The 51537-nt window shown below is 49.6% G+C and overlaps 5 protein-coding genes across 6 annotated transcripts in view; 3 read left to right on the forward strand and 2 right to left on the reverse strand.

Annotated features, from left to right (window-relative positions):
• LOC307090716 (uncharacterized protein) overlaps nucleotides 1-4917 on the forward strand; it is a 19252-nt gene extending 14335 nt beyond the window's left edge. Inside the window, 7 exon segments of the mRNA XM_079757471.1 lie at nucleotides 1-632; nucleotides 1236-1448; nucleotides 2087-2203; nucleotides 2339-2479; nucleotides 3719-3779; nucleotides 4214-4623; nucleotides 4625-4917. The exon segment at nucleotides 1-632 is cut by the window's left edge and continues 727 nt beyond it. Coding sequence (XP_079613597.1) covers nucleotides 1-632; nucleotides 1236-1448; nucleotides 2087-2203; nucleotides 2339-2479; nucleotides 3719-3779; nucleotides 4214-4623; nucleotides 4625-4777 — 1727 coding nt within the window. The 3' untranslated portion in view covers nucleotides 4778-4917.
• An 8706-nt stretch (nucleotides 4918-13623) lies between these two features.
• vkorc1 (vitamin K epoxide reductase complex, subunit 1) lies at nucleotides 13624-17682 on the reverse strand. The gene is made up of 3 exons (XM_079756613.1): nucleotides 17447-17682; nucleotides 16331-16440; nucleotides 13624-15819 (listed from the first exon to the last, which is right to left on the reverse strand). Exons 1-3 carry the CDS (start codon nucleotides 17632-17634, stop codon nucleotides 15608-15610), a joined length of 510 nt encoding a protein of 169 aa, XP_079612739.1. The 5' UTR covers nucleotides 17635-17682; the 3' UTR covers nucleotides 13624-15607.
• A 585-nt stretch (nucleotides 17683-18267) lies between these two features.
• Nucleotides 18268-25946, forward strand: mapk7 (mitogen-activated protein kinase 7). 2 transcript variants are annotated; one of them, XM_079757046.1, is made up of 7 exons: nucleotides 18268-18364; nucleotides 18891-19093; nucleotides 19592-19757; nucleotides 20209-21695; nucleotides 22414-23459; nucleotides 25359-25492; nucleotides 25767-25946. In XM_079757046.1, exons 2-7 carry the CDS (start codon nucleotides 18892-18894, stop codon nucleotides 25912-25914), a joined length of 3183 nt encoding a protein of 1060 aa, XP_079613172.1. In that variant the 5' UTR covers nucleotides 18268-18364; nucleotide 18891; the 3' UTR covers nucleotides 25915-25946. The 2 variants fall into 2 exon arrangements, with proteins under 2 accessions (XP_079613172.1, XP_079613173.1); XM_079757047.1 differs by having other exon boundaries at nucleotides 25359-25509; nucleotides 25767-25878.
• Nucleotides 25947-26068: 122 nt separating this feature from the next.
• LOC307090415 (serine protease 27) lies at nucleotides 26069-32931 on the reverse strand. The gene is made up of 6 exons (XM_079757049.1): nucleotides 32287-32931; nucleotides 30740-30852; nucleotides 30177-30256; nucleotides 28820-29091; nucleotides 28008-28177; nucleotides 26069-26745 (listed from the first exon to the last, which is right to left on the reverse strand). Exons 1-6 carry the CDS (start codon nucleotides 32330-32332, stop codon nucleotides 26494-26496), a joined length of 933 nt encoding a protein of 310 aa, XP_079613175.1. The 5' UTR covers nucleotides 32333-32931; the 3' UTR covers nucleotides 26069-26493.
• A 3860-nt stretch (nucleotides 32932-36791) lies between these two features.
• LOC307090045 (paired box protein Pax-6-like) lies at nucleotides 36792-43984 on the forward strand (the record flags this gene model as incomplete). Its single annotated transcript, XM_079756576.1, has 7 exons — nucleotides 36792-36897; nucleotides 39004-39177; nucleotides 41202-41284; nucleotides 41884-42040; nucleotides 42226-42299; nucleotides 43188-43305; nucleotides 43884-43984. The coding sequence occupies 7 exons, from the start codon at nucleotides 36792-36794 to the stop codon at nucleotides 43982-43984; spliced, it is 813 nt and encodes a 270-aa protein (XP_079612702.1).
• Nucleotides 43985-51537: the final 7553 nt, after the last annotated feature.

Consider the following 51537-nt stretch of genomic DNA (forward strand, 5'->3'; position numbering starts at 1 on the left):
TTCAGCAGCAGGCGGTAAAGCAGCAGCAGGCGGTTCAGCAGCAGGCGGTAAAGCAGCAGCAGGCGGTTCAGCAGCAGAAGCAGGCGGTTCAGCAGCAGCAGGCGGTAAAGCAGCAGCAGGCGGTTCAGCAGCAGAAGCAGCAGCAGCAGCAGCAGGCTCAGCAGAAGGCCGCGGAGGCCAAGCAGCCGCCCGCGGGCCAGAAGGCAGCGGGCGGCCAGCAGCTCCTCCTGCAGCAGCAGCAGATCCAGCAGCTCATCATCCAGCAGACGCAGCAGAAGCACCTGCAGACGCAGCAGAGGCTCCTCGCCCAGCAGAAGCTCAGCGCTCAGGCCAAGCAGAGCAAGCCGGCGCACCAGAGCCCCACCAAGGCCCCGGCCCCGGCCCCGGCCCAGGCCCCGGCCCAGGCCCCGGCCCAGGCCCCGGCCCAGGCCCCGGCCCCGGCCCCGGCCCCGGCCCCGGCCCAGGCCCCGGCTCGGGTCCAGGCCCCGGCTCGGGTCCAGCAGCAGGCACAGGCCGGTCCGCAGAAGACCCTGCTGCAGCTCCGGCAGGTGGAGGTACAGGTGCAGAAGCCCTCCGGGGCTCTGGTGCAGCTGAAGAGACCGCAGCCGTCCACGGCCCCCCCTGCTCGACAGGTACGTGGGGTTTAGCCTGATGGCCTCTAACACAGCGGGGAGGGGGCCCTCATCAGTGGGTCTGGGGGTCCGCCGGGGGGGTCTGGGGTGCAGATGTAGACGATTGTGCATCGTGACCTACCTCTAGTAATCCTTAAAATAATGTGTGCGGGATTACAGAACTAAGGTCAGGTCCCTAAAAACTCTCAGTCCATCCTGCCGCCTCACCTCACCTCATGGCCGCTGTATAGGGGGGCGCTAGTGGCTCCGGAGGCGGAGCGGGTTGGCTGGTAACCGGGAGGTCGCTAGTTCGATCCCCGGCTCCTCCTAGCTAGGGCGTCAAGGTGTCGCTTGGCAAGGCACCTCGCCCTGACTGCTCCCGACGAGCTGGCTGTCGCCCCGCGTGGTTGATTCCGCCGTCTGTGTGTGAATTTGTGTATTAATGGTTGTGTGTCGCTTTGATAAAAGCGTCTGCTGAATGCCCTGAATGTAAACGTGTAGAGGTGGACTCAATGGATGGATGGATGGATGGATGGATGAATGGATGGATGGATGGATGGAAACGTGTTGGGTAGAGAGAGGTCTTCGGCGCGGGGACGAAGCTCACCATGTCGGTCTCTGCAGGTGGGCCCGTTCTTCATCAACCAGGCGAACGGCTCCCAGATGCCCACCCAGACCATCTCCCTGGACCTGCTCAAGGCCAACGGCACGCCCACGCTGGTCACCGACGGCAACGGAAACCACTACCTGGTGGCACTGACCAGTAACACCAGTAACACCACGGACACTCAGAGCAAAGTGTCCCCGGGGAAAAGCAACGGGCGCATCACGCTGCAGGTACGTTACGATACGTTACACAACGTACCCCTCTATTCATCCCCGTTGGACTAGTTCTTTTCTAGTTAATTTCCAGTTTGATTTCAGTTCATTTCCAGTTTGATTTTGGTTCATTTCCAATTTCATTCTAGTTCTTCTCCAGTTCAGTTCCAGTTCAGTCATAGTTAAATTGAGTCGGAATTGTTAATGTTATCGTTCATTTCGAGTTCTGTTTTTTAGTTCAAGGGCAGTTACGCCTTGTTCACACTGCCTCCGTCCGTCGACGGATCTCATTGACTCTGCACGGGGCGCTGGTGAACTGCATTGTGGGTCCGTCCGTTCTGTGTCAAAAAGTTTAGAAAGGTTCAACTTTCCAGGCAGCGACGGATCCGTCGGCCAATCAGACCGCGTTATGCAAATATATGCAAGGACACTGTCCAATGAAATTGCCTTTGTAATACAACCCGGAGAAACACACGGATACGTCAAAAAGCCCCCATCCGCCGACGGACGCATGTAGTGTGAACAAGGCGTTATTTATCCAGTTAAATCTCCACTCATAAAAAACATAATTTCCATTGAACATATTGATTCAAACTCAGAGCTGCTAGGACTGATATCATCTGACTAAACTCCTCACTCTTTCCTGTTTTTTGCAGAGACTGCAGTCCACTCCAAACAAACTCCCCAGCCAAGTCACCAACCCCCCCCCTGCGGACCCCAAGTCGAGCGAGCCCCCCACGCAACTGGCGCCGGTGGACCAGTCCGTCAAAAAGGTACGCTCCAGAACCTGTCCAGACCGGCTTAGGTCCAACCGACTCAGAGACGGTGTGTGTGTGTGTGTGTGTGTGTGTGTGCGTGTGTGTGCGTTCGTGCTCACTTTGACCTGATCTATCTCGCCTGTCACTCAGGTGCCGAAGGCGGGACTTCACCTGGAGACCAATGGCACGCCAGAACCCAGTCAGTCAGTCTCCGCCCCCCCCAGCCTGCAGCCCTTCTTCGAAGACATGGCCGACAGCGATAGCCAAAGCACCCTCATCTCATCCTTCAAGGTAGCGTCAGCCCACGCTCCTCCTCTTCCTCCTCATGCTCCTCCCCTTCCTGTCCTCTCTTCCTCCTCCGTCGTCATTTGATGACCTCTAGGGTCATCCCCTTCCTCCTCATCACCCTCATCTTCATCATCCTCTTCCTACCCCCTGTTCATCTGGTGTTACTCTTCATCCTCTTCCTCATTATTCCGCAGCTCTTCATCTCTTGTTGTTTCCACCATGCCTTTCAAACTCATTGACCTCTCTCTCTTTCTCTCTCGTCTCCTTTTCTCTCTCTCTCTCTGTCTCTCTCTCTCTCACTCTTTCTCTGTCTCTCGCTCTCTCTCTCTCTGTCTCTCTCTCTCTCACTCTTTCTCTCTCTCTCTCTCCCTCTCTCTACCTCATCGCTCCATCCTGGCAGAGCGAGGAGGCGTGTCCAACCTACGACCGCCACGCCCTCTTCACCCCTCCCTCCCCCAAACCCAAATCTCCCTTTTCCACCCAGCGCCCAAAAGTATGTCCTCCTCCTCCTCCTTCCTCCCCTTCCCATCACAGCGTCGCTCCACCCCATCACTAACCTGTTCTCCTCCTCCTCCCTGTCACTACCCTGTTCTCCTCCTCCTCTTCCTCCCCATCACTAACCTGTTCTTCTCCTCCTCCCCGTCACTAACCTGTTCTCGTCCTCCTCCCCGTCACTAACCTGTTCTCCTCCTCCTCCCCGTCACCTACCTGTTCTCCTCCTCCTCCCCGTCACTTACCTGTTCTCTTCCTCCTCCCCATCACTAACCTGTTCTCCTCCTCCTCTTCCTCCCCATCACTAACCTGTTCTCCTCCTCCTCTTCCTCCCCGTCACTAACCTGTTCTCCTCCTCCTCTTCCTCCCCGTCACTAACCTGTTCTCCTCCTCCTCCCCGTCACTAACCTGTTCTCCTCCTCCTCCCCGTCACTAACCTGTTCTCCTCCTCCTCTTCCTCCCTGTCACTAACCTGTTCTCCTCCTCCTGTACCAGCGTGTGTGTTCTGCTCAGTGTTTGCTTGCTGCACGACTGAATTACTGAATTATTGGGCTGGATTAGTCAGAATGCTTTTTCGTTGTGTTTGATATTTTGTTTATCTTATGTTTGTATAACTGCATGGCTGTGGGCCTGGAAGTAAAATAACTTAAAATCACTTTAGTGGTTGCTTGGTTTGCATTGAGGCGTGGTTTGATTGGAGGAGACGGGGGCGTGCGTCAGAGTGAGTTCTAATGATGTGTGGTTCTGCAGGAGAGCGGCCTGAGCAGCCAGCAGATGGACGACCTGTTCGACATCCTGCTGAAGAGCGGAGGTAAGAGACCTCTCTTCATCCAGTAAAGAGACGGACAAAAGGCCTGCTTCCAGCCAGACATTAACCTCTCTCTCTCTCTGCCTCTCTCCTCCCGTCACTCTCTCTCTCTCTCTCCCTCTCTCTCTCTCTCTCTCTCTCTCTGCCTCTCTCCTCCCGTCTCTCTCTCTGCCTCTCTCTCTCTCTCTCTGTCTCTCTCTCTCTCTCTCTCTCTCTCTCTCTCTCTCTCTCTCTCTCTCTCTCTCTCTCTCTCTCTCTCTCTCTCTCTCTCTCTGCCTCTCTCCTCCCGTCTCTCTCTCTCTCTCCCTCACTCTCTCTCTCTCTCTCTCTCTCTGCCTCTCTCCTCCCGTCTCTCTCTGTCTCTCTCTCTCTCTCTCTCTCTCTCTCTCTCTCTCTCTCTCTCTCTCTCTCTCTCTCTCTCTCTCTCTCCCCTGCAGAGATCTCTGGCTTCAGGGCCAACCCGGACCCCTCCCTCGCCCACCTCCACTCCGGCCCCCACTCCCCGGCCTCTCCCCCGCCGCTCTCCCCCTTGCACCTCTCCCCCCCGTCCCCCCCGCCCCCGGGGACCCCGCCCGGCCGGGTTCCCGCGGCGACGGGCGGCCGCCTCGAGGACTTCCTGGACGTCACCTCGGGGAGCGGGGCCCTGCTGCAGGGGGCGGGGCATCTGGCGCTGATGGACGAGCTCCACAGCCAGATGCTGGCCTCGGCCAGCCTGCTGGAACACGCCCACTCCCACTCGCCCATGGACACCTCGGACCTGGGCTACTCCGGCCACCACCCCTCGCCCAGCCTGGGCTTCGAGGACCCCACCCTGGACAGCATGGACTGGCTGGACATCTCCATGGCGGGGGGGGCCGTCGGTGGGCGGGGACGACGGGGGCGTGGCCGGGAGCCGGGGGACGGGGCTCGGGCCCTTGGCTCCGCCCACTCCCCCCAGCGTGTTCTCCGTGGACTTCCTGGACAGCGCAGACCTGCAGCTCCACTGGGAGTCGTGCTTGTAGCGCACAGTGACCCTACCCCCCCCCCCCACACACACACACACACAGACACAGACACACAGACAGACTCGCAAATGCAGACAGACACGCACGCGCGCACACACACACACGCGAGCGTGAGTTCTCGTCCTGCTTTGCGGTCACACTTTAGTGTCTAAGTGCCGTCTCCCAACACGTGTGCAGAACCACTCCCTCTATACTGTCTCTACCACTGGCACACACACACACACACACACACACACACACACACACACACACACACACACACACACACACACACACACACACACACACACACACACACACACACACACACACACACACACACACACACACACACACACTCACTCACTCTCTCCCTTTGGGTCACATGCAGGAGGTTAGGAATGTAATATTTTCCCGGTTTTCCCGGTCATTCCTGCTGAACTGAGGGACACTCTAAAAGGGAGTCGGCCATCTTGGATGTGAGGAGATCCAACAGGTCGATTCTCTGTCGGCCATTTTGGAGCCAGCCGTTATCTCCCAAAACCTGCTGATTAATAAGAGGCCTCGTTAAACGCCACAGTGGTTTCAGTTTCACTGTGAGAGAGACGAGAGTCTGGTTATTCCCCACCTCACCTGAGAAGGTAGAAAAAGCTAAAGAATGAAACGCAGGCAGCAAACTGTGTGTGTGTGTGTCTGTTCCCCACTAACTTTGCACTTACGCTGAATTTGATTAGTAAAAAAAAAATGAAGGGAGGCAGCTAAACTCAACAGCCCAATGAGGATAGGTGGCTTGGTTCGTAAGCCCCGCCCCATCCTTGTGATTTATCCAATCCGCTGTACCCATGTAGCTGTTTACAACAGTGCGACCACACACACATACACACACACACACACACAGTAAATAAAGCGCTAAAGTGTCATGAGTTTAAAAAAAACAGTTGCTGATGAAAGTCATCGGCGACAGCCATTGGTCGAAGGCCTTGAGGTGTGTGTATAGTATTACCTGGGAGGAGGAGTCTCGGCAGACTACTATGCATTGCTGTACATGTGGTGTATATTATCTAATGTCCATAAATGAGTATTTTTCTTTTCTTTCTTGGTTGCTTTGAGTGGAGCTAGCTGGGCAAGACCAGGTTTCAAAACAACTTGGACTCAACTTTTGTTATTTTTTAAAAGTGTTCAAGGAAATAAATATGCAATGTAAACTTAGATTGGTGTGTTTTGTACAATTCTTTCTATTTGCAAAAATTACAAACATTACATGGCTCACATTGCATACACTATGGTGCATAATGTATTCAATTTATTTTATATACGTTTATATATATATATATATATATATATATATATATATATATATATATATATATATAATCTGATTTAAATCGATGTGTGATGTTCAGCGGCTGCCGCTAGAGGGCGCCACCAACAGTTGCTTTAAAGCAGAACTTAGTTTGGTATAAAAGCAACAGCTAACACGAACAATAGTTTTAAATGGGTCATTCCCCGAGAAACCGTTTAATCTTGTTCCTTTTGAAATACGATGGGTCACTCGTTGCGTATGTATGCTGATCGTGAAATGTTCTTCTACCTCGCCTTGCCTGCATTAGCAAATTAAAGAAAAATAGACTCATAAACGAGGACAAGACAGTAGCCTATTGATTTGAGGCCAGGTGACACAGAGCCCATCTCGGCAGGTCGGAGGTAACAGCAAGGTGCTTACATTGCGGAACAAGTTCGTGCCTGTGCTATTTGTGGCGATAACAAATCAACGTTGCATCTCTTGGCCAAGAAAGAAGAGTTGAGGAAGAAATGGTTGGATTGGACATTCATTAATTCATTCACGGGGCACAGTGGGAGTCGTGGCGGCCGGGAGTCGCGGGAGTGCCCGGGCCGCGGTCACGATCGCGGTGCCCCGCGGGGAAGTATTGCAAGAACAAGGCAAATGTTTGTAATATAGTTTGAAAAACTATCAAACGTTTGTAGCGCAGGGAAACACAAAAATGTATTAAATGGTTAATGTAAAATACAAGGTCTCAATGCATAATCACCACAGTGACCCTAATGTCATCAGAAATCATTATTTTAATACAAAAATAAATGCAATGCTGACAATGTGGCCTCCGGGAGCTCTAGTAGGCCTAATCGCGGGGGTGCCCGCGGTGCCCGCGCCTTCTCTCGTTTCGCTCACAGCCAATCACGTTCTTGGGTCATTAGTTCTTAATTGATTTCAGCTGCGTCGCCCCGCCTCTTCTTATAAAGCGCCTCCACCGTGACGGATATTGATCGGGGTTTTTTTTTTGCGTCGGATTGAGAGCTGACCGAACAATCCGGACATCGTGGCCACCGACGTGGACCCCCCGCCCCCGTACCCCCGCAGTGAGTCATGTGGGGTCTTTATTAACGTTCATGAGCTGGTAGGAGTTGTTTGTTCTGTTTGAGCACCGCGCACGCTACACTTGACTCTCCTCATCTCCTCCCTCTGTCTGTTCTCTCTCCTCTATGATTTTTATTTTTTTTATACCGCTGGAGGTTATTTTGGATTGGCTGATGGAAGTGGTAGTTTGTGTTGAGTGGTTTGTCTATGTGGTCGACTGACTGACTAACGCTGCGGACCGCTACATTACTGACCACCGTACTAACACTGGAAACGTGGAAGACTCTGCTCACTGTCAAAGCAACATGGAAGAACTGACGAAGGTTTTGGGAAACTGGAATCTGGAAGCAACAAGTCGACTACATTTCGCTTGTTTCACAAAAACGCCTGGACTACAGGACCTCCATGCTGTTGAAGACACAAACCTGTACTACAAACAGAGGCGGTGCCGCTCTGTTAAAGACCTCCTGGGAATTGCTGCACACGGCTGGACGGCACCTTCTGCAGATGCTTCACTGCCCTCAGGAATCCACGGAGAACCTGAAACTCCACATGTCCGAAAAATCCAGGATGGAAACGTGTTGAAGGGAGGTTTCTGTTTTTGCTCAATCCATAACCCACTCTGTGGAAACCTGTCCTACTGACCCGACTGACTTGGGGGTTGTTGATGTTTGTTTGGTTGGTTTGGTAGAAGGTTGGCCTGCAGGGATGTGCAGAGAGTGGTCCTGGGATAGATGCGGTGAATGACTTGCACACCACTCTCCCAATTCTATTCTACTCTTTCCAGTTTTTTTCAACTTTCAATACACTTTGAGCTGCTGTTTACCGCTGGTTATGCAATGTGGTTTTTATTCGCCTATGTTCTGTGGACTTCGCATATGTATTCAAATGTAAAACGTTAACTGCCTGTTAGACTTCGGGTTGGCAACCCTAAAGCCCTTCACGAGCAAAATGTAGATGCCAACTAATCTTTGACAAATTATATTTTCCAAAAGTCGTTTGGCGTGTTTCACTAATAGCTTCGGAACCGGACGGACTTATAATATGCATGCTAGCCCCCCTCCATTATATAAAGATTTCTGCCCGGTACGAAATAGACCAATCCCAACTCTTTATCTAATGTGAGGTTGGATAAATACGTGACGTGCAGAGCCAGGGCCCTGGAGGCGTTTCAACAACAAAGACGGATTGTAGTTAACTAACTAGTTTATGTTCACTAAAAGAACAAACAACTGATCTTAAAGCTTTTGAGAAATTTGTATGTCTGCGTCACCCGTTTCGTTTCTATGATTGGTCGAGGCCTAACAAATAGCGTCGACCCATTTTAGTTCACGCCCCTTGGAAATTTAACGTGAACACACTTCAACGCAGAGGATCCAGAAGGATTTCACAAAGAGTCCACTGGAAGATATCGAGGAACATCACCAATGAAGGAGAGTAAAGTTTCCACTTACTATAGGAATTTAGTGAAGCACTAAATAGTTAATAATAAAATGTAGACGCCATTTATTAACTTGTTGGGCTAGACTTGCTTTACTAATATAATCACCTTAAAACTATTTGTATACTTTCTCACTATTCATTAAATGTTTTATAGAAATTAAATTGATAGAGCTGTATACATATTTGTACACACATTTTCTATTTGAGCTCATGCTTCATAATATTTCCAAGAATTTAAGAATTCCAAATGATTTATGAACAGTAGTTTGTTTTGTTCAGGAGAGGATTGAACTCTCAGAGGCTTCAACAGAGCGGGTCTGGAGCTGCAGGTGGATGGTGGCCAGGAGCCGTTCAGTCCTACAGCAAGAGACGGGTGAGCCATGGAACTGCACATCCTATGAACTCCTCCTTGGCGTGGTCAAACGGTTCAGAATAAAACTTGCAGCAGCAAGGAATTCAGACATTTGTTGAGACTGGCTTGCAAGCGAAGCGTTTTCAGGCACTAGGACTAGTGTCCGGATGAAGATTAGATGTGTCGCTAGGGTTTGGGAGGGTGAACTATAGTGAGTAATACTTATTTTAAGAATGCACAGTATGGGAGAAGATAAGCTATTGACATCTGAGTGAGCGAGGAGAAACAATCTGCAGTGTTGAAATAGATTGTGTCTTGTTTCAGTAGAGGTGATGGAGGCGCTCACCTGGAGGCGCTAGCTGCAGGTGGAGGGAAGGCCGTGCAGCCCAACGGATGCAGAAGGGTGAGACATGGAACTGTGCTTCTTTTCAAATTTTCTTGGTCAAATACTTCTGATTTAAACCTTTTGACCTGCAGCAACTCCTCGTACGAAAAATAAACTGATTCAGAGGTGTTCGTTCTGATGTCAGAAGCATTCCTAGCCACTAGGAATGGCTTCAGGATGTAGACGAGGTGTGTGGCTGGCTTTGGGAGAGTTAACTGTTAGATAATGCCTCACTCAAGACTGCGCAGTATGGCACTAGTGACATCAGAGTGAGCTATAGCAGCGCGGGAGGTCATTATTTGGATCATGTACGGGGAGAAATGTCTAGTGTGCAAATAGAACGTGTCTGTCGCCTTTCAGAAGAAATGAGCTGATGGTCCTGGAGGCGGCGTCCTGGAGGGCCTGGAGGCGGGCGGCGGCCTGGAGGGCCTGGAGGCGGCGTCCTGGAGGCGGCGTCCTGGAGGCGGCGTCCTGGAGGCGGCGTCCGGCGTCCTGGAGGCGGCGTCCGGCGTCCTGGAGGCGGCGTCCTGGAGGCGGCGTCCGGCGTCCTGGAGGCGGCGTCGGCGTCCTGGAGGCGGCGTCCTGGAGGCGGCCTGGAGGGCCTGGAGGCGGCGTCCTGGAGGCGGCCGGCGTCCTGGAGGGCCTGGAGGCGGCCGGCGTCCTGGAGGCGGCCGGCGGCGTCCTGGAGGGCCTGGAGGCGGCGTCCTGGAGGCGGCCGGCGGCGTCCTGGAGGGCCTGGAGGCGGCGTCCTGGAGGCGGCCGGCGGCGTCCTGGAGGGCCTGGAGGCGGCGTCCTGGAGGCGGCCGGCGGCGTCCTGGAGGGCCTGGAGGCGGCGTCCTGGAGGCGGCCGGCGGCGTCCTGGAGGGCCTGGAGGCGGCGTCCTGGAGGCGGCCGGCGGCGTCCTGGAGGGCCTGGAGGCGGCGTCTTGGAGGCGGCCGGCGTCCTGGAGGGCATGGAGGCGGCGTCTTGGAGGCGGCCGGCGTCCTGGAGGGCATGGAGGCGGCGTCTTGGAGGCGGCCGGCGTCCTGGAGGGCATGGAGGCGGCGTCCTGGAGGCGGCCGGCGTCCTGGAGGGCATGGAGGCGGCGTCCTGGAGGGCCTGGAGGCGGCCAACATGGAGGCTGCCAACATGGAGGCGGCGGCCAGCCTGGAGCCTGGAGGCAGCGGCCGGCATCCTGGAGGCGGTGGCTCCTCATCCAGTAAAGTTAAACTCTTCTTCAGTGTATCATGAACGGGGAGGAATGTCCGGAATGCAAATGGAAAGTCTGTCTCACCTTTCAGAAGAAATGAGGTCCCGGCGGTGGAGGTCGGCTCATGTGGAGGCCAACCAGCTCCTCATCCATGGAAGGTAACTCTTCCTCCAGGTCAATCTGATCAACTAGAAAATCAAAGAGCGCAGCCAGGAACTGGTGGTATCACCATTTGGGGAAAAATAACTTATTTCTAACTCTGTTTAACCCAAGTAACTGGGTTTTACCCCTTGGTAGTGAGCACACTGAGTAGCTGTGTTTTCTGCAAATGGTAACTGTTTGTTTGCTCCAGCAGGATTGAAGGAGTCACTGGGGATGAAGATCACTGCTCAGGGGCTGACGACCAACCCCCCCCCCCCCCCCCCCCCCCACACGTCTCTCACCTCTCCGGAGAAGGTACATAAACCTACAGCTGATGTGTTTAAAGTTCTGATGCTCAGCCGAGGAATTGTCCCATACCGTATATCCTCAACATCATCATGGTGCAGGCGGTCAAACCTCAGACTCTTTGACTCCAAGCAGCTTGATGACTGACTGGTTCTTTAAACTCAGGAGCTCGTCCCGGAGCAGAGGACGCACCTAAGGCCTGCAGTGCAACCGACTAGAGACTACATGTGGAACCGGTAAGATACTGGATTGACCATCTAGTTGACCTTTGTATTTATTCAACAAGGTCAGTTTTGGTTGGCGGGTATGTTGCTTTGACACGAGGGCTTCTTCCGTAACAAACTTGCTAGAGAATAAGATCTGACTTCAGCCATCAATGGGATGTACTTGAGCATGAGCCAAGGACTGAAGGTGCTCAAACGCATCTTTTGACTTGCTCCTCTACTATTGCTGTACTCAAGCTGGCTGGCTACGTTGCTCCTTCTACTGATCAAAAGCTGTTCTTCCACCTGGTGGCCGATGAGGGCGTAGCAGCCTTGGTTTTTGATGGTTTGATCGTAAACCTAAATGTTTTAAAGACTAAATATCACTGAACCCCATGTTGGACATTGTTTTTGGAAAAAATGTTAGACTTGTTTTCATCCTTTCTATATTTAGCTTTGATTCATCTTTACCTTTCGTTTGACTTGGGATCAATAAAGTTCATGACTTCTCCTTCAGGCGACTAAGGGAGATCCAACGTGCAGCAACTGGGTGTCGTGGTGCAGAGACCCAGGTGAGAACGCTGGTCAATATTTACTATTAAACGGCTGTTGTATAATCCCTCCTGGTCTGAAGACAAGTCTTCTGGGAACATCTCCACTGACTAGTGTGTGCTTAGAGTGTTTAATTAGATGCAGTAACTTAACTGCAACTGGAGGTTCCTAAATTTTTAGAAGATTGGTAATCCAGCATTAGGACTGTTTCTGCAATTGTTTTTTTTTGCTCATTTAAGTCTATGAAATCAAATGCCAAATTACTAAATAATGACCTGTGTTTGACACCAGATGGGGCTGTAACTGCATTTGAATGCCCATGAAACTGACTTTGCTTTTCGCATCAATTAGCTTCAGTGTGATGAAGAGTTGATTTACACCTGTGGTCCAGTGTCCTGCTTCCATCTACCCTGAGGATCCCTGGCTACACCTGCACATCGATCTACACCCAACATTACATCAACGTGCTCCATATATGCCTATACTACACACCTACTGATATTAACTTTTTAAAACAAACAAAATTATGTCACATGTTTTGGGGGAAGAATGTTTGAATTAATCTTTGATTTGTCGTTTTATTTCTGTACCCCATATCTATGATCCCAGCTGTATTTCTGACATAGCTGGGAACCCTCTTGTAGGGAGCGACTAAAGGGACGAGGCTGGAAGCAAACCTACAGTAACTTCACTCGCTTACCTAATATCGAAACTCTCCTGCCTAAACTCGCTTGCATAAAACCTAAACTCACTTGCCTAAACTCGCTTGCATGAAACCTAAACTCGCTTGCATGAAACCTAAACTCGCTTGCATGAAACCTAAACTCGCTTGCCTAATGCCTAAACTCGCTTGCCTAAACTCGCTTGCCTAAACTCGCTTGCCTAATGCCTAAACTCGCTTGCATGAAACCTAAACTCGCTTGCCTAATGCTTAAACTCGCTTGCCTAAACTCGCTTGCATGAAACCTAAACTCGCTTGCCTAATGCCTAAACTCGCTTGCCTGAACTCGCTTGCCTGAACTCGCTTGCCTGAACTCGCTTGCCTGAACTCGCTTGCCTGAACTCGCTTGCCTGAACTCGCTTGCCTGAACTCGCTTGCCTGAACTCGCTTGCCTGATGCCTAAACTCGCTTGCCTGAAGCCTAAACTCGCTTGCCTAAACTTGCTTGCCTAAAACCTAAACTCGCTTGCCTAAACTTGCTTGCCTAAACTCGCTTGCCTGAAACCTAAACAGGTTTCAAAAAGTGAACCATCCTTAATCGTACAGTAAACCCAAACCAGACTTGTCCCCGGGTCGCTCCACTTTATTTCATAATGGTTTTGTTTCCCTCATCTGGGTTTTTGAGTTTCATTCTTTGAGGGCTTGAAGTGCTTTGGATGATATTTGAACATTTGTGTGTGTGTGACAACAAACATGCTTTCTACCAATTTTGTTTTGGTTTGCTTTTTTGATGTGGAATCGGGCCAACGGAGCCGTTTCAATGTGATGTCTATGATCTGACGATGATAATCGGACACTTCATGAAGCAGAATGTGTGTAAATGTTGGCCCATGAGCTCCAGGCTCTCTGGGCCTGTCAACGTCTCTTTAGCGAAAGGTTGGAGAGTGAAATTCTGTTGCCAATTTAATGTGTTGTGTTCCTGTGTGTTGTGTAACTGGTGATTCAAGCAAGACCTAAATGGGAACCTTTTTTTTTTTTCTCAGCCTCCATAGGGTGATCACTTTTGATCCCAATTCATACTTTGCAGTCACGTGACTACCATGGCTACCTGGAGGGCAACAAACCCAGACGAACAGCGGCCAGCCAGGGGAATTGCAGCCTTGCAGATTTCCAATAGGCCTACTGCAGTGAATCAACTATTTAGACCATAAATGTTCAAATTAGATATCAAGAAAAGATAAACATACTCGGTACTTGTGATCCATACACAGCACCCGCTGATGTGTTCATTGCTTTGAAGTTGGCAACGTCTCGACCAGACTTGGGGTTTGGAGATATTTACATTTATCTTATAGAGAATCCGTCACCTTATACCGCACAAAAAATGAAAGCCTACTAAAGTACGGATAGCAAACTTTTTTCAAGAGTGGATGGGTTAAAAACGTTGTCATATGGGAGGTGAAAAACAGGAATATCTTCATAATCAAAGCAAAGGTGATGTCTAGCTATCCGCAAAACAATCAACAAATAGCTTTTTTTCTGAATCAAGTAACTTTTAAGTAGCTCTTTTATTGGCCAAGTAATGCAGTAGCGTCCACACAAGTTACATTTTCTCAAGCATTTCTGAAGTTCCAGCGAAGCGGAGCTTTTTGCTGCACTCTGAAATAAAGCTGCTTAGGATCGTTTAGTGACGTTGTCACACCAAAATTTACCGGGGGCGAAAATTGTACCGCCTACGTAATCCGCGTCGAAACATTACGTCATCGTTCGACGCGATTGTCCGTTGCCAGGCAGGTTCCAAAAAACATTCGCGCTCATCAAGAAGAAATAACATAATACAGATAACACTTGTTTTTACTTTATATTTGAATCGTATTGAATTTAGCTAGTAAACTGACTGTTTAAAGTGTATTGTAGTCTAGTAGGCGGTACAATTTTTGTTTGACAACGCCTCCGCCATTGTTGCCAGATTGGGCCAGATTTCCCGCCCAATCTGGCAACACTGGCAATCCCCAGAGGGTTATTTTCATTTTGAAATAATCGTAATTATGTGTAATTAAACAATATATTACTTATGGCAAATTCTAATCAAATAGACAATACAGTTTTTCTCCTTTTCGGATGGGGTAAAAACATAACCCCGGCTTCACTCCTCGGCGGTTAGTACATCCAATCGCATAGCAACTCTGTCATATCGTTTTCACCTCACAATACCAACTTTCGTTTTTGGTAAAACTGGCGACGTCCTTGCAGATCCTTGATTAGGTTACTAAGTTGCTAGAGAACGTTGTTCTTGCCCGTCAGCCAGTCGCCGTGACGTCACGTGCAAAGTATGAATAGTGATCATTGACCACATCATTTTATGGTTTTGGATTACAAGTCATGTAATTTATTTGCAAATGGCTCCAAATATCAGATTGTAATAACTATAATGAAATGTAACCTGCTTGATTTATAGTAAAAAAAACATCCCAATAGTATAAACCTGTTGTATTGCTTTCTTGTTAGATGTTGTCTCTTACCATATGTGGAAATGGGACGAAGTCAATGAAAGGATTAAAACTTCTTCATAGACTTAATATGTTGAGCACTGATTGGCCTCCTTCTTTTAGTGTGGTGCTGGGAGTTGTTTAATTTACGAATCATTTCCAGGTTAATATACTGAATATATATACGGAAAATAAGGGATATGATGGCCTGCGCAAGCTGTCCTGTCACCATGTTCTGGGCTGAATATAACTCACTTTACAATGTCATTTTAATACTGTTTGTAGTCACTGGTCTTTAATATCTATAACGGTTCTATACTATCACTATAATGTGTGTAATCAATTAGGACACATACTGACCAAATAGAATTGTGAACATTCTCAGTGAGAGGAATTCAATTGTAACTGTTTAACATGTGCAGGGCCATTCAGCGAAAATTTCACGTATTTCTCACCAACCAAACTGTCAATATTAAGTCCTGGCGCCCCCTATTGGAGGTCTTTGATAATTCCTGGTTTTCTTTCAGAGAAATAAAAAAGTTGAAAAATAAATAAAAGGACCTAATGGATGCAAGGTGTCGGTTGCATGAAAAAAAAAAAAGAAGGATGGACTATCAGAACTTTTTCTTGGCTCCTCCTTCCAAAGAGCCAACAGACAGCATCGGCGATGGAGACGGTCCATTCCGCCCTCTCCTGGACCCGGCCTGCTCTCCTCTTCAGGTGGTGGAGGAGCAGGCCCAGGTGAAGAGATCTACTCAGCCTTCTCCCTGGCCGCAGCCAGGCCTGCTCTCCTCTTCAGGTTGACCAGCATCAGGAACAGGTTGACGACGTAGGTGGATATGCACACCAGGCAGAGGTCCTCCAGCACGAAGAGCAGGATGGAGGCCAGGTACAGAGAGCCGGCGAGAGACACCCAGGAGGACAACACCAGCAGCATGGCCGCCCGAGGGGACACAGACAGACCTGGTGAGGAGGGGCGCCCACGTGTGATTGGTCAGACGGATAACTAATGAGAAGGAGGAAGTGCTGCAGTCTAAATGGGGGGTTTCTTCTAGTCTACTGTCTGGGATGGACACACTTTGACTGTACTTTATTGTACATAATATATCCTTTTATGTATATGTTATTTTACTAATGTAAAATAAGAGAAAACGGCGATAACAAATCAGAAGCAATGTCCTCCTCGCTAGCGGAAACGTTACTCGCGGCGGCTGCCATCGAGAAGCAAACCAAATCTCACCCATAAGCGGATATCCAGTTTATTTAATAAACCTGTGTAACACTGCATTTGATGAATAAAACACAAGTTCTAAAGTACTGCACACGTTACGCATATAATATTTAAAAGAGGAATTTGGCATAAGCTATTTTCTAACGTCACCAAGAATTTTTTTTCATTTTTAACACGATTGCATACTGCAGCTTGCTGAGTATTAACAGAACAATCTATCAAGAGCGGAAGAGCGGTTCTCACCGAGGCTGAGCTGGAGTGTATAGAAGATGATTCCCAGAATGCTGTTGGGCTGATTCAGGAAGTGGTCTTCAGCCACGAAGAACTGGACCAGTCCGAACCCACGACCCCATCTGGAAGAGAACCACCAACAGCAGCCGTGAAGAGAATCACCAACAGCAGCCGGGCAGGCTGTGTCCTGCCCGGCCTTCTCCGTCCCTTCCTACTGCCAGGGTTATCCCAGTACCAGGGCTGTTACTGGGAGTACCAGGCCTTTTACTGGGAGTCTTGGTACTGGGAGTCCTGGTACTGAACCAGGCCCCCCCCACCCCCGGAGCTGTGAGTCCTCGGGTTCCAGGGTTCAAACCTACAGAACTTCTGTTTGCTTCAACACTCCACAGCCTTTGTGTGTCTGCACTTACATGTCGTCAGCCTCATAACATAATTGATATTGTTAGCCTCATCAAATAATTGATATCATTAGCCTCATAACATAATTGCCTGAGTCATAGTTCGGCCAAATTTTGATATCTAAACTAACTTTACTGTCCTAACGCTGCTGATTCACTATGCCTCATTGGTTCTATCTTAAGCCAATCAGAGTGCTTTTTACATACCAATCAGAGTGATTTCTACATACCAATCAGAGATTTTTACATACCATAATCACTATCTGCCTAAGACATTCATCTATTTGACTTAGGCATTTTTGCCAAATAAAAGGTGAACCTTAAAGTGAAGGCAAGTATACTATGAGGCTAACGATAAGTACTTTACCAAATTCTAGATGGGCGAGCTGTATTCCTTTGCAAACATTTATATTTTAAATCATTGTCCTTTTCGTGTCTTCGAATGGAGACCTACCTCCTACCAAGATCAATTAGCTGTAGAACACTACTACACTTAGAATGGTGAAGTTTTCCATCGAAACAAAAGTAACACAACTGATGGAAATTGGCATTTAAACACAACAGCTGAGCTCCACAGTGGCAGGAGTCGGGCTACGGTTGGCCTGTGGCCGTGCACGTCTGCTGCTCTAACAGACTTTATGTCTCCAGGACAGGTCCTTGTTGGACGTGGCAGTACCGGGGGGGGCTGAGTGTAGTGGGGGGATTAGTTAGGTGACAGGGAGATCCGTACCTGGAGGTGAACACCTTGGAGCAGCTGACGGACTCTCCTAGGTCGCACACCGCTCGGTAGTCCGGGTTGCTCTCCTTCGACAGCTCCACGTGCAGCGCGTAAATCGACAACAAGATTCCAAAGACGCACAGAAAGCCTCGCGCTTTCCGTTCCCATGTCGGAACTCCTCCACCACCACCCTTACCCATGACGTCCCGTTACTTTTCTGCGACCTGATGGTTTCAGTGGTGCTTAATGGTCACCAGTATGACGCGATACAGCAGCTGGATGGATTCTTAATCAACAGACACTGGTTTGGCGTTTCGATGGTGAAGGACCCCAAAACATGTACGTGGCGTGTGTTAAAAGGAGATTAAAGACGTGTGATTGGCCGGAGCTGAACTCGGCCGCTGGTTTTCATTGGCTGGCCGATCCAGATGTTGTCCTCACTGTGTTGGATGGGATCAGGTCAGGACTTCGACCTGTTTACTTATGTGGTGGTCTGCACCAACCAGACGATTACTACTACTACTATTAAAATTATTATTAATTATCATTAATAGTAATTATAATAATATTAAGTCTTATTAAAGTAAAACAATTAAGAGGATAAATATCTAAGTAATGTTATATTTATTCTACTAATAGTCTATTTGTCCTTTATGCTTCTTAGGCTTCTCTCGGTCTGGTAATAAAATAAACATTGACTACACACACGCCCCTCTCCGCCGCCTCCTATTGGTCCGTCCCGCCCCTCTCTCGGTGCAGCATGCTCCTATTGGCCCGTCCCGCCAAAGGTGCAGCGCCCTGTTGGGCGAAAATGACGTCACTCCAGGGACAGCCCGGAACCAGACGAGGAAGTCGCCGTCGCTAAAACAAACCCTCGCCATGCCTCCATGGGCATAAAACTACTCGGGCGTTAGGGATCCACACGTAAAGGTGAATATGCAAGAGTTGATGTCTGTGTCTCTCACTCTGTGACTGAGAGCTATGTTTACCGCTTTACCTTGATGGTGACCAGGTAACAGCCGACGCCCCTAGCAGAATATTAAGTGGTATTGTATTCAGGGTCCCACAGGACGGGCTATAACAATGATCATTGTAAACTAGAAGCAGGTTAATCATGATTTGTCTCGCAGCGAGGGGCTTTACATTGGCAGGGAGCTGGCGTAGTGTCCTCCAGGATTATTACATTCTATATATATAGATTTATTGTAGGGAGAAACTGCACCGCTTTGTTATGGCTGTCTTTTACTGATCTCAGCCACCGCTGGCCTGTCAGTCTGTCTGACAAGACGTTTTTTTGTCCTCCTTACCTGTGTCTGTCAGCCTGCCTCTCTGTCTGTCTGTCAGCCTGTTAGTCTGTCCGTCCTTCTATGCATTATTGTGTGTCGACTCCAGTCCAGCACACACCAGTGCTGTTATTCGTCTGTTGATGATTGTAAACTTTGTATGCCTCCCCCAGCATGGCGTCTCAGGAGCTGCTGGGACCGGCGGCCGATGGCCTGAGGTCGGTGAGGGACGGCAGCACGACGGAGAAGAACCTGGCCCTGCTGAAGGCACACTCGCTGGACGTGACCTTCGAGGTCGGCGAGGAGTATGACATCATCGAGACCATCGGCACGGGGGCATACGGCGTGGTGTCGTCGGCTCGGAGACGGGACAACGGTAACTCTTGATATATATCATATATATATATGTTGTGCTCCTATTTTAAAGGGCTTCTGTCTTGCCACCATGTGTGGGTGTGATTAGCTGGTGCAAGCTGTTTGGCAAGGGGAAGGAATGATTTTCATAGGGACATCGCAAGTGGGCGTGTTCATCCAGGTATACGAAGGATAGATGAGCAACGTTTGCTACGGTCCACTGGGTAGGCTGGTAACTGATCTATCCAGCACACATCTAGGTGGACACGCCCACTTGTGATGACACTATGAAAATCTTTCCTTGCCTGTGCCAAACGGCTTGTACCAGCCAATCACAACCACACCTGGTGGCAAGACATGAGACCTAATAAGAGTGCTCTTATTTTGAAAGATGTGAGATCATTTATTTTGAAATGCAAGAAAATTCCCTCAAACAAATTTCTCGATCCAGGAATCATTTGCATTGAGCTCCATCCGTGTTCTCCCAAACCATCAACGTTGAGTTCTGTTTGTCCCCCAGGCCAGAAGGTGGCGATCAAGAAGATCTCCAACGTGTTCGAGGTGCTGACCAACGCCAAGCGCACCCTGAGGGAGCTGAAGATCCTCAAGCACTTCAAACACGACAACATCATCGCCATCAAGGACATCCTGCAGCCCAACCTGCCGCACTCAGCCTTCAAATCGGTGTATGTGTACCGCTCCACTCATGTCTTCTAAACAACACCGCAATATAGCTCTGTGAACATGCTAGGCTCTGGAACAAGCTAGCCTAATGCTAGCCTCCTGGACAGGCTAGCCTCTTGAACAGGCTAGCCTTGGCACGGTCAGGATAGTCTGGTGGTTAGGGGGGGGGGGGGGGGGGAGCTTAGCATGTTCACAGAGCTATATTGTGGTGTTGTTTATTTTCCTTTTGTTTGAGTGTCTGTACTCTCTGCATGTATTCAATTTTGTAAAGCGTCTTTGAGTATTTAGAAAAAATCACTGTAAAAACCGATCAATTATTATTAATCAATTATTATTATTGATCGAGTAGAAGGCTGATCCACTGACTGGAATCAGTCTTTCACATTAGGTGATTCATTCGTCATGAATCCCAGAGGTTCCCCCGTGGTGTTCACTGCTCTCTCCACCCCTCAGCTACGTGGTGCTGGACCTGATGGAGAGCGACCTCCACCAGATCATCCACTCGGGCCAGCCGCTGACGCCCGAGCACACGCGCTACTTCCTGTACCAGCTGCTGCGGGGGCTGAAGTACGTGCACTCGGCCAACGTCATCCACCGCGACCTCAAGCCCTCCAACCTGCTGGTCAACGAGAACTGCGAGCTGAAGATCGGGGACTTCGGCATGGCCCGCGGCCTCAGCTCCCACCCCGAGGAGTCGCACTCCTTCATGACGGAGTACGTGGCCACGCGCTGGTACCGCGCGCCGGAGCTCATGCTGTCGCTGCACCACTACAGCCTGGCCATCGACCTGTGGTCGGTGGGCTGCATCTTCGCCGAGATGCTGGGCCGCAAGCAGCTGTTCCCCGGGAAGCACTACGTCCACCAGCTGCAGCTCATCCTGTCGGTGCTCGGCACCCCGCCCCTGGGGCTGATCGGGGCCATCGGCGCCGAACGCGTCCGCTCCTACATCCAGAGCCTCCCCTCGCGGGCCCCGGTGCCCCTGACCAAGCTGTTCCCCCAGACGGAGCCCGAGGCGCTGGACCTGCTGGGGGCCATGCTGAGGTTCGACCCCCGCGAGCGCATCACGGTGACGCAGGCGCTGGAGCACTCGTACCTCTCCAAGTACCACGACCCCGACGACGAGCCCGTCTGCGTGCCGGCCTTCAACTTTGAGTTCGACAAGATCCCCACCGACAAGGAGCAGATCAAGGAGTCCATCCTGATCGAGATCCAGGACTTCCACCGGAAGAAGCAGGGGAACCGACAGAGGCTGCAGTTCAGGCCCCTGGCCAGGGCCAAAGGCGGAGGAGGTGGAGGTGGGGATGGAGGAGGTGGTGGTGGTGGTGGTGGTGGTGGTGGTGGTGGTGGGGAGAGGGGAGCTGGGCAGGGCGGTGTCCCGTGTCTCTTGAAGACCTCGTCCATCAACCTGACGTCGTTGGCGCGGTTCTCCCAGAGCTCGCAGCAGGGGATGGAGGAGGAGCCAGGGCAGCCTCGACCGCACCACCCCTCCCTGGCCCCGGGCCAGCTGCCCCCCCTCACCACGCCCCTGGTCTGTCCGCTGGACGTGGACATGCCCAGCGCCAACTCGGACGCCGGCCAGACGGAGACCATAGACCTGACCTCGCCCGTCTGCAGCCAGGACCCCCCCGACGCCATGGGGGGGTTCCCAAAGCCGCAGCAGGAGGTGCAGGAGGAGGAGGTGCTGGTGAACCCCCGGGCCCCGTCCTCGTCTGGGCCTCCCGCCGCTCCGTCGACGCAGCCCGCCGCCGCCGGCCCCGCCCTCTCCCTCTCGGAGGACCAGGCCCAGTCCCTCTCCCAGTCCCTCTCCCAGTCCCTGGCCAAGCCGGACCGGGCCCCTGCGGGAGAGGGGCCCCGGAAGGACGGGGCGATCTCGGAGGACACCAAAGCAGCACTGAAGGCGGCCCTGCTGAAGTCGGCCCTCAGGAACAAGGCCCGCACCGGTAAGAGGAGCCTAGGGGTCAAAGGTCGTGTTTAGTCATGTGACCAAAAGTTATTCAGTTCCAGAGTCGCCCCTTCACCGTCCAATGAGACACAGATTTACCCTTTTGGCAATGGATGTTTTTCATGGTTTTCATATTATGCTTTGCTTGTAGATTCTTTCACTCTGGCAGGTTAAAAAGACATTTAAAACATTTAAAATTACCGATATGGACTCTGACCGACTGTATTAATCTTTAATGCTTCTGTCACCTTGAGGTATTTTGGTGGAATTTGGTCTCCCCCGGGACTTTCTCTAATTTGATATTAACTAAACTGGACGATAATTATTCCATGTAATCTCTGTTAGTTTGTAACGGACGCTAATTACCACAACACTCCATGGTAATAAGTGTTAAAACCAGTGACAACTAGCCAAAACTAGCATTTATTAGCGGTAACTAGAAATAACTTGTGTTAATAAGCAACTATTAACAAGTGGAAACTCATAATAACTAGTAGTCAATAGCGGTAGTTGGCGGAAACTAGACGTAGTTGGTTTCAACTAGCCGCAGTTGGTATCAAATAGCCGTAGTTGGCGCTACCTAGCCGTAGTTGGCGCTAACTAGTCGTAGTTCGTTTCAACGAGCCGTCGTTGGTTTCAACTAGCCGTAGTTGGCGCTAACTAGTCGTAGTCACTATCCGTCGGCGGCGCCGCTCAGCTCCTGTGCTCTCTTCCAGACGGAGGAGGTGCGGGGGGCGCCGACGGCCCCCCAGGAGGTGCTCTGTCCTCCTGCTCCCTCTCCTCCCTGCAGGACAGCCGGCGGCCCGTCACCGCCCAGGAGCGCCAGCGGGAGCGCGAGGAGAAGCGGCGGAAACGGCAGGAGCGCGCCCGGGAGCGGGAGAGGAAGACGAAGGAGAAGGAGAGGAGGGAGGGCCGGCACGGCGACTCCCTGGGCGGCGTCATGCTGAGCGACAACGACAAGAGCCTATTGGAGCGCTGGAAGAAGATGATGGACTGCTCCGGGGACAAGCCGGCGTCGTGTCCCGGGCCGTCGCCGCACTGGCACCACGGGGGGGGGTTGAAGACGGCGGAGCAGGAGCCGGTGCTGAAGCCCCAGCTGGTGTTCCGGCCCGCGGGCCCCCGCCCGGTTCCCCTCCTCTTCCCCCCCGCCCACGGCAAACCGACCCAACCTGCGACCGTGCAGCCAGAGGTGACCGCCGCCGCCGCCGCCGCCATGGTCAACGGCGTGGTCAAAGGAGGAGCAGGAGAGACGCTGCGGCCGGCGGAGGAGGTGGGGGGGGGAGGAGGAGGAGGAGGAGGAGGAGGAGGAGGAGGAGGAGGAGGAGGAGGAGGAGGAGGAGGGCTGAGCTGCCTGGGGAGGTGGAGCAGCCAGCCGCCGGCAGCTAGTGGCACCTCCCACACCCCGCCTCCTCCATGCCTCCTCCAGCCGCCCCTCCCCCAGGCTGCACCACCTCTCCCGTCGCTACTCCACCCCCACCCCCACGCCCACCTCCTCCCCCACCTCCTCCCCCTGGACAGGTTCCTGAACAAGGCCCCCGGCGGCCTGCCGAACGGCCTGCCGAACGGCCTCCCCACCCACTTCCTGCGGCCCCTGGCCCAGCCCCCGCCGGCCCTTGAGAAGCTGGCTCTATCCCAGGAAGACAAGCCTGGGCCCCCGACAGACGGCTCCTCGGCCCCCGGGGGCCCCGTTCCGGGCCCCAGCCTGGGCTTCAGCGGAGTCCCGGATATCCACACGGTCACACTACAGCTCTCCAAGTCCCAGGTAGGGGTCGCGGGGGTCATGGGGATCGCGGGATCACGCCGAGTGCTTTGTAGCGTGTCTTAGCATAGCTAGCACACTTAGCTTATCTTGTGGAGAACTGAAAGCTAAGTGAGGTTTTGTTACCTAGGTCACCAAAGGGCTGATTATGGTCCCACGTCCACGCAGAGCAAGGGGGTTACGGACCCCCTTACGTCCTTGCGGACCCTCCTCGCGTCCACCGCAAGGGCCGGACGTGCGCCTCCCAAAAATTGTAACCTTCCGTCGTGGCGACGCAGCAGCAAGGGCTGTGATTGGTCCATTTACTAAAAAGCCGACGCAGACCCATAAAGGTCCACGACTGCGTCGAAGCGTCTGCGCGGTCGTTGCGTTGGGAACGTGGGACCATAATCAGCCCTTCAGGGTCTCATTCTCTGCATGTGGATGTGAGGTTAGCCTAGGTTAGCATCGGGGACATCGCTCTCTTAGCTTTTTGATCTCTGTGGTGTTTTTCCACTATACAGTCCCTCCAGAAAAATGCAGTGTTTTTTTGTGATTGTTGCTGCCAAAAATCCTTAATTACAAGTTTTCTTAAAAAATCAGATGAAATATGCGACATATTTATGCGATGAAATTGCGGGATTTTGCGAAAAATTCAGCTTTTCGATGACGTTCACGTTGCGTAATTACGCCACTTCATAACGTTCCCATGGCAACAGGGGGAAATGGCTGCTCTTGTGTGACGTAAACGCACCATTTTTCAACTTTCTGCTAAGATATATTTTACTTTTTTGCAACGAAAATGCGGGGATTATGAATTCATGCAAGCCTCGCATATTTTGCGGGGGAATCCGCAATTTATGCGGTGAAAGTGCGCATATTTGAAAAAATCAACCAAAGTCCGCATGAATATGCGGACTTTGGTTGATTATGCGTTGAATAATGCGATCGCATAATCGCGTTTTTCTGGAGGGACTGAATATACTATACTGGCACAGCTGCATTCCTATAACAACCGGGCTTCCCGCTTCAAGGTGTGTCTCTAACTGATGACGCTTGTTTTGAGTCGATGATAACAACACACTTTTGGTTTCCCTTTTATTTTTATATTTTGGCCTACCGTAATTTCGGTATGTTTTTTAGTTTAAGAGGCATATAGTGTATTAGGTGGGACACACGCACTGATATCCACGATGGTCGATAGAGGAAATCAGTTTGACGTTCAATATTCCCCCTTTTTCCGAATCTCCATCGCTCATTGAGAGGCGATTTATTACAGATTAGTCTTGTTTACATATTGGACAATGTTTCACACATATCACGTCCATACTAAAGACAGGACATTGGACCCCACTTAACATTGTTAGAGCTCTGATGTTGATATTCAATGCTTGTTTTTCCTAATTCCAAGGGAATGGTGTGGCACTCATGTGGGAAACATTGTCCAACGTGTAAACAAAACAAATCTCAAGTCGGCTCTCAAGGAACTGTTGAGATTAGGAAGCAAAGATGGGGAATACTGAAGGTCAAACTGAACTCCTCAGTGCTGATATTGGCGTGTGTGTGTCGCCATCCGTCTGAAACAACCAGAGTATGTTAAATGTGTTCTAAACTAATCATCAATCCTAGCTATCTTTATTGCTTACCGGGAATGATAAACAATAGTTAGTGCTTGGCACTTGGTTCTATGAACATCCTTACTGTACCGACAGCGATATATTGTTTCTCTTTCGCTCGTTGTTTCTTTTTCGTAAATCGCTTTGGATTAAAGCATCTGAATAATGGGAATGCAAATCCAAGCCGGGCTGGGCTGGTATAAAGAGGTTGACCAACGACCCTAGCTTCTCGTTCTCTGCGGAGTTGGAGGAAAGCTTCACTCATCCGAGCGGACGGAGCTCACCTCCGCCTGTGGTTGCTCTGCAGGTGGAGGACGTGCTGCCCCCCGTCTTCTCCGTCACCCCCAAAGGCAGCGGCGCCGGCTACGGCGTGGGCTTCGACCTCGACGACCTCCTCAGCCAGTCGCTCACCGACCTGCAGCACTCGGACCCCAGGGAGAGGTGAGGGGGCCGCACAGGTGAGAAGGGGGGGGGGCAGGTTAAGCGGGGCGCATCCAGCTGCACAACCACAGGCCCCGGCTCCGGGACTGCAGCTGGATGCTATTGGGTCACGCCGTCCATGTGGGGGGGTAAGATGAGACCACGGCCTCAGTCGAGGTGGAATATCCAATTAACCTGTTTTTGGGTATGAGTGAATTTATTGAGATATTTACTTTTAAGAAAACGATTCCATCCCTTTTTGATTTAACGTTCAAACTTTGTTTCCCGCTGTCAGCTACGACTCCGGCCCCCTTTCGGCCTCTCTGCTCTCCGATTGGCTGGAGGTCCACAGCATGACCCAGGCTGACCTCGAATCACTGCAGCAGGAGCTGCAGCTGGGATCTCCCATGAGCCTCTCTGATTCCATCCCACCTGATGCCTGACAGACCCTAACACACCTCCCTTTCACAGGGTTCCTAGCATGAAAGTATTAATCAGCACAGATCAAACAGAACTACCAGCAGTTTTTAATAATAGTGGAAGCAGTGAATCTTTCTACTGATCAGTTTTTCATTCAATAAAATCAAACGCCAGTACCTCTGTGTTAGTTCTTCATTTATTAACACAATTTACTACAAAAACAACAATTACCATATCACATAACCATTCCATTACCATAATAATTGGTATAACTGTACTAGCACCCTCTAGTGTGAAACCAAGGAATAACACCCACCTCAACGACCTAAAGAGCGAAGAAATCTGCTTTAATAAAAAATATTTATTTCATTATACATTTCGTATTTTAATTGGAAAGCTCTATAACAAAGACAACTGTATCTACATGATTTGTATACACTTAAGGCCCACTTTAATTAAAACATGTTTAAATCAACGGGGAACAACGCACACTGTCTATCAACGCTGAAATCACCAGCGGGAGGCCAATCATCAATCACCAGCTGTGATCTACTTTGAACAGAAAGGCTCAGAACGTCGGGGTCATCTCCTCCGGAAGGTTCTCAGAGTACCAGGTAGTGGCCAATGAAGAGCAGGAAGAGCCCCGCAGTGGGGCCCCAGGTCCGGGTCTGGGGGGCCCGGCCGTGCAGGCGGATCCCCGGGACGGTGCTGCGGATCAGGTCGGAGAACGAGGATACCTTGGCGTAGACCCCTGGCCGGTTCTTGTCGCCGCAGCCCAGCCCAAAGCTCACCACCCCGGCCTGGACCCAGGTGGCGTTGGCCATGGAGCACACCAGGGGCCCCCCCGAGTCGCCCTGGGGACACACACAAACACACACGGTCAGGATGTTAACCAGGTCAAAGGTTGCTGCGTATTCATTTATGGAAAAAAACGGATTACTCAGGAGCTGTCTCTCGTATGTAAACGGACTCAGGAGCGGTCTCTCTTATGTAAACGGACTCAGGAGCGGTCTCTCTTAGGTAAACTGACTCAGGATCGGTCTTTTTTATGTAAATAGTCTTAGGAGCGGTCTCTCGTATGTAAACTCACTCAGGAGCTGTGTCTCTTATGTAAACTGACTCAGGAGCTGTCTCTCTTAGGTAAACTGACTCAGGAGCGGTCTCTCTTATGTAAACTGACTCAGGAGCTGTCTCTCTTATGTAAACTGACTCAGGAGCGGTCTGGAGTGCCACCCACATATCTTCTGCTGCAGAGGATTTTGGAGCTGGCTTGCATACTGTGATACGTAACCAGATGTACATCCGGCATTCAACCATCCTGGTATTTTTGGCATACTGCATTTTCCATACTATATATTGGGACATACTAGATATTTTTCTGGGATACTAAATAGTATGATGGTATGGGTATTGGAACTCAGGGCTGGACTTTTAAGTGAGTGCCTTGTCTTTGTTTTGCTCCCTCAGACCAGCAGGGGGCAGCAGCGACCTCCAATCCAACCAAACTCTTCCAATCTTCAAAACATTTCACGTCGTTCGGATGCATCATGTTGAGATTCCATCTCATGTTCTCCCAAACGAGGTTTCAGTGAAGAGCTCTACAGAGATACACCAGAGCCCTACAGAGACACAAGAGCCCTACAGAGAGACACAAGAGTCCTACAGAGAGACACAAGAGCCCTACAGAGAGACACAAGAGGCCTACAGAGACACAAGTGCCCTACAGAGAGACACAAGAGTCCTACAGAGAGACACAAGAGTCCTACAGAGAGAGACAAGAGTCCTACAGAGAGACACAAGAGTGCTACAGAGAGACACAAGAGCCCTACAGAGAGACACAAGAGGCCTACAGAGACACAAGAGCCCTACAGAGAGACACAAGAGTCCTACAGAGACACAAGAGTCCTACAGAGAGACACAAGAGCCCTACAGAGAGACACAAGAGTCCTACAGAGAGAGACAAGAGCCCTACAGAGAGACACAAGAGGCCTACAGAGACAGGAGAGAGCCCTACAGAGAGGCAAGAGACCCCTAAAGAGACACAAGAGCCCTAGAGAGAGACAGAAGAGCCCTAGAGAGAGAGACAGGAGACCCCCACAGAGAGACAGGTCCCTACCTGGCAGGCGTCGCGGCCGCCCTCAGGGTAACCCGCGCAGAGCTGGTCAGACAGGATGTCCACGGGGTCCTCAAAGTCAACTGGGTTCAGGTCAAACAGCTGCTGACAGGAAGGGGAGGAGATGATGGGCACCCCCACCTGCTGGAGAACCCCCACGCCAGGGAGGGCCACTGGGGGGGGGGGGGGGGGGGGGGCGGTGAGAGGTCGTTGGTAATTACAAATAGTTATACACTAATGTGTTCATTTCAATGCCATGTTTTATTAAGAGACATGCATTTATTTATATATATATATTTGACAAAGATAATGTTGATCCAAAAATGTCCTTGTTTTGTTGGTCACAATACACTCAAAAAATAATTATTTCAAAAGGTTAAACAAGCATTCATGCTCCTGTTCTCAGAGAAAAGGTTTCATGTGCAGCCGGTCTGGGATCTGGTCTAGGATCTGTTGGTCTATGATCTGGTCTAGGATCTGGTGGTCTGGGATCTCGTCTAGGATCTGGTTTGGGATCTGGTCTAGGATCTGGTGTTCTAGGATCTGGTGGTCTAGGATCTGGTGTTCTAGGATCTGGTTTGGGATCTGGTCTAGGATCTGTCGGTCTAGGACCTGGTGTTCTAGGATCTGGTGTAGGATCTGGTCTATGATCTGGTGGTCTAGGATCTGGTGGTCTAGGATCTGGTTTGGGATCTGGTCTTGGATCTGGTGGACTAGGATCTGGTCTAGGATCTGTCGGTCTAGGATCTGGTGTTCTAGGATCTGGTCTAGGATCTGTCGGTCTAGGACCAGACCCAAGGTCCTGCGGGTCTCACCGTTGTCCCGGATGTGCCCCCATCCCGTCACCATGCAGTCCAGCCCATCCGGGAACAGCGCCCCCTCGTCGGGGACGCAGATGGGCTGGGCGTAGTCGGACCAGAAGACGGGGCTGGAGAGCTCCACCAGCGCCAGGTCGCTTCCTCGCTGCGGCTCCACGTACGAGTCGGGCACCACCACCCGCCGCACGCGGTGCGACGTCTGGTGAATGTTCAAGCCGTTCAGCTTGTGGCGCCCCACGTAGATGATGTAGGGGCCCAAGTCATGGATGCTGGGGGGAGGGTGAGGGTTAGGGTTAATGGGGGGGAGGACCAAACGTCCCCACGTAGATACTGGGGGGGGGGGACCGGGGAGTAGGGCTGGACGATTAATCAAATTCAAACCGAAATCGTGATGTAATAGAGAGCGATATGCAAAACCGACCCAGGCTGCGATTGTTTCGGATTTGTTACTGTTACTGACCGGAGATCAGTAAGGTTTGTATTTGTTTTTCTTTTACAATTCAATAGTTAAATAAAGATATTACATAAATTCATGCGTCAATTAATCTCAACAAAGGCCTGTCCTGAAGGAAAGAGCAGTTTATATGTTGACTGCTTCCAATGTTGTGTTGATCAAACTTTTCTAATGATTGATTGCTTGTTTAGTGAATAATAAGGAACTTTAAAAAAATAATAATAATAATCGCAGTTAGATTATTTCCCCTTATCGTTCAGCCCTACCGGGGAGTGACATCATGAACCAAACATCCTGCCGTGTTATGATACAGCCTCTTTGGAAGGTGAGGTCATCTGATTTGACGGTGTTATTATCCAGTAGTTCCTGATTATACCACGGTAGTACCTGATTGCTAAACACCTTTGGACCTGATTTGTGACCCTAATAGACTTAGAGGATTACTCTGGCATTGATTCAACCCTAACATTGCCATACTACTTTAAAATACATTCAAGGTCCTACTTGAATAATATGCCCATATGAGTTATGTCTGGTATTTATTCAGCTGTAAATCCCTTGATCTCTAGAAAGCATCATCTCCATTGGGCTACAAGTGGTGCTGAGGATGACCTCCGTTGCTAGGGTGTTGGGTTACACCTTCATGCTGGTGGGGTCTACAGACGGGACGGTTAGGGTTTAGGGTAACCATGGTATAAGCGCCATATTACACTCAAGGGTGTGATTTACCGTCATTATCTGCAATAATATTACTTAATTTCGACCCCATTCTTGTTTGTTGTAGGTAAGTCCAGCTCTGAATATATATATATATATATCTAAACCTAATGTGGAGGTGATGTGTTTCTGTTCTTCTTAAGGAGCCCGGCTGTGAGCCCGACCTGCCGACTCTGCTCTTACTTGGGGAAGCAGTGAGCTGCGGACAGAACCCAGGTCTCGGAGATCAGAGAGCCGCCGCAGACGTGGCCCGCCGACTGCGTCTGGAGAGACAGGGAGAGAGACCAGAGAGAGAGACCAGAGAGAGAAAGACCAAAGAGAAAGAGCAGAGAAAGAGCAGAGAGAGACCACAGAGAAAGAGCAGAGAGACCACAGAGAGAGAGCCCAGAGAGAGAGAGCCCAGAGAGAGAGAGAGAGGGAGCCAAGAGAGAGAAAGACCAAAGAGAAAGAGCAGAGAGAGAGAGAGCAGAGAGAGAGCAGAGAGAGAGAGCAGAGAGACCACAGAGAAAGAGCAGAGAGAGACCACAGAGAAAGAGCAGAGAGACCACAGAGAGAGAGAGAGCCCAGAGAGAGAGAGCCGAGAGAGAGACCAGAGAGAGAGACCAGATAGAGAGACCAGAAAGAGAGCAGAGGGACCAGAATCAGGGAGGGGATTCCGTTCAGCAGCACGGGGAATTACCTTGCAAGTGAACCACACACACACACACACACACACACACACACACACACAGTGGTCGTTTCGCTACCTGGATGTCGACCTGCCAGGGCCACGCCCCTTCGTTGGCGTTCACCCCCCCCACCACCCTGTTCTGCCCCAGGGGGGGCTTCCCGCACTGGGGGGCTACGGCCAGCACGACGGCTACAGGGGGGTGCGGGGGGGGGGAGACAGGAGACGTTTGATATTAATGGTGTGTTCCTGAATCCTCGGACACCTTCCGAGTTTCACTTTTGAAGTCGATTCCGGTCTCGGAGCATTTATAGCGTTCCTGTTCGTCTTTGTGATTGTGTCATGAAATTGACTAGTCGTTGTTTCTTGTTAGCTACATTAGCCTCTTTAGCAAACCAGCCCGAAAACAAACAACACAACTTTACATTGTATTTCACGCACAGCAAGACCATGCATGTATAAATTGGTGACCGGAATAAAGTAGCAATGTAATCAAGTGTGTAAGATCATTTAAAATCGACATGAAAATGACCAACGTGGTGCAAATACAAAAAAAAAAAAAAATCTCTTCACGGGCGCAGGCATTTTGTTGAGAGCGTCATCACTGCTCTCGGTCTACTCTCAGATTTCCGAAAGATGAAGACAAAAAGGGAGCGTGCCTCCGAGAAATGCCGCAAGAAAGCTGGGAGATCTTCGACTTTCGACTCGGAAGTCTGGCGTCCGAGGATTGAGGAACATACCATTAGGCCCCGTCCACACGGGCGAAAACGTTTCGTTTTATGCGGTTCAGGAATATCTCCGTAAAGAAGGATTCATTGCGAAACCGCACCGAGCTGTAGAAACGCTGTAGTACACATTCGAGGGCCATAATGGGCGCTGCTGCTGCTACAGAACTCCAGCAAAATAAAGAGGAAGAGGCGAGCATGCGCATAAAGCCTTCGCGCTCCTGGTGGATCGAAATAGATTTTGGGCCCGTCCACAAGGGCGAAAACGATCTTTTCCCCTCCCTTTTCCTTTGATGCCTTTCAGGAATATCTTCGTAAAGACGGACTCATTGCGAAAACCAATCGAGCTGTAGAAACGCTGTAGTAAATATTCAAGGCGCTGGTTCTCCACAAAAAAAGGGGAGCGCATCAAGCCTGCGCGCATCCTGCCCGCTGTATACAAACATTCAATCGAGGAGATTAAACCTTTTCAATTGAGCAGCAATACTTTTTAATGTATAGTTCGTAATAACATTTACAAAGGGGTATTTTAAAGCTACAAAAATAATACAAATAAATAATAAATTCAACGCAACTCTAAACGTCGCCCAGCTGGTGGTGTGGGTGGGGGGCGATGACGTCATTGCGTTTCAGGCGTCCACACGAATCGAAACGAAACCGCATAAATCCGTATTTATTTAAAACCACCCGGGAAAATGGTTTCAGAAAAGTGCGGTTTCGGGCACCGAATCCGACTGTCTCGAGGGTCAGCCCAAACGCGACTTAAAGATTTATTCAGTTTCACCAAACGGGGGGACGGGGCCGATTAGTCACCAGAACAGAGCAACCATGTTGGGGTTGAATATTAAAACAGGAGAAATCCACCTGTTACGGCAAAAAGTGACGCAATGGATCCGCTCACCTGTGAAGCACCAAAGCACTGACAGGACGTCTGTGGTCCGAGTCATGTTCCAGGAGATAAGTCACGTAGGTCGATCTGTTGAGTCGATCTGTTGGATGTTGTACTTTGGAGTACCTAAACGAGCATCGCAAGGAGCCAGACGGCTCCACCTCCCTGGACTCAAAGGGGTTCCTGACTCGGGGTGTGTCCCACGTCCGCCGGCTTCAACAAGTCAAAACGCAACAACAGAAGCTTGCAGACGTTTAGATCGAAGGTTATGAATCGAGTTTTCCTCCGAAAAGCTCCTAAACTCGGTAGACGCGCGGGACAAATCCGAACAGAAAACAACTTCCAATGCCGATTCACCTGTCGAGTAGCAGCCAATCAGAGCGAGGCGAGTCTCTGTCGACCAATTCCGTGAGTCGATACTCAGCGCTGTTGTTAACGTTCCAAACATAGGATAGCAGAACTTTCGAAAGTGGACCTACCGACTGAGGTCTACGATGAGCTGAAGAAAGTTCGTCTTTTGTAGATTCTTCTTACAAAACAACAACAAAGTAGCTAGATGAAAGTGGAACCATGCAGAACGAGTCCAGTGTCGTGTTGGTTATAGAAACCTGGAGTCCCCCAGGTAAACCGGTTTACAGGGTGTGATCTGAGCACCAGGAGCCGTGGGCGTGGTCTGAGGAACAGGAACCTTTGTTGTTATTTTAGGATCGTAAATATTAGATTCCGCTTTTTGATGCTGGTTGGGCACAAACCAACCCCTCCATGTAGAATAAAATAGGTCTATTCAGGCCTGATAATCTGATGTTTAGACTGTAAATACAGCCTAAATAACTTTTTACATAAATATTTGTTGGCAATAACAAAATGAAAAGCTGACACTGTCATTTCTCATAAGTTTTTCCAATATATATATATATATAATATTTATCAATAATGTATGTAAAAATATATCAATGTATGTATATATTGATATATAGGCCTATATATTTTTGTGATGAGGAGAGTTGGAGTAATGCAGGCTAATATAAACATAAGGACCCCCAAACCGTCATGTAGTTTGTTTGTTATTACAAGGTAATGTGTCCAACATTATTTTCAATATATTTTATCTGTTACAGCAGTAAGATTATAGAAAACATGAGTGAAGTCCTCTGTTTTGGCCGGTCCCCCCTAAACACTAGTCTACTCTCCGGGGAAAGGGAAGGAGGGAGAGTGTGGAAACATGTTGATGCCTCCAATAGTGCACTGTATAGGGAAAAAGTGAGCAAACTCAGACACAGCCTCGCTCTCTCTCTCTCTCTCTCTCTCTCTCCCGCTCTCTCTCGCCCCGGCGGCCTTGTCTGCTCTCACAGAGGAATGGGAGGTGACAGGGACAGAGGAGAAGGAGGAGGGCATGGCAGCAGCGCCCTGGGGCTACGCAACGAGAGAGAGAGAGAGAGAGAGAGAGAGAGGGGGAGAGAGACAGAGACAGACAGAGAGTGAGATTGTGTGGTAGAGAGAGACAGTGTGGTAGAGAGAGAAGGAGAGGGAGAAGGAGAGGGAGAGAGAGAAGGAGAGAGAGAGACGGTGTGGTAGAGGGGTAACTATTACAGCGTCACTGACGATCAAATTCACCTGGAATTGTTTGTGTTTAGATGGTTTCTGGGCCTGGATCTCCACCCAGCAGTTATTATGGACTAGTTTGTTTCACTTTAGCAGCTTGATGAGTATTTGTAGTGACATTGTTGCTATGGTGATAACAAGCCCCCTCCCGCCAGCAGAAAAAAGCAAGGGATGAAGTGAGAGAGAAAGAGATGGGAGGATGGGTGGGCTACCCAGACCCAAAGAGCAGACCCTGGGGCTATATGAATCACATACACACACACACACACACACACACACACACACACACACACACACACACACACACACACACACACACACACACGCACACAGATGAACACAACCACACCCACAATCATGCACAAAAACACACACACACGTACAGTATGAATGTACGTATGACTACACACACACACACACACACACTCAAATACATAAACATGCAGGCCCGACCCCCAACCTCTGACTCTGTTTTTTTGTGACACAATGCTTGATTAAATAATTAATTTGGATTCACCGATTCTGTTATCGTTTCACGGTGATCGGAAGGAGGGATGATCGAGAGGGTCTGCGAGGGTCCGTGAACACACTTCACCTATGCTCAGTGTGTTGGTAGCAAGGCCCTTCATGTTGGTATGATAGGAGGGGAGAAGGTTTGAGCTGCCGCTCTGTTCAATGGTCCATGTTAACCTAGAGTTTATTGTTAAAACTAGAAGCATTGTTCACAGTTTATTTGCTTTGTCACCTTATGAAGTATAAATGAGTTTCTTGGAGGCTGAGCCAGGTGTGTCACCTAGGCTGATTTCTCCTTCTGTTCTGAGTAGTTGTTGGTTGGGGCCCGATGGAAACATGGGCTTAGGTACTCTTGGTTTGGCTGCATTGGGTTGAGTTACTTTACATTTAAATGGGGGAAGAGAGACAGAGAGAGGGAGAGAGACCATGAATCAAAGTGCATCGGCATGCTACTTGTCCGTAACAGAGAATACACAGATGCAGAATACCTGACCACCGTGACTGACCTAGAACAAAGGAGATCCTTGACAAGGTACAGCCTCAGTGAACACGGCCTGGCCGTCGAGAAGGGCTGGCTCCCAAGAGAGGACAGACTGGGCTCCCACTGCACACAAAACTGGACCTCCTAACTTCCTGCCTGTCGTACCAAGACATCAGGAACACACACTTCCCACAGAACAGATAATAACAAAACAACAATGTGCGATCACAGCAGCCATATTCATCACCTGTTGTGTGTGTGTGTGTGAGAGAGAGAGAGAGAGAGAGAGAGAGAGAGAGAGCAAAACCTCGCCAACCGGAAATAAAACAAACTGGCATCTTCCATCACACACCACCCAGCCCCCACAGTCCCTCACTGTTATTTTGTCTCTCACCCCCCTCTCTCTCTCTCTCCCTCTCTCTCTCTCCTTCTTTCCTTCCACCTCTCTATCTTCTACAGAACACAGAGAAATCCTGTCTGCATCAGAACACCACACTCTGTGTGTAAAAACAAACACACAACACACACACACACACACACACACACACACACACACACACACACACACACACACCCGTCAGATATTACATTTTGGTCAATAAAGCTACAATTAAGTTAATTAAAACTCTGATCTCTCTTTCTTTAAGACAGATATTCATATTGATGTATAATTAATAATGAGATATAGTCAATGAACCACTTATTCCTCTCTCTTTTTCCATTATCAGTTATTTTGTCCTTCCGTTCCCAGCATCCTCCTCTTCTCGCTGGCATTAAGTTCAAACCTGACACTGATGTTGACTCATTTTGTCACCTCTCCATGGCTCTCTCCTCCACCACCCTCTCTCTCTCTCTCTCTCTCTCTCTCTCTCTCTCTCTCTCCAACCCCCTCTCTCTCTAACCCTTGCTTCCTCTTTATACCACCCTCTCTCTCCCCACCCCCTCCCTTCCTCTCTACCACACTCTCTCTCGACCCCTCTCTCGCATGCCCTCTCCTCCCTCTCTCTCATTCTCTTTCACACTTTCTTACTCTCGCTCCTGGATGGCAGACCAATGGGTTTTGCAGATGCACCATCCTGCTTATCTGTCTGTCTCTCTCTCTCTCTCTCTCTCTCTCTCTCTCTCTCTAAGGTCTAGGTTCTGCTACGGGTCTGGTCTCCATCAAGGCTTCAGTGCTGTTGTTGTTGTTGTTGTGGCTCATATGATCCAAAGTTGTGGTCTCAGTCACTCCGCTTTCCACTTCAAGTGTGTGTGTGTGTGTGTGTGTGTGTGTGTGTGTGTTTGGCTAGAAAAAGCTAAAATAATAAATGCAATTGTTTTCAGAGAGAGTTAGAATGTAACATGGCTCCCATTGGTAGACTCAAACACACACACACACACACACACACACATGCACACAAACACACGCGCACACACACACACACTGATACATAACTAACTCTATGTCTGTCTGTCATTATGAAGCTAATTCACAACAATGGGCGCCGTGTGTGAACTCATGCGTTGTGTGTGTCCCCCGCCCCGCCCTCATCCCTCCCCCGACCTCGTCTCCCCCCCAACCTCCTCTTCCCCATCACTTCAACAACGACCAGAGGAGGAGAGGAAGGACAGCAGCAGAAGAGTGAGAGAGAAAGACAGCGAGAGGCTATGAGTGAGTGACAGAAAGAGAAAGAGATATACACAGAACTAGGGAGGGAGAGAGAGAGAGGGAACGAGAGAGACAGAGGGAGAGAGAGAGACGGAACGAGAGAGAGGAGAGAGAGAAGGAGAAAGAGAGTGGGAGAGAGAGAGAGAGACAAGGAGAGAGGAAACGAGAGAGACAGAGGGAGAGAGAGAGAGAGAGACGGAAGGAGAGAGAGAGAGAGAGAAGGAGAGAGAGACAGGGGGAGGTGGAGGTAGCAGTGGGACTCTGCTGCTTCTGATGTACGACAAGGTGACCATGATCAACCTGCAGGATGGATCCAACTGGACTGGACCCAACCACTGGTACCAGGACCCATCAGCGCTGCGCCCCCACCACGGCCCAGGTAACCCCACACTGCACCCCAGACCGGTTCAGAGGCTGGACCAGATGTCAGACTAGATCCTAGACCGGTTCAGAGGCTGGACCAGATGTCAGACTAGATCCTAGACTGGTTCAGAGGCTGGACCAGATGTCAGACTAGATCCTAGACCGGTTCAGAGGCTGGACCAGATGTCAGATTAGATCTTAGACCGGTTCAGAGGCTGGACCAGATGTCAGATTAGATCTTAGACCGGTTCAGAGGCTGGACCAGATGTCAGACTAGATCCTAGACCGGTTCAGAGGCTGGACCAGATGTCAGACTAGATCCTAGACCGGTTCAGAGGCTGGGTCAGATTTCAGACTAGAACCTAGACCGGTTCAGAGGTTTGGTTCAATAGATATCAGATTATATAATATATTAGATTTAATTAGATGAGTTAAATTTAGAATAATATTTTAGATTAGACATAGATTTGTATACTAGAATACATTGGATTACATATGAATGCATTGGATTAGATATTAAAAATACAATTTGATTAAATGGGTGATCGTATTTGCTCTTCTATTTGGTCCTCAAACTGTGAACGTATGAAATCGTAAGTTTTGCCAGAACTAGGTTCTTACCGCGGGGCTGTTTGAATCGTTCTGCGGGGAAAAATATAGATTGTGCAGTAGAAATTGACTGTTATAGAGAGATAGAGATTCTGAGCAGTAGCATTGTCAAATTGTGTAAATAAGATCTGCTGTAGATAAGAGATATTGTGGCACTGTATTAAGACTGTGAAGGAGATCAGGGTATGCGTGTATTATTGTGTTTTGGCTGAACTTCTTGAGTTTGTCCTCAAAGATTGCGATGCTCTAGTGTAAATAGAGATAGGGACGCTCTCCTAAGAAATGTTCTAGGGATGTCCGAGTGACGTTCTAGATATGCTAGCGATGTTCCAGTGATGCTAGAGATGTTCTAGTAAAGTTCTAGATATGCTAGGGATGTTCTAGTGATGCTAGAGATGTTCTAGTAAAGTTCTAGATAGGCTAAAGATGTTATTATAATGTTCTAGATATGCTAGAGATGTCCTGGTGATGTTCTAGATATGCTAGAGATGTCCTAGTGATGTTCTAGATATGCTAGAGATGTCCTAGTGATGTTCTAGATATGCTAGAGATGTTCTAGTGATGTTCTAGATATGCTAGAGATGTCCTGGTGATGTTCTAGATATGCTAGAGATGTTCTAGTGATGTTCTAGTGATGTTCTAGTTATGCTAGAGATGTCCTGGTGATGTTCTAGATATGCTAGAGATGTCCTGGTGATGCTAGAGATGTGTTTTGGTTGTAATGTGATTGTGACGCTGGATCCCAAAGTGAAGGGGACAGAGACAGTGATTTTCTCGTGGTTAGAGATGTTCTAGGGTAGGGGACAGAGATAGTGATGTTCTAGTGCTTAGAGAGGATCTCCTGGTCAGAGATGTTCTCGTGGTTAGAGATGTTCTAGGGTAGGGGACAGAGATAGTGATGTCCTCATGGTTAGAGTTGTTCTAGTGAAGGGGACAGAGACAGTGATGTCCTCATGGTTAGAGTTGTTCTAGTGAAGGGGACAGAGACAGTGATGTCCTCATGGTTAGAGTTGTTCTAGTGAAGGGGACAGAGACAGTGATGTCCTCATGGTTAGAGTTGTTCTAGTGAAGGGGACAGAGACAGTGATGTCCTCATGGTTAGAGTTGTTCTAGTGAAGGGGACAGAGACAGTGATGTCCTCATGGTTAGAGTTGTTCTAGTGAAGGGGACAGAGACAGTGATGTCCTCATGGTTAGAGTTGTTCTAGTGAAGGGGACAGAGACAGTGATGTCCTCATGGTTAGAGTTGTTCTAGTGAAGGGGTTCCAGGGAGGAGACGGTGTGGAGGCATGCAGAGTGAGGGCTCCCTCCTCACCCAAAGCCCCCCCTCACCCTCCTCCAGGGAGGGTGAGGGGGGGCTATGGGTGCATGGAGGGTTAGGGGTGCTATAGGTGGGTGCTATGGGTGAGTGGTGCTGGGAGGGTGAGGGGTGCTATTGGTGCCATGGCGGTGGGGTTCTTACGGTGGGGTTCTGATGATGGGGTTCTGACTGGGGTGCTTGTGGGTCTCCTCAGCCTCGGACGGCTGCCTGCTGGACGAGGACAGCGGGCCGCCCAGCGAGAGCGGGCCGGGGAGAGGAGGGGAGAAGGAGGAGAGAGGAGGCTCGCCGCTCCGGCTGCAGCTGAAGAGGAAGCTGCAGAGGAACAGAACCAGCTTCACCCAGGAGCAGATAGAGGCTCTGGAGAAAGGTCAGGCACCCACACGCATGTGTGCACACAGGTACACACACACACGCACACACCCACACACACACACACACAGAATGAAACACACGACCCCCCCCCCCACACACACACACACACACACAGCGTGAAACACAAACACATACACACACGCACACACACACACACACACACACACACACACACACACACACACACACACACACACACACAGAATGAAACACACACCCCCACACACACAGCATGAAAAACACACACACACACACGCACACACACACACACACACACACACACACACACACACACACACACACACACACACACACACACACACACACACACAAACACTGATTATCTCTCTCTCTCTCTCTCTCATACACACACATAGAATGAAACCCACTTACTCACACACACACACACGCACACAATGATGCTCTCTCTCATAAACACAAACACACACACAGAATGAAACACACACACATATGCACACACATACAGAATGAAACACACTCACACCACCCACACGTAATGCAATTCACCCAGAAGACACACAAAAAATAAACATAGACCGACAGAGTTCCACGCCGCCATCCCAGCTCAGCACGCTGTGTTTCTGTATCCTATACGTCAACATAGACCCACCATGTGATCCGCAAGACAGCCGGGACGGCCAATTACAGCGATGTCCACTCATGTGTCGTCAGAGCGCGGCTGTGTCTGACATCGTAGCGCCGCTGCTGTATGTTAGCAATAATTACAGCGATCCATTCCAGTTCAGCTCCTCAACTCAACCTGATCCCCGGACCACAGAGTCACCCAGTTTCTCAATCACTTATGATAAGATCATTAGATTTTTCTCAGGGAAGTTCAGGTTTTACAGCAGAAAATAACAAAGATAAACAGTGCAAGTCAGGGCAGAATACCATTCAGAACAGGAATAACACATAAATGCACCTCTGCGTGAACAGAGTATACTAATGGCTGTTCGACCAAGAACAATAAAGAATACGAAAGGTGTGCAAATATAGAGCCAATGTGCTCCCAGACACCAACTACAACATCAGAACTAAATGCTAAACCCATCTGCATCTGAAAGCGTCCGCGTGAAACATTCAGTTCAGCTTCCTTCAACTACGAGTGGACAGAATGCTTCATGTTTGGAGTGCTTTTAATATGAAAATCCATTGCTTTGATGCAAGTCTTGCAAAAAACTAGGGATAGCACAGAGGGCCTTGCAACTCAACTTTAATTTTAGATTTACGACCGTCTCATGGTATAAATAATTTAAACTAAGTGCCATAGATGAATATTTAAAAGGCAGTTGGAGGCAAATGTCTGAGCAATGATAGTCTCATGATGTTTAGAGTTAAGGTAGAAGAGGCTGATCCGAAGATGATTGTCTGCGTGGTGGAAACTCTTAAAGTCAAGAGTAAACCATAGAAGAAGAGCTACCTCACACACAGAGCTGGAAATTATCACTGGTCCCAACAAACAATATTCTGCTGATGGCCACTGGGAGCTGCCCAGTAAAACCAGAGTCTTACTGGTGGACACTGGAAGCTGCCCAGTACAATCACAGTCTTTTACTGGTGTAGAGTTGTAGCCACAAGTAAGCCTTACTTATACGATCACTTCTTAGCTAGGAAGGGATAGTTATGTTGGATTACATAAGGTTAGCTAGGTTAGAGTATGTTAGGTAAAATAGGGTTAGGTTGATTAGTATCGATAATTAATCTGTTTAACCTGGGCTAGCCAGGTTAAACTGGACCAGGCCAGGTTAGGCTAGGTTAATCTAGGTTAATTCAGGCTTGGCTAAACTAGGGTTAGGGTTAGGGTTAGTTCAAGTTAAAGGGGTTAGGTTCGACAAGACCAGGCAAGACTCAAACAGGTAAGGCTAGCCCAGTTGAGGTCAGGCCAGGCCGGGCCAGACTAGGCTAAATTAAGATCGCCCAGGCTAGGCTAGGCTATACTTCGGTCTGGGAGGCTAGGTTTTGTTTCTTAATGAGTGACGAAGTCCTCCTGGTCCACAGAGTTCGAGAGGACCCACTACCCTGATGTCTTCGCCAGGGAGCGGCTGGCCAACAAGATCGACCTCCCAGAGGCCAGGATACAGGTGGGGTCCGCTGTGTGTATCAAAGCCTTACAGGATACAGGTGGGGTCCGCTGTGTGTATCAAAGCCTTACAGGATACAGGTAGTGTTTGCTGTGTGTATCAAAGCCTTACAGGATACAGGTGGGGTCCGCTGTGTGTATCAAAGCCTTACAGGATACAGGTGGGGTTTGCTGTGTGTATCAAAGCCTTACCTCTGACCTCCAGGGGGCCAGGATACAGGTGGACTCCGCTGGGCGCATCAAAGTCTTACTTAAAGCCTTATCCCTGACCAAGGTTAATGCTGACCTCCAGGAGGCTAGGATACAGGGGGGTCCACTGTGTGTATCAAAGCCTTACACCCGACCGAGGTTAATAGAAACAAAGAAATAATGAAAACTACGAGTAGAAAACACTGTTAAGCCTAGTATTCTAGATATATATTTTTATGTATATCTAAATTTACACATTTATAATGTATTAAATGTTACATTAAATTGTCTGTTGTTGTTTCCAATGTAACATAAAAGTAAAAACAAGAAAACAAACAAATGAAACCTCTTTACTTAGCCTCTGACCTCTCAGCCCCCACCCCCTCTAACGAGCCTGTCTGTGATTGGCAGGTTTGGTTCTCCAACCGCAGAGCCAAGTGGAGGCGGGAGGAGAAGCTCCGCAGTCAGAAGAGGTCAGGTAGCATCACTTCCTGTTCTCAGAGCCAAGCCCCTCTGACCACTTCCTTCAACACGCCCGTTTACCACCAGCAGCACACAAACAACACAGGTGTGTGCGTGTGTGTGTGTGTGTATGTGTGTGCGTGTGCGCGTCAGTGTGTGTTTGTGCGAAGAGCTTGAGTGGCATTGAATAAAGCAACATTTCAAAAGTAGTCTAATAATTAATGAAAGGATAATTCTCTCCCCCTTTTTCTCCCCATCCCTCCCCCAATTTCTCCCCCTCACCCTCTTCAGGGCCCATGTTGAGTCAGGCTGACTCATCTCTGTCCAGTTACTCTTCTTTGTCTGTTTTCTCCTCTGCAGTTCAGGTAGGACACACACACACACACACACACACACACACACACACACACACACACACACACACACACACACACTCACACACTCACACACGAACAAATTAACACACAATATAATGGTTAGTGAGGTCCCCCTCACTAACATATATCAACGACGTTGATATTTGACGGCCTTTCCAGCTGCGGTACTCTGCTGCCCTCTAGTGTTCAGTCAGCAAAACGTTATTTAAATAATACGCTGTGTCGGTGAATTTATGCCACATGGTTTGTGAGTGTCATGGGTTGTGAAATATGACCTTATACTCTCCTTTAATATTCTCTCCTCCTTTCCCCCCACCCCTCTCCTCCTCCCTCTCCTCCCCTCATCTCCTCCCCCTTCACTCCTCCTCTCCCCTCCCCTCTCCTCCTCCCTCTCCTCCCCTCATCTCCTCCTTCACTCCTCCTCTCCCCTCCCCTCTCCTCCTCCCTCTCCTCCCCTCATCTCCTCCTCCTTCACTCCTCCTCTCCCCTCCCCTCTCCTCCTCCCTCTCCTCCCCTCATCTCCTCCTCCTTCACTCCTCCTCTCCCCTCCCCTCTCCTCCTCCCTCTCCTCCCCTCATCTCCTCCTCCTTCACTCCTCCTCTCCCCTCCCCTCTCCTCCTCCCTCTCCTCCCCTCATCTCCTCCTCCTTCACTCCTCCTCTCCCCTCCCCTCTCCTCCTCCCTCCTGCTCCTCTCTCCTCTCCTTCACTCCTCCTCTCCCCTACCCTCTCCTCCTCCCTCCTGCTCCTCTCTCCTCTCCTTCACTCCTCCTCTCCCCTCCCCTCTCCTCCTCCCTCCTGCTCCTCTCTCCTCTCCTTCACTCCTCCTCTCCCCTCCCCTCTCCTCCTCCCTCCTGCTCCTCTCTCCTCTCCTTCAGTCCCTTCCCTCCCCAGCCGTCTCCTCCTACTCCTGCATGCTCCCTTCTCCCCCCCGCTCCTTCGACTCCCTTTACACCTCCTCCCACATGCAGCCGTCCTCAGCCAATACCAACACAGGTCTGTCTGTCTGTCTGTCTGTCTGTCCGTCTATCCCTCTGTCTGTCTGTTTGTCTGTCTGTCTCTCTATCTGTCTGTCTGTCTGTCTGTCTGTCTGTCTGTCCCTCTGTCTGTCTGTTTGTCTGTCTGTCTCTCTATCTGTCTGTCTGTCTGTCTGTCTGTCTGTCTGTCCCTCTGTCTGTCTGTCTGTCTGTCTATCCCTCTGTCTGTCTGTCTGTCTGTCTCTCTATCAGTCTGTCTGTCTGTCTGTCTGTCTGTCTGTCTGTCTGTCCGTCTATCCCTCTGTCTGTCTGTTTGTCTGTCTGTCTCTCTATCAGTCTGTCTGTCTGTCTGTCTGTCTGTCTGTCTGTCTGTCTGTCTCTCTATCAGTCTGTCTGTCTGTCTGTCTGTCTGTCTGTCTGTCCCTCTGTCTGTCCCTCCCTCTGTCTGTCCTTCCGTCTGTCAAAGTATAACATCATTACATGATGAATTTATAATTGAAGATGATGACAACAGTATTCTCTCTCTCTCTCTCTCTCTCTCTCTCTCTCTCTCTCTCTCTCTCTCTCTCTCTCTCTCTCTCTCTCCCTCCCCCCCAGGGCTTATATCCCCGGGGGTCTCGGTACCAGTGCAGGTCCCGGGTTCGGACCCCCAGGGTCTGGGTCAGGATCTGGGTCAGTACTGGGCTCGGCTGCAGTGAGTCTCCTGTGTGCATGTGTGAACATGCAGGGCTCATTGACACGAGAATGAGGAAGTGAGGAATCGAGCTACAGTTCAGAAATCCACATTCAAAGTTTACATGTAGGGAGAGGTCTGGTCCACCCTTATCGACCCGGGCTTGATCCATACACTGGTCATTACCCATGTCATTACTGTGGTCATTACCGTGGTCCATACCGTGGTCCGTAAACTGGTCCATACTCTGCTCATTACCCTTCTACTTACCCTGCTCATTACTCTGGTCCATACCCTGGTCCACACCCTGCTCATTACCCTGGTCATTATCCTGGTCCATACCCTAGTCCATACCCTGTTCATACCCTGGTCATTACCCTGTTCATACCCTGGTCATTACCCTGATCCATACCCTGCTCATTACCCCGGTCCATACCCTGCTCATTACCCTGCTCATTACCCTGCTCATTATCCTGGTCCATACCCTGGTCATCATTACCCTGCTCATTACCCTGGTCATTATCCTGGTCAATACCCTGGCCATAATCCTGGTCATTATCCTGGTCAATACCCTGGTCATTACCCTGGTCATTACTCTGTTCCATACCCTGCTCATCACCCTGGTCATTACCCTGGTCCACACACCGGTCCAAACCCTGCTCATTACCCTGCTCATTACCAGAGGCAATGGGAGGGTTTCAGTCAAGTAACAAGAAGTTCCATAAAGACGTTCAGTCATCTTGGTTCTTCTTTTCAGTTCCAGAAGGAAAGAACCAGTTGTTATGATTCTTATGATAATGGTGGAAAAGTTCAAAGATGGCAGCTATAATGTGCGTGTCAACGTATGAAACCCTCCTATAGCCCATCACCTCATCACTGTCTCCACCCTTACACTAGTTATTACCTTGGGGATACCCTGTTCCTTTCCTGGGGCAATTACCTTTTAGATTACCTGGATATTAGCCTGGTCTCCATCCTGGTCATTAAAGCCAGCATTACCGAGGTCACTAGCATGGTCATTATACTACTGTTTACACAGCATGCATCCCTGTTCTGAACCGTGGCCCCGGTTTGCTGTCCAAAAAATAGAAATCAACAGAAGACCCACAACAAAGACGTCTAGAGAATAAGCTCTCAGCCTGGTGTTGGGCGTGGACCCCATGACCAGAGTGTTAAAATAGATCATGGCCCTTTGTGCTTTTTAAAGAGCAACGGGGAATTTGGAAAACAACTCTTGGTTTTAAAGGATTTTACGAGACAAGGAAAAACCGTTAAGCGAACGGCCCTCCAATCCCATAATTCAGCATTGTCTGAGATTAATCAGCATCAACATTTACCCTAATGATCTGCTGACCAATCACTGTTAGCGTGTGAATATCTGAGTGAAAATGTGGTTTGAACAAGGTTTGAACATGCGCCCACAACTCTGCCGGCGAGTTCCCGGAGAAAGACTGTAGCTCCAAAAAACTGTGAACATTTCAGAACTTCTAGAGACAATCACCGTCTGGTCAGAGACCTTATACTCAGAACAAGTGCATATTTTTGTATAGAGATTAATGTATGGTGGTGATGAAGGTAACCCAATATCGGTCGTTATCGTAGAGAACACTGCAGCTCAGCGAGGAAATTGATCATTTGAGTGAGGAAGGCAGGAAGTACATATCCATTAGCCAACGACAATCAAGCACAATATCTTCTTATATCCAATAAAATGTGAACACTGTGAAAAAACGAAATGCCACCAACTGTGAACCTGTTTTAACCTGTTTAAACGTGTTTTAGCCAGCGCCACGCAACCAAATAAAACACTACAGGACCGGAGACCAAGACGAGGTTATAAGGATTTGAACGTTTGTATTCCGGTTTTATTGTGGTTCACCCCTCTGCACCCTGCGTCATGTGATCGGTTCTGTATGATCTCCCTCTCCTGTCTGACGACATGTGATTATTTATGTTTTTACATGGCTGTACGTGTGCGTTCTGCTACTCTTATTCTGCCTTCTAACATGTTACTTAACTGTGTGTGCTGGGTCAGTTCCGACAGTAAACCTGTCGATGACGACCTGAGACCCATTTAATGACAATAAAGATGTGTGGAAGGACCAAAAGTCTACAAATATATTTGTGTATATATATATATAATTTTTTTAATATCTATATATCCTCCCCCCATGTTTTAGACAGCTTGACCATGACAGTTAACGTTGGGTTTAGAGTTAAGGTTAATGCGATTGCTAAGGTAAGTGTCCTAGCTAGGGTTAAAAGCTGGCGGTAAGCTAAGGCTTCGCCAGGCGCTTAGTGTGAGGTCTAAGGTAAGGATAAGGGTTTGGGTTGTTTGAAGGGCTGGGCTTGGGTCAGAGGTTTGGATTGGCGTTAGGATAAGGTCAAGGGTTACAGCGGGGTTGACAACTTTCACGCTTCTGGCGTGTGTCACACTTTCACCTTCAGCCTCAAACTCATGCTGCCCAAACAAGTCACACGTCTACCTGGGTGTCAGCAGTCAGGCCATATCCGTAAACGGGTCGTTTTCTTGTTTTTGAAAAACTGAAAATCTGACCATATATCTTTAGCTTTTGGATTTTGGCGGGAATCTACTATAGTACCCTGACCAAGACAGACACGCAGAGACTCCTAATTAGGGCCCGAAATGTTTTGGACGGAGCCAGAGTCTGCGGCATGGGGAACTATTAATCAATAATAAAGCAAATCACAAATAGTGCCGATTATATTAGCAAGCTACATCAGGATTATGTATTACTGCCCATAAAGCTCCTGTTCTCCAGCAGAGCCCTCTAACTCTCTGCTGGGAACAGTTCTCTGCTGGGAATCAGTTCTCCTCTAATGTGCTGAATCTGCTTCAGTTCTCAGAGGAGAAGATGGAAATATGACACGTATGATGTTTTTCTTCAGTACCAAAGAGGAAGTGCCTCCGGGATTACCATATGGTCTTCCGGAAGGTTAGCAATGACCATCAGAGGTTGGCCACCCCGCTGGCCCCCCCGAGAATGAAAAAAATAAATAAGTCTAAAGAAAGCTGAAATATTTGCACTATTAGTTTGATCTAACTTTGACTTATTATTCTTATTCAGTGTTATATTAAGTATTAAGTTCATTAAGTGTTATATTTTGACGTTGTGAATAAATATTGCACTTAAAATAGCCCCCCCCCCCCCCCCTCCTGGCTACGTGCCTGGTTGTGGGGGAGGGGGAGGCTATGCAGATTCTAGCTGATTATAACTATAAATACTAAGTGTCATAAAATAACCTTTTGTCATTGTTGAGTGTTCATAACACAGAGATGAAGGTATAAATAGGATCATGATGGTACATTTGACATGGCTGTGGCGGGAAAGGCACTCTACCACTAAAGGAAGTGATATCACTCATGTCTCTACTGAGTGTGCCTTAAGCAACAATATATATAAAAAATAAGCTGAATTATGCTTAAACACAGCGACCAAAAACATTTCCAGAAGACCTGGAATTGTACTATTTCCATATAGTCCACAATCATGCATCAACATTTTAAATATTTTTTTGGCTGTTATATTTGCAACAAGGGTTTACAATTTATAATTACATATGTCCCATCTTAAAACGCCATTTTCAGAAACTCATTCAAAAACATATTTGCACTGTGAGAAATGTAAAAAACGAGAATATATGAGAATTCTGGAACCACCCACATCAATATCTTTAAGACATGTACAGCTTTGCAAAATCATGTGAAGGCGATGCATACAGGCCACTTGCAACTATGGTTGCAGCTTGGTGCCTATGGTTGCCGACCCCTGGTCTAAAGAAAGCTGAAATATTTGCACTATTAGTTTGATCTAACTTTGACTTATTATTCTTATTCAAAGTGTTATATTTTGACGTTGTGAATAAATATTGCACTTAAAATAGCCGGGGGGGAGGCTATGCAGAGTATAGGTGATTATAACTATTAATACTAAGTGTCATAAAATAACCTACTTAATGCAAATTCTGGGACTTTTGGCATTGTTGAGTGTTCATTACACAGAGATGAAGGTATAAATAGGATCATGATGGTATCTGACGTGGCTGTGGTTGTAAAGGCAGTCTACCACTAAAGGAAGTGATATCACTCATGTCTCTGCCTCTGCTCTTGCTGTAGTGAAACACATATGTAAGTGTTATTGTTGTGTGTGAAAGACTTCAGGCTTCAGAACGTACACTGCATTTTTTACTTCAGTCTCATGTGTCGATCAACACTTCCTTGTTTTACAATGCGCGCGCATTACATGTCACGTCGCATCCCACAATAATCCCACAGTCTCTTAAAGGAACCGTAACCACTATTTAGCAACATACAGCAAACCCATGTATCACAGTGTGACCATGTTATTAGAACATAACATTATCAGAACATAACATTTTCCTCCCCCCACGAAAAAGCAAACAGCATACCACCCCAACTAACAACCAACCCAAACATTCGTCAAGAAAACTGAACATCTAATCAAGATATCAAAATGTACTAGGCAAGAATCTGTGAAGACAACCGCTAGACTAAACATGGTAATTCGTGACATAGTCCTGCAAGGCAACAGGCCGAGCCCTGGCCCGCACCGGCCTCGGGTCCGGCACCACAACCTCCTGGCGTGGAGCTGCGGGGGGTGCAACCGGGGCCGGGGGTGGGCCCGGATCAGTGGCCATGTTGTAGGGGAATGGTGACTGGGCTCGTGCCGTGGCCAAGTGCTCAGAGAGGGGTGCCGGGACTTTCCTCAGCCTACTAGCATGCCACCGTGATCCGTCGTCGAGCAGAAATGTGGCGGGGCCAAGAAGGCGACTGATCTGTCTGGGTTGGGACCAGAACGAGGCCAACTTGTTGTGTCACTGCGGCCGTCGAGCCCTGACCCAGTCTGAGACCTGAAGGGACGGTGGCCTCGCCCTGCACTTCTTGTCCACCCTTTCCCTCGTCTCCTGCTGCCGTGCACCAACAGTCTCTCGGATTCGGGCCAGGGAGGGCATGGGAAAATCACTATATGGTGCTCGGAGCCTGTGTAATGGCAGTCCCAATTCTCGTCCAAGCATCAGAAACGCTGGTGACCCAAGCGTGGTGGAGTGATGGCTTGCTCTGTAGTGTAGCAAGGTCTGGTTGAGTGCCTCCTCGAATGCACAGCCTTGGGCCAGGTGTGCACGAATCCCGTTCTTCAGTGTTGCATTAAAACGCTCTACTCCACCGTTGGCCTGTGGGTGGTAAAAAGCGGTTCGGATGTGCTTGACACTCCTGCTGGCAAGAAAGTCAGAGAACTCCGCAGACGTCATCTGCGGGCCATTATCTGTTGTTATGGCCCGAGGCACACCCCAGCGGGCAAAGAGGCCATCCAGTATCCGAACCATGACGTGCGACGTCACCGTCCCCACTGGCACAACCTCCGGCCACTTAGAGTGGAGGTCGTAAACGACCACCAGGAAGCGCTGGTGGTGGGGAACACCACGGCCATGGATATCCCAACAGATGTCCAGCTGCACATGTTCCCAGGGACGTGAAGGCCAGGGGAGCGGTTGCAGGGGAGGGGTTGAAGGGGGTCCGGTTTTCCCACTGAGGAGGCACGCTGAGCAGTCCTGGACCAGATGTTCAATATCGCGATCGATGGCTGGCCACCACACCAACTCACGGCACCGCTGCTTGAGTTTCACGATTCCCAGGTGACCCTCATGTGCCATTGACAGGACATGTGCACGCAAAGTGTTTGGGACGACGGTGCAGAGCCCCCTCGAGACACACGTGTCTGCCCAGCAGGAGAGCTCATCTTTCACCCGAACAAACGGTTTCAACTCTTCCGGGATGTGGGACGGCCAGCCGTTTCTGATGTAGGTGCACAGCTTGGATAGTATCGGGTCTCGTCCTGATTCAGTGTTCAGTTCCTCCAGTGTGACTACTGGCTGCAATGGTGCATAGAGCGCTTGGATGAGAGCTGGTTCTTCATCGTGTGATGGTACAGAAGGGTTTGGGGCTGCGATGGAGCGAGAAAGGAGATCTGCCACCACGTTTTCCCTGCCCGGCGTGAAGATGAGGTCATAGTGGTACTGGCGGAGGCGTTCCGCCCAGCGATGGAGTCGGAGAGGCTTGTGTCCCGAACCTGACGTGGTGAGCACCGTTGTTAGGGCCTGGTGGTCCGTCCTGATGGTGAAATGACGGCCATAGACATACATGTGCCACCTCTCGCACGCCCACACACAGGCCAATGCTTCACGTTCACCCACGGAGTACCGCTGCTCAGCAGGGCCCGAGATGCGAAGGCGATTGGCCTCTCCGTGCCGTCATGAAGCTGCGACAGGACAGCTCCAACTGCAGCAGTGGAGGCGTCGCAGGTGATGAAGGTTGGGCTCGAGAGGCTGAAATGGGCGAGGACTGGAGGCGAGGTTAATTGTTTTTTCAGCATGAAAAATGACTCAGAGCACTGTGGTGACCAAGCCCACGGCTCCTCCTTCTTCAGGAGCTGCCGGAGGGGTGCTGTCGTTTGTGAGTAGTTGGGCAGGAAACGCAAATAATAAGCCGTCATTCCTAGGAACGATGCAACCTGTGTGATGGAGGTTGGTTCAGGGATGCGTTGTATTGCGTCAACGTTGGAGGAGAGAGGTGCAATGCCATCAGCTGAGAGGCGGAATCCAATAAAGTCCACAGTCGGTACTGAGAAGAGACATTTCTCCCCGTTCAGTGTCAGGTGATGTTTGGTGAGGGCCACAAACACTCTGTGTAAGCGGGCATCGTGGGTGGCTTGGTCTGGCCCGTGCACCACAATGTCGTCCAGGTAAACTGCTGTCCCCGGGACCCCAGCGAGAATTGTAGACATGACCTTTTGGAAGCAGCTGGGGGCAGAGCTAAGACCAAACGGCATGCGTGTGTACCTGAACACCCCAGCGTGTGTCACAAATGCTGTCAGGTCCCGGCTGGCCGGGTGAAGGGGAACTTGCAGGTAGCCCTGGCGTAAATCCAACTTTGTGAAGACCGTTGATCCATGGAAAAGAGAGGTGAGCTCCTCAGCTGTAGGTAAAGGATATTTGTCTGGAATGACAGCTTTGTTGACCTGTCGCAGATCCACACAGACCCGGAGGCCCCCTGACTTTTCCGTGCGACCACCAGGTTTGAGATCCAAGGTGCTGCATTTATTGGCTCGATGATGCCCTCTTCTAGCAGGGAGGTGAGCTCTGCAGTGACGCCCTCCCGGAAGGTGAGTGGCAGGCGCCTGAGGGGCTGCATAACTGGTGTCACGGCAGGGTCAACCAGGGGCCGATGAGTGAATGCTGTCAAGCGGCCCAGGCCGTCGAACAGCGCTGGCCACTGCTGGTGCATCGTTGGGAAGACCTGCATTATAGCTCTTCCACTATTGTCCATCAGAGAGAAGCCCAGTGCAATGAAGAGATCGAGGCCAAGAAGGTTGGTTCCCCGCTGTGCCACATGAAAAGGGAAGGAGGGAAGGTGTATCGTACCATAGCGGACAGGCAGGTCAATTGTGCCCACAAGCTCGATGGCAGAATTTGCATATCCCCGCAAGCTTGTGGATGGGGGTCCCAGTGGCATGCGGGAAAATAATTTCCTGTATGTGG

This window comes from Pollachius pollachius, assembly GCF_949987615.1.
Source record: "Pollachius pollachius genome assembly, chromosome: 19".
Lineage (NCBI taxonomy): Eukaryota > Metazoa > Chordata > Actinopteri > Gadiformes > Gadidae > Pollachius > Pollachius pollachius.

Coding starts and splice junctions, on each gene's coding strand:
- vkorc1 (XM_079756613.1), bottom strand. CDS start 17,634: ATGGGTAAGGGTGGTGGTGGAGGAGTTCCGACATGGGAACGGAAAGCG. Junction 16,441..17,446: donor TCCAAGGTGTTCACCTCCAG/GTACGGATCTCC, acceptor GTTCTCTTCCAG/ATGGGGTCGTGGGTTCGGAC. Junction 15,820..16,330: donor TACACTCCAGCTCAGCCTCG/GTGAGAACCGCT, acceptor CCTCCTCACCAG/GTCTGTCTGTGTCCCCTCGG.
- mapk7 (XM_079757046.1), top strand. CDS start 18,892: ATGGCGTCTCAGGAGCTGCTGGGACCGGCGGCCGATGGCCTGAGGTCG. Junction 21,696..22,413: donor CAGGAACAAGGCCCGCACCG/GTAAGAGGAGCC, acceptor GCTCTCTTCCAG/ACGGAGGAGGTGCGGGGGGC. Junction 25,493..25,766: donor CACTCGGACCCCAGGGAGAG/GTGAGGGGGCCG, acceptor TCCCGCTGTCAG/CTACGACTCCGGCCCCCTTT.
- LOC307090415 (XM_079757049.1), bottom strand. CDS start 32,332: ATGACTCGGACCACAGACGTCCTGTCAGTGCTTTGGTGCTTCACAG. Junction 29,092..30,176: donor GCAGCTCACTGCTTCCCCAA/GTAAGAGCAGAG, acceptor CCCTCCCCCCAG/CATCCATGACTTGGGCCCCT. Junction 28,178..28,819: donor GGGGCACATCCGGGACAACG/GTGAGACCCGCA, acceptor CCCCCCCCCCAG/TGGCCCTCCCTGGCGTGGGG.